The 70008-nt window shown below is 51.8% G+C and overlaps 2 protein-coding genes across 3 annotated transcripts; one reads left to right on the top strand and one right to left on the bottom strand.

Annotated features, from left to right (window-relative positions):
- Nucleotides 1–26900: 26900 nt before the first annotated feature.
- Nucleotides 26901–36383, top strand: ALX3 (ALX homeobox 3). The gene is made up of 4 exons (XM_065891766.1): nt 26901–27177; nt 32362–32678; nt 35533–35661; nt 36075–36383. The coding sequence occupies exons 1-4, from the start codon at nt 26901–26903 to the stop codon at nt 36381–36383; spliced, it is 1032 nt and encodes a 343-aa protein (XP_065747838.1).
- Nucleotides 36384–41233: 4850 nt separating this feature from the next.
- Nucleotides 41234–59343, bottom strand: STRIP1 (striatin interacting protein 1). Of its 2 annotated transcripts, none has more exons than XM_065873716.1 (21): nt 59161–59343; nt 56639–56708; nt 55819–55893; nt 55253–55387; nt 55034–55154; nt 54185–54253; nt 53087–53193; nt 52851–52978; nt 51406–51588; nt 50799–51016; nt 49543–49608; nt 49374–49437; nt 48209–48280; nt 47658–47732; nt 47363–47460; nt 45949–46075; nt 45637–45737; nt 44807–44873; nt 44190–44294; nt 43373–43577; nt 41234–42201 (listed from the first exon to the last, which is right to left on the bottom strand). In XM_065873716.1, the coding sequence occupies exons 1-21, from the start codon at nt 59338–59340 to the stop codon at nt 41954–41956; spliced, it is 2514 nt and encodes an 837-aa protein (XP_065729788.1). In that variant the 5' UTR covers nt 59341–59343; the 3' UTR covers nt 41234–41953. The 2 variants fall into 2 exon arrangements, with proteins under 2 accessions (XP_065729788.1, XP_065729795.1); XM_065873723.1 differs by having other exon boundaries at nt 51400–51588; nt 59161–59178.
- Between the last annotated feature and the right edge of the window lie 10665 nt (nt 59344–70008).

Here is a 70008-nt window from a genome sequence, read left to right as displayed (position 1 = left end):
GATTTGGGGGAAAGATGATTAAGTATCTCTCCAATGTACAGCTAGAGCTTCATCCCAGCAGCCTCACAGAAGAGCCCAGGAGAGTTTTCCCCACCTGGGCCTCCGATCCTACTCGGTGCAGAGATCTCTCTGGCTCGGTGCATGGGCAGTGGGGATGGGGTGGGGCAGCCTGGGAGCTGACAGAAGCCTGGTGGAGAGGAAGAAGCGGCCAGGGTCTCCACCTGCTCCCGGGGTCTCCCTGTTTCTCCTGCCTGGAGACCTCAGCCAAGGAGGAAGCCCAGCCCTACAGGCTCTCAAGGCAGACCCCGAGACCCCTCACTGAGGCCTGCCTGTGTCCCCTCTCCATCCTGCTCACTGCCCCTCCTTTCTTGACTGTCTTCTCTATCAAGCTCCTTCTCTGCTATTTCTGTGGCGGCTGTTGTTAGTTTTTCCTCTCCCTCCTCATTCTCTCCTTTTCCTTTTCATTAGTCTCACCCCTATGCTCATTCTCTGGACCCTTCCACGTTGTATTTACCTTTTCTTTCTCCTCTTTCCCTTTCTATCTTTTTTATTTGACCTACCCATCTTATTCCCTCCTCTCTTGGACAAGACTGTCCCTTAAGGTCTCATTTAACAACGAAATCACATAATTTTTAAGATTCAATAAACACAGCACTTTCATGGTTATTATTACGTTTAAACTTCACCCTCATTCTCTGAGGTTGAGTCTGTTCCCATTTTACAGGTGCCAAACTGAGGCTCAGAGAACAGGCATGATTTGCTTAGAACCACACAGCTCTTAGATGACTGATCTAGGATTACCTCCACCTGCCTTCAATAATAACGATGATCAAGATTTCTTATGGTAGCGGTATATAGTAGAGTGCCAGAATATAGTATAGTATATGCCAAATACAGATGGTATACTTAGGACAGTGTACAGTACAGGGCTGAGTGTTTGTGTTTGTGTTCCCAGCTCACGCCCCTATGAGGTAGGTACTGCTGTTACTACCCCGTTTTACAAATGATGAAACTGAAGTGCAAAGAGATGAAATAACTTGCCTACGTAACTAGTAAGCCGCAGAGTAAGATTCAAGCCCGGGCACCTGGCCTCCGGACTCTGTACACACCATCTGCACCATCACTGGGCCCTCCCTCCTCTCCATGCTCTGCAGCAAGTGGTCCCTTCATCAGGAAATTCAGGGTGATGGAGGCATCACCTCTGGCTCAGACAGTAACAGAGTCCTTAGGGGCCTATGGGCCTAGCCTACCAGGGGAAGGGGTCCACAGTGTGTGTCTGGGTCTGTGTGTCCTGAGGAACTCCAAGGCCAAGTGCTGAGCAGGGATGTCACAGGGGTCGGCTGAGACAAGGGGATTATGTCTCATTTCCAGACTAGAGAGAATAAAGGCCTCCATTTGGAGCCCCTGCCCCCCAGCTGGCCACTCTGCTCCCAGAAGGGCCTCTCGTTCCCCTTCTGGGAAGGCCTGGAGAACTTGTCCCTCCTCCTGACCTGCCCGGGGAGCAGCAACTGAATCCTGCTCAGGGAGGGGTCCATCCACTATTGCTGGACAGCACCCCACTTGGACGCATGGCCTCCCCAGCTGCTGGGGACTTCTTGGCGGGTACCTGGTCTGGCTCTCCCCCCCTGGCATGGCGAGGAATGTGCTTTTGTCATCCTATCCTCCCTCCCCGACCCTAGCCCAGCGCACAATTGGATTAAGAACAAAAATACGAGCTGTGTTTGTTTTAATCAGCTTCAAGACATGGGGGCTTTTAAAGGGAAGGAGAGCAGGCCGGAGCTGGCCCCGGGGCAGGCAGGCTGGGCGGTGATGCCATCCCAGGGTCAGGAGCACGCCGAGCAGTGAGGGCATCTGCAGGGCAGATCCTGGGGCAGATAAGGGCTGAGAGGGAAAGGCCCTGGGGGGCCCGGGGGCTGGGGTCTGAGGGAGGATGAAAAGGACAGGAAGGAGGGAGGGAAAGACACAGCTTTTCCCTAAGAGTGCAGAGGGCTGGTAGCCTACAGTCCCCGTGCTGGCACTGGTGTGAGGCAGGAGGGGAGGATGCTGTGAGGCTGGGGGAGCCCCCTGGAGCCCAGAAGAGCCAACGGGGAGTCGTTTTTTCCAGAGAAGAGGCTTCCTCCTGGCCCTTGGAATGAGGGATGATGGGAAAGAGGTGAGGGAGAGTCAACCGTGGTCCCCACCACCCAATGGCAGGAAAAATCCCTGCCAGGGGCCACCACGGAGTCTGAGCAATGGTGTCTGGACTCAAGCTTCATGCCAGAGGTGCCAGCACCAGAGAGGACAGGTGCTGATGGTGAGTCAAACACACAGAACCCAGTGGAAATTGCGAGGTGTCAGGGTCAGGTTGAGGGAATCAAGGCCTGAAGGAGCAAGAGACTGGAAAAATAATGCCATAACTGGGCAGATTTCAGGTTTGATGAAGACCTGGAGGCTGTGCGGTGTAGAGGAAGGGCTCGGAAGCCGAGCCAGGGGGTGCTCTGGGATCCTGGAGCAAATGCTTTTTAAAAAGCTCCTGTGGCCACACAGCTGTACACTTGCTATCTGAGTGGCTATCCTCACATTGCCCTGTGAGCCAAGGAAAGCAGCCCAGAGGGGTTCAGGGACTGGTCCAAGGTCACACAGCCTAGGAGAGAAGAAGCTGGTACAATCACCGAAGGCTCGGGATATCTAGCCAGTGCTCCAACCCCCATGAATGGAACGGCCTCGGCTAGTTCTCAGGTCAAAGCCTCCAGATGGAAACAATAACATCAGACAGTTAAGGGCAGAACCCCCAGAGGCCCTTCCCAGACCCCTCCTGCTCCCCGGCCTTCCGAGCACCAGGAGAAAGGCTTGGACTGGCTCTGCCCATGCCCCAGTCACACTCCAACACTTTGGGCCACCCTTGCCCGGAGGCGACTATGAGGTGACAGCTGGACCTCTGGGCCAATCCCCACTCCCCCTTAGACCAAAGCATGGGCTCCTTGGGATAGAACTGGGTCTTCTAATTCAGGTCCAAGGAAGGGAGGGCTTTTGTCCACGATGATGCTTTTACCAGTCAGAGGTGAAAGAGAAAAATCGATAATGAATTCTGTATATGGTAACATTTAGTCAGCTTTTAAATTTGAAATATCGTCTCTCTTCTGATTTAAAATGTTCTTCTTTCTTGTTACAAAACATGATGAAAGTAGGACTTCTAGAAAACCTATTCTTGGCAAAATTATAATTGTCAAACCTATGTCCATCCCCTTAATTTTTAATTGGTCCATAAAATCCACAAGTTTGGGAACAACTGTTATTATTTGATTTGGGGACGTTCTTCCCCAGCCTGAGGCACAGTTCAGACCTCTGCACGCTGCGAGCGCTTAATACACGTGGAGCATGGGACATATTACAGCCTGGGTCAGCAGGGACTTCGGGTGGGGAGATTGGGGCCATAGAATCTCAAATGGCTGGGCAAGCCTGAGCAAATTACTGCACTTTCAGCCTCAGTTTCCTCTTGTGGAGGAAGAGACAGAGGAGGAGACAGGACTTTCAGGCAACCTCTAAGATGAATCCCAAGGGCAAAATTCCACAGCTCCGGGAAGGGTGACTGAGCTCCCGGGAAAGAGACTGGCCAGTCTCAAGCACTGAGTCTGCAGCTCTGCTCCAGGCAGAGGCCTGAAGGGGGTCGGGGAGAGGCACCTGTTCAGTCAGCCCACATGAGAGAAGTTCTAGTAACAACAACCAAGGGTCTGCTGGTCATGAGACAAGAGCTTAACTGGACAGTAGCCAAGACTTAGGCCCAACCCAAATGAATGCCCACTGGCCCACGCCTTTGGATGCATCTCCTAGCCCCGCCAGGCTGGGACCAGGCTGAGAGCCGTCCTTCCACCGTGAGTCTCCCCACCCCTCTGTAGGTCAAGTGGATCTAGTCCAATGCAGCCAGCCTCCACTTAGCCCCTGCTCCGTGCCAAGGGCAGGGGACGCACACGTGATCCAGGAAAACGGTGCACACAGTAGTGCCACATCAGTTAAATTTAGAATAGAAGAATTCATGAGTATCCAAGTGTGTTAAGAGGCAATTAGACTAAACAAAATACGAGCAGTCTCCACACTTAAGGACCGGTCCTCGGAAAATAACTACTGACCTGAGGGGGATACGGAGGAGAGAGGAGACCCAGTCCTCCCCTAACGAGAATTCTGGACAACAGAAAAGGCGGGTGTCGTGCACAGACCCAGCAACAAGGTAAAAGCAGAGGCAGAAGGCGTGGACTTGGCCATCCATGGGGCCTGGGATGCAGCCATCTCTCTGAATGCGGAGCAAGATTAGAAAGGACGTGTGCCGGCCCAGAGCCAGGCACTGGCACCCCAGGCACTGTCTCCAGCGTGTGGGTGACTTCTTAGCCCTGATCCAGTTGTGAAGCAGGAAAGAGGTGTCTTTGCCAGGGTCCTTGGGTGCAGGGCAAGTGGGCACAGATGCCTGCGCTGAGTATGGAAGGAACAGGGAGCCGTGGGGGCAGGGTGGTCGTAGCCCTTCCACCCCCTCGGGCGGCTCAGCTCTGCACAGTCTCAGCCCCATTCCCCAGACACCAAGGGACACCCGCTGCTGACACCATGGCATTGGGTTTCCCCTGGGCTGGCTCAGGCTACTGTCACCAGGCCTGCCAGGAAATTGCTGCTGACACTCAGGGAAGGGCCCCGGGAGCGGGGAGGCTAGGGATTGTGAAGTCGGTGAGTTCTGAGCAGGCGTTAGACAGGGCTGGAGCAGGGGAGTCAGCTATAGGTCTGAGGGGGATTCTAGCCATGTGAGTATAGGCTGGCAGTGTGGGAGTCCAGCCAGGGGACCCCAGAAGGTGATGGACAGGTCCTGGTACCAGGCTGGCAGCCTCCGACCTTACCAGCTGGCAGCTTGGAGCCTTCACCCCAGACAAAGACAGGTCTCTCTCCAGGAACCCCTCAAGGGCAGGGATAGAGCATCTCTGCAGATGACCACTCCATCTGTCCACCCATCAGCAGGTGTTTTAAATACCTACCATAGGCCTGACACAGAGACAAACACGCAGAATTTTCTCGGAAAGGCCTCCCTCCCCCTCAATCTGGGAGACTCAGGAAGGCACCTGAGAGCAGTGCCGGGCGGGGGAAGGCAGGGGGTGGTGTCTAACTTGCTTGAAATTATTATTCAATGTTCTTACTTTTCATTTAATCAACTAAGGATATTAAAGAACAGACAAAAGGAAAGTATTTTAACACTTTTTAAAAAGACTAAAGAGGATAAAAGACAGTTTTTTCCAATATCAGTTAGTGATAGAGGTTAGACTAAGGGTTACTTTGTGGGGAACTGAATCAAAGGGATACCAGGAGGCCTGGGGGGCACTAGGCAAGTACTAGTTCCAGATCTGGGAGTACATGGAAATTTGTTGATTTGTACTCTTGGTTAGTACATATGGCCCACATAAGTTATACCTCAATGAAAAGAGCAAATAGAGACAGAAGTCGGACATTAGGTTCATGGAAGCTCATGGACTTGGGGCCACGCTTCATGAGTTCAAATTCTAGCTCCACTTCTTGGTACCTGTGTGACTCTGAACAAATTACTTAACCTCTCTGTGCCTCAGTTTCCTCATCTCTAAATGAGGATAATAATGATACTTACTTTAAAGCGTTCTTGTGAGGGTTAACTGAGTTAATACATGCGAAGCCCATCAAAGTGTTTGCCATGTAGTAATCGCTCGGTAAGTGCTAGTCATTGTTATGAATATTATTCCAAAAAAGTGCAGCTGCCAACTTCATGCTGAAATATAAAAATAGATTAAACAACCTCCAATTAAGAAAACATAAAGTGACATTTTATAGTATGAATTACATTACATGATACCGCTTTCTTACACAAACTTATTAGAGGCTCTATGTTTGATGACTCATTCATTACTCGAGAAATATTTAGTGAATGACACTAGCCTCCAAAACTATTCCAGACAGCGGAATAAAGCAGTGAATTAGACAAAGTCCCTGTCCTCATGAATTTACATTCTCATGTGGGAGACAGGACAGAAATAATCAAATAAATATATAATACAGCAGAGGACACCAAGCAGGATAAATACCAAAAAATCTACACAAAGCCACAACACACTGAAATGGCAGAAAATCAAGACAAATAGCAAATCTTGAAAGAAGTCAGAAGGAAAAAGAATGCTTCCCACAGAGGAACGAGGTAAGAATTACATCAGACTTCTCCTCAGACACTTCATCATACAGACAAGATGAAAGGGGAGGGAAATATTTAACGTGCTGAGTGAATTCTGTATCCCGTGAAATTATCTCTGAAAAGTGAAAGAGAAATAGACTTTCTCAGGCAAGCGATGTCAATGGTGGTAAATGCTGTGAGGAAAAAGAAAGCAGCATAAAGGGAAGGTGCCATCTCAGAGAGGTCAGGGCATCTCCCAAAGGAGGTGCCATTTCCGTGGAGACCTGAATAAAGGGAAGGAGCAAAGCTGGAGCCCTGTGGGGATCAGGAGTGAGCGCTCCTGGCAGAGAGGACAGCAGGTGACAAGGCCCCGGGGTTGGTGGGGTGTTGGAGAAGTAGAATGAAGCCAGCACTGCCGGAGCATGACGAACCCAGGGCGGAGGGTGCAGTGAAGAAGGAAGGACCCAGGGCCCCGGTCATGGGAGGAGTTTGAGTTCGGTTCCGAGTGCCAGGAGAAGCCACTGGAGGAGTCTGAGCTGAGTGGTGATACAATCAGGCCTCTCACTTCCAAAGATCACGCTTGGCCTTGGTGTGTGGAGAACGGGCAGGAGCAGGGAGACCAGGTTCGGGGCAGAGGGGTTGGGGAGAGTCATTGGCTTCTGCATACTTTGGGATGGTGGAGCCAACAGGATGAGGGATGGACTGGATCTGGGGTATGAGGAAAGGGGTCACGTGGGTCTTTGGCCTGAGCAACCGGGGAGGGGCAGTGCCTGTAGCTGAGGGGGGGCGCCTGCGAGAGAAGCTGGTTTGCGGCGCAGTGGAGAGTTCTGCTTTGTGGAGACGCCTCTTAGGCTTGCAAGTGGAGAGGACATACGGACAGCTGGACATACCAGTCTAGAACTCAAGGGAGCGGGAAGAGTGGAAAATACTACTGGGAATCGGCAGCAGCAGGAAGTCGAGTTCAAATGCCCTGCCTGTTCTCACGCTTGGGGTTTTCTCATAGTCATGGAAAACCGCCTGTAGCTCTGCTAAGAAAAGTGGAAACATTCTTTCTAGGGTTGTCTCATTAAGGCTGGAATATGCTACGCAACATCAGAGAAGGGGAGACGGGCACCCCTTGTCTCCGGCAACTCCATCAGTCCTCTCCCTGTGGGCAGGTGAGCAGACCTCTGATGGCAGGAGCTCCAGGAAAGGTGTGCTCAGGAAATCAGCTGAGAGGGATGCTTTGGGCCAGTGGCCAGAGAAGAATACCTCCTGGGCAGAACCACTCAGGGCTCTGGGCAGAACTGGAGACAATCTTATATGGTGCCCTGAAGAGACAGTGAAATAATCATTCCGGTCCAATTCTCTCTCGGACCTGATCACAATGTGACCTTTGAATAACAGCTGCATCTGGTCACTAAAACTGTGTCCTGTGGGACTTTAACTGCCTCTAACACTTGCTGACATTCCTGTTTAAGGGAAGAAAGCAAATCTTAGACTCAAAGCCTTCCAAAGGCAACTCTAGCTACAATGTAATCACATTCTATGCTTTAGTTTTATTTATTTTTCTGGCTACCCTCTGTTTAAGACAAGTGCTACTGGTGTCCCATTTGGAGTTAAGAATGTACAATGTCCTTTTGAAAGATATTTGTGTGTATGTGTGCATGCATGTGTGTGTGTGTGTGTGTGTGTGTGTGTGTATGTGTAGTCAGTTAATTTAAAGAAAAATGTTAACAGTACAAGTGGCACTCATATGTGGCCAAAATGACGAAGGTGCTACTCATATGACTACAGCCTGAAAAACCATGGCTATAAAAGATGCAGAAATGAAAATAAGAGGGCATCCCTGATGGTGTAGTGGTTAAGAATCCGCCTGCCAATGCAAGGGACACGGGTTCGAGCCCTGGTCCGGGAAGATCCCACATGCCACGGAGCAACTAGGCCCGTGTGCCACAACTGCTGAGCCTGCGCTCTAGAGCCCACGAGCCACAACTACTGAGCCCGTGCACCACAACTACTGGAACCCGCGCGCCTAGAGCCAGTGCTCCGCAACAAGAGAAGCCACCGCAATGAGAAGCCTGTGCACCGCAACGAAGAGTAACCCCCACTCACCGCAACTAGAGAAAGCCCGCGCGCAGCAACAAAGACCCAATGCAGCCAATAAATAAATAAATAAAATAAGTTTATTAAAAAAAAAAAGAAATGGAAATAAGAGCCCTGAGCCTCATATTCATACACAAAGCTCATAATCACCCAAGATCAAGGGCGAGAGCATTTTCCTTTCCCTTTATAGCCCTGTCAGGCTGCAGGTGGATAACTTTTTCTCTTCCATGTTGCTTTTGGTATTTGCTGTGGCTAGATTCACCAAAGGCAAAAATTCTCCGCATACAGAATTCTCACCATCTCAAGGCCACGAATTTGATGTTACCAATGTTATTTCCCCAAACGCTGCAAACTTACGAAATGCCTTCTGAATCAGCAAAGATTATTATGTGCCCTTTAAATAACAGCTGCATCTGATCACACTTCTAATTCATGGGGATTGGAGTTCTGGACGAAAACATCCCCAAATGATGCACTTACCAAAAATAAGGAGTGGGTTTGGGCATGACTCAGGGCCTTGAGCAGGGCCTGGCCTAGGCCAGACCTCAGGTAACTCTGTGTATCAGGTGGTCCCTGCACCGCATTGCCTGCCCAAGTCAGATGACAGTGTCCACGTGCGGTCCATAGACCCAGGTAGAGAACAGAGCTCAGGAAGAACAAGAACAGAAGATATTCAGATGCTAGTCGTGCTGACCTCTTAGGGCCCCAAGGAAGCCACCACACCCCTTCCCTGGAGACCTCTTGGCCCAGTGATGTTATCCCAAAAGTAGGAATTGTGGGTCCTGGGTTCTCAGCACCCCCAGCTGCGCGGCTGGGCTGAGGGAGGCACAGCTGTCTTGCCCGAGGCTGTGTCTCTTGTGAAGGAGAAACATCCGGCCAATTCCACCAAGAATGTCAGTCAAAATGCAGCGCAGGACTCGGTCAGCTCAGCCATCCTGCCCAGCAGCTCTTGTGTCCTGGGAGCAGGCGCCTGAACCGTCCTCGGCCAGGATAGGGAGAGGCTCGTGTCCCAAGGGCTGTGGCCTTTGCAGCCCCCTCATCCCCGCAGTCCTCTCCCACCTAAAACCTGCAGCCTGGGGGAGCTGCAGGACTTGGAGGATGTGACATAGGATGTGGGGACCCGGGGGCTCCGTGGAGAGATATGCAGAGGTGAAAGGGCAAACCTGCTTCTAGTCTCCTTATCAGGAATGGCCGAGGGAAAGGGAAGTGGGTAGCCCTGGAGGTCAGGCTGGGGGGTCATGGCTGGGGCAGGGTAAGACCCAGGAGACCTAAGAGGAGACCCTGCTGGGTGGGGGGAAAAGGAGAAAGGGGTGGGAGACTAGAGGAGGGCCAAGGAGGAACCAGCTGCTTGGCCCTTTCCCGAGGGGTTGGGGGGGGCAGAAGCTAGGGTGGCCAACCCTCCAGGTTTGCCTGCGACCGAAGGGCTTCCTGAGAGACAAGACTTCCAGGTTTAAAACCTGTATGGTTGGTCCCTCGAGGAGCAGTCCTGCCTAGGGACTCACCATGCCACCCTGTTGGAATGCCTTCTTACTTCTCCCCCTCCCTTTATCTACGCCACAAATAATGAAATGTCATTATTTGCTCAACAGTGAAAGGACAGGCATGACCTGGCCATTGAAGCCCGCAGACTGGGCCTCCCTTACAGCTCAGGCCCCCGAACATGGGGACTGCGTCTAGTTCATGGCTCCACCTCCCACTGAGCTGGCCCTGGGCCCTGAGCGGGACAGGTGCTGAATACATGTCTTTGGCTTGAGGGGCTAAGGCACCGAGGGCAGGCTGGAAGTGGGGACACCTCGGCGATCGGTGAACGCCCACAGCCTCTCACCCACACCAGCCCACAAGCACATGCACCTATGCACACGGGCTCACCTAGTCTTTGAGCGACATTCTTCCTGACCCAGCACATAGGGCACCCACCCCTCTCAGCTGGGAAGGGGGAAGAGGACACACGGCAGGCCTGTAGGCAGACGCCAGCCTAGGTTAGGGGAAGGTGGCCCCCTAGATGAGGGGGACCAGAGCTGGCTTGTTTTCCCCTAGCTGCGAGGTCTTAGCCTCGGGCTCCAGCATCCTGTTCCCTCAGGGGTCCCACCTGCAAGGAGCCCACAATAGTCAATGTACCCCACGTACGTCTGGGGTCATCACGGGAAGGCAGAGGCAAGCCGAGGCTCCCTTGGCCTTGGTTCTTGCAGCTGGAGAAACCAGTGGGGACCCTGAGCGGAGGCTAGGCCTCTGGGGCACAGCAGGGACTGCTGGGGTAGGGGGCGGTGCTGGAAGAGGCTAGGGGTTCCAGCTACAACTCCAACTGACTCCTCTGCACACTTAAGGAGTAGGGAACTATATTACTGAAGTCACCACGGGACTGTAAGTTTCTTGCAGGCAGGGGCTATGTGCACTCATCTTAGTCTACCCGGAAGGGCAGTGCTTAGATGGGCTATGGACTCTCCACACTGTCCATGGACAATGCACTTAGAGAGCAGCACCCCACGTTTCTGTCCTGCCCCCTGGTGGCGTTTTGTCATATTGCAACTCATGAGATACAACATAAAGCAAGGGGTAGGATTTCTGACTGGCTGAGTTCAGCCCACTATACCCCCCATTTGGGGAGCCGGGTCTTGGGATATCATTAGGATAAGACCCTTTGAGTGTTCTAGGAATAGCTGGAACCTAGCCACTCCCAACCAGCTGAGGAGTGGGAGAAAAGAGCAGGATGTGGGAAGACAACTTCAGAGAAAACAGCAGCCTGGGACCTGATGCACACTCTATCCACAGACCACAGACAGTGAAAGCACAGAAGGGACCTTGAATCTTTTAAATCAAAACTTAGGTGTCCAGAATTGGATTATCACAGTCTTTGGCAAACATGCACTCATGCTTTCATTTAGTTAACTATTCACTGAGTTATTTTTCATAATTCATAAGTACCTATGAACTAGGGATTTTCTTTCTTTTCAAGCAGTAGAGACCTGCTTTTCTTCTAAAGGAAATTTCACAGGAACCCCGGTATGTAAAAAGTGGAACTGCCCTGGCTGCAGTGGGGGCTGCTGGCTGCTTGGCCTCCCTTTCACTGCCCCAACGGCCCTGAGTAGCCCCTTAGAATTCTGTGGAACATGAGCTATAGTAACATGATCGATCTATGCCAGGACGGCAGAAACCTGTCTCCTTCATTCCCATACCCCAGTGCCCAGCACATGCCCAGTTCAGTGCCTGGTTTCAACAAATGTTGGGTGAAATGAATTGAATGAGAGAAGCTTGCTCTAATAACTGCCCAGGTCTGATTTGGAGAGAGGGCACCAAAAAGTGCCTCTGCCTCCAAATGTCTCCCCCATCAGCCTACCACGGTGCCTACTGTTCCGCATTACCACGCAGTCTAACCCTGCATGTCCTCCAGGACCCAGAGCAGATGCTACCTCCTCCGTGAAGCCTTCCCAGATGTCTCCAGCCAGAGTCACCCTGCTGCCTTTGAACGCTGGGGCCACTTTATTACACCTCTTTCCTGCATTCTTCACACTCACTCAGCCCTCAGCCCAGGTTCCTCGCATACATGTCTCCTTTCCCCAGCCGCGCAGATGCTGCACTCCTTAAGGGTAGGACACGTTTGATTGACATTTGCTTCCATCTCAGTGCCTCCAAACAGTAATATTCAATACATTTGTTTGAGGAAGAAGGAAGTCTCCTGATACTCCTAAGGACACTGTGTCTCCAGAAAGGCCCGTTAAAGTTCTCAAGAAAGGCACCTGGAATCAATTTGACCTACTGAGACACGAGCATGGAGTGGTTTCTCCACTTCACAAACCGTCACCAAGCAGAGAGCATGGAAGGAGATCCAAAATAGGCAGGTTTGGGTGGAAAAGAGACACCTAGAGCCGCACTAGTGCCTGAGCTGTGTGCAGAGGATGGGTCCCTGGCCCTGAGAGAGATTCGAAAAATGTGGCCAAGGAAGAGCTGGAGGAAGGGGCCACAAGAGGAGAGAAGGGCTGGAGTGTCCTGGTTCCTGAGGCACTTGAGTTCGCCTCCCCACGCCCGTCTCCAGTGCCTGACAGGCTGGGACAGGGGGACTGGTTCCCTTTTTCTCCCCCAGAACATCTGGGGCTGCATCAGACATAACGATCTGGTAAAGAAAATTGTTATGGAAATATGTAACCGTGAGACGTTATCAAAGGCGTCTTTAAAGTTCCTTTTCAACCCCCAGCCGGGTGGAGGGGATTGGAAATTGGAAAACTGGGAGACGATTACAGGACCATCAAAGTGGTCGAAATTCAATCCAATCTGCAGGTTTAAGGATGGCTAGCAGACCCCTGCCCCAGCCCAGAAGGCTGCAAACCCACTGTTTAAAAACCAAATCAACAGCATCATCAGAGCTGGGTCTGGAGCAAACAAACGGCGCCCACAAAGGCTTCCCTGGATTTCCCTTGCATTGAGGAAATCTGAGAAGTGAGGCCCTGGGGAGGCGCCTAGCCCTGGGAAGGCTCCCAGCTTCCAAGGCTTCTATCTTCTCCTCTCCAGCCCACCCCACCCCCATTCTGGGCTCCGCTCTTTGTCTCTCCATCCTTCTTGATGCCTTTCTTCTACATCTTTTTGTGCCTACTCTTTCTCCTTCCATCTGTCCCTCTTCTCCTTCCATCTCTCTTTATATATTTCTTGTCCTAACAGTGTTCTACCTCTCTCCTTTTCCCCTCTGTTTCCCTCTCAAAATCTGTCTTTTGGTGACATTTCCCTCCCTTTGTTGTGAATTTCTATCCCTTTTGTCTTTCAGCACTGCATCTGTCTCTTTACATTTTGTCTTTCTTTCTTTTTCTTTCTTTCTCTCTCTCTCATTCTCTTTCTTTCTCTGTCTCTGTCTCTCTCTCTCTCTTCCTTTTTCTTTTTCAGAGCAACAACCTCTTTTCTTCAGCCTCTCTTTAATTTTTCTGCCCTTTTTCTGCTTGTGGATTTCCTGTCATTTCAGGCTATGTATGAGAGGAAATCCTCTTTGGTTGGTGTATTTAACATTATGAGTCCTGCGTGTTTCTCCCGGGTGTCCAAACACAAAGAGTGCTCCATGCAAATGCTCATCGAATGACTCTTGTCCCAACGTCCATCGCCATGAACTGTCCATGGCGGCAAGATTACTGTACCAGCATACACAGGCACACAAAATAGACATGTGGTTTTACCTATGAGCAGTCTCTGCGGACATGTAAATTTATGTCCGTAGGGGTGGAATGCTACAGCACATAAAATTGATACAGGCAGAGAACGTCGGTAATTTACAATTCTTTTTTATGTGGAGTGAGAGAAAGAGACTATAATTTTGCTACTAATAAAGTTCTCCATATTTATCCTCAAGATGTGAGGGTTTATCTTCATTCATATTTCTTGTGGTCGTAACTTTGAAGCCTCTATGAGATTGCAGGTTTATAATTAGAAAAGTGCTCAATTTGCACGTCTCATTGGAAACACCGGGAGTTTCATTCCACCCTGCAAAAGTTGCCGGTGACTAAGCACGAGAAGAAAGCTCCATTTGGTCATTCACCTTAGAAGAATCGTTTTGGGGACGCAAAGGGAGACACACGTATGTTTATGGAAGAACGGAACGGAGAAAACGAAAGCAAACGCACAGTCCGCGCCGCAGAAACCCAGGGAAGACGCGGGAGCCGGCGCGGCTCGGCGCGCACAACCGACGGAAAGTGGCAATTAGCTGCCGGCCGCTCGCCACGGCCTGCGGCCTGCGGCCCGGAAGAGAGCGGGACGCGAGCTGCAACGGCGGGTTCGGAGCAGCCGACACCCGCCCTCCTGTCTGCCACCCTCCCGTCGTGCCGTCTGCCCGTCGCGGGTCGCGGGCCCCGCGCGCCATGCTCCCGGCTCGCGCGTTTCCTCTGCCCGCCGCCTCCAGCTCGGCTCTCGGAGAACCTCGACGCGCGGCGGACAACCTGCATGCCGCCCCTAATTCACCAGGCCCCGGGTTCACGGGCGCCGCCCCGGTTCCGCTCGCGTGCGCCCCGGCCGGGCTCAGGCCCCGGGCTGCGGTGCTGGAATCCTCGGCCCCGGGTGGAGAGAAGAACGCGCCGGGCGGCCGCGGGCTCAGCCCCCGGGGCCCCCTGAGCCCCAAGGCCCCCGGCGATCCTGGAAGAAACCAAGCGCCTGTTCCCTTTGATCTGGTTTTATAGAGATTTGATGCTGACATTAAACTTCGAATGCTTTTATCTATTTCAATCTCTCTCCTATTCCTACTTTGGGCGGGGATTCCTGTGCCAGCGCGACAATGTCTAAGGGCTGGCGAGGGCGCGCGGTTGGGACTAGGGCACCGGGGTCAGCGGGCCCGATGGCATGTCGGCGCGAGGGCGACGCTGGGCGCAGCCACCTACCCACCTTCACACGCAACTCCCGATCGCCCCACGTATCCCTCCTTACTCCCACTCGCGCGCCAGGCCGCTTTCTCCGCAACGCCGGCGGGGGAGGCAGAGCAGGGTTGAGGCGCGGCGGAGAGACCCGGGCTCGGAGAGGCGCAGAGCATGGGGCCGGAGAGGAACTGGGAGCCGCCGCCGCCGCCACTCCGTTCTCCCTCCGCATTCCCTGTACCCATGCCGAGACACTCAATTACTTTCAGGTGTGGACCACTTAATAAAATAAATCTTCCGGGGCAGGAGGCAAGTTTTCAGGGGCCTAATTCAAATCAGCAGACTTTGCATTTGTACAGAGGGGCTTCCCTAAAATCCCTACGGTTGGGGGACGCGAGGGAGTCGAGAATAGAGGTCTCTTCCTGGGATGATACTGCCAGTGGCTGTGTTGGGGGACCCGGAGAGCCCCTCTCTTTGTTTCTTTCCGTCGCTCCTTGGCTGTGTCTTTTCTATCTGTGTTCCCGGTACATCGGAACGGAATCAACCATTTTTGGACTGAATCACCGTTTAACTAACTAGAGCCCTCCAGCCCACACAGGAGACCCAGTGGAAACAAAATGTTCTGCCTCGCCCCACCCCCCCACCCCCACCTCTTGCTCTCTTTTCTCCTCCTTTGTCTCCATCATCCATTGCCCAATGTCCTCTTGATCTGAGATTTCCAAACCTGGTTTTGCAGCACTCTAGGGAAACTCCAGGGCTTTGTGAAATGCTCAAAATGAAATAAACTTTAATTAACTTTAATTATTTAACTGCAGGTTATGGACCCCTGATTGGCAGGAAAAGCAGAGGAGAAGGTTGGTGAATCAGATAAAACATCCCTGGGTGTCACAGCTCCCTGAAGGTGAGAAATGCCAGCTTCAGAGATTTCAGGGCTCAGGAAAGAATCCCAGGCTCGGAAAAAGAAAGTCAAGTTCCCATTAATGTTTGGGGCCGGGGAGGGCTCTCTAACAAGAGAGGCCAGGGACTCTGTCCTTCCCTCGGGCTTCCTCCCCTCACCCTCTTGCAAACCATCTCCATCTAGGCCTTTGGAGGAGGAAGGGAGTGGGTTTCTCCCTTCCTACCCCACCCCACTCCCATTTAAAATCCTTCAGTAAGGTCCAGTTTACACTGGACAAAGCAAACTGGTTCCTTCCTCTTTTGCTAGGAAATTTAGACCACAACAGAATTTTTGTATGAATTTCCCAGGAATCTGGGCTGCTGTAAACAGGCTATCTATCATGGTTCTGCCCTTTTAGAGGAGTTACTCACCCCAAAGTCTTGAAGGGCCCCTCATCCTCCTCACACCACCGGATCTAGGAAATTGCCCTTCTCCTGAGCACAGGTACGGGAGCCCCAAGAGGTGACCCGATGGCCATGGTGGAGGGCAACTTGCTCCCACGGCGTCTGACAAGGGCCCACATGTTTCCCGTACAGAGAACAAATCTGCCCCATTAAAGCGTTACTCTGTTGGGGAAAACACTGATGCAATATTGGAAACATGCTGGGCCCACTGTGAGAGCCGGAAGCAGAGGCAGGTCTTCTCAGGAAGGCAGAGAAGGCCAGTGGGCGAAACTAATCCCACCACGTCCACCCTTGCTTGGCCCTGCACATTGAGGGAGGGATTATTGACCAAAACATCTGCACATAGAGGGAGCCTATGGGGCTGGTGGTGCAGTTACAGAGAAAGCAACTGGGGATAGACAGGGGAAGAAGGTGCTGGTGACTTGGGAGCAGCTGCAGGAATGGGACCTGGCTGCCTGGACTTGGGACCAAACTAGAAGGAGAGTCCATTTCCCCGAGCCTAAACTTGACAACCAATAACTCCAAGGTCTGGGCCCCAGCGACACTGCTGATCTAAATGGTTTATTAACAAATGGAAAAGATATAAACACATAACAATTGCCTCTAAGAAAAAACTTATTAAAATCCCCCCGTGTTATTTGCAAGATAAACAGCTGAGACCATATGGGTGAGGGGGAAAGTGGCTGTGTCCTAATTAGCTCTCTGTTCCTGGCAAAAGTTCCCTCTTTAGGCCTCAGTTCCCTCATTTCTAAATGAAGATGACAACCTAGATCAGTGATTCTCAAGCCTTAGTCTGCATCTGTATCACCCGGGAAAAAATTGTTGAAACAAAAATTGCTGGCTCCACCCCAAGAGTTTCCGACTTAGTAGGTCTCACGGAGCACCAATAATCTGCCTTTCTCACAGGTTCCTAGATGCTACTGCTGCTGGCCTGAGGACCATACTTTGATAACCTTTGGGCTAGATGCTGTTTAAACTCCCATCCAGATCTAACACTCTGTTCTATTTCCATGCCCCTGTATCTCCCCCTCATCCCTTGAGGTGTTTGGAGCCACATAAGAGAGGGCTGATGTTTTCGCACTCAAGCTTGTATCCCCTGTCATCAGTGCAGGATAAATCTTTCGCTGGCCAACAGGGACTGGTCACCCTGCCCACTGAGGAATCCCTGCCCTCTCAGTACACATATTCCAGTTTGAATTAACCCCAGCTGGCTGACTGCAGGGCCTGAATCTCCAATAGTGGCTCTAATGCTTCTTTCCCTTTGTACCAAGCAGGGCTGGGCCTAATCCTAGCTAAATCTCAAGCAGGCCTTCAGAGGGGTTGGCAAGAGCCCAGGGTACATCTTCAGGCCCCTCGATGTAGCCTAGTATCTGCCAAACACTTGGCCCGACACACACATGCGCACACTCCGTCACACAGAGAACCCCGGTCGTCAGGAGAACTAGTTTTACTTTGATGTACCTCTCGCCGCACATTTGTTTCAGCTCCTCTCCTGGAGCCACGGCCTTATTTATCTTCTTGGCATGGGTTCTTAGAATACTTCCATTCAGGCAGCAGCAGAATCACTCAGCTCCACTGTTTTACGAAGTTTATCAAACAGCAAAATATCCGGTCTCTTTGTCCGATGGATCTGGTGTGAATGTGCCTACAGAGCTGCCTTTCCCCAGATGCCCTGGGGTCTGTGTGTGGTTATAGATACCCTCCCCTCTGAGAACCCCAAGAAATCCAGGGCTTGCCTCCTTATGCTGCAAGGGGCCCCCAGAGCAAACGCAGGGCTTCGCGGCATCTTCCCGAATAGGGAGACCCAGCCACCCGTACTCCACACGTGCACGCACACTCCACCAGCAGAGCCCCAGGCGCCCACAGCGGACTAACAACCCGGCACCTCGCCCCCGTGCCCCCTCCCCAGACCTGGCAGAGCGCCCCCAGCCCCAAAGGACGGAGCTGCTTCTCAAATCATCACCGTCATCTCAGTCCTGAAGTTTGGGAGCCTGGTGGAGGGAACCACCTCTCCAGCAGCTGAGGGCTCAGGCCCTCTCCACCCACTTAAAGGGACCAAGGTTTCGACTCAGAACAAGGTCTCCTCCGCTGCTCTCCCCCCACCTCAAGCATCCTGCTTGCTTCCCAGGAATCATCCCCAGGGCTGGGCTCCCTACCTCCGACAGCCCCTGCAGCCTCGCGGCCAGGGCTCTTAGAAGAGCAAGAGAGTCAGTAGCCAGGCCCACTCTCACTCAGCACCTGGGATGCCCCGTGCTGTCACCAGGATGGCACTGATCACAGGGTTCCAGAACCCAGAAAGTCCGCTTGGTGCCCTCCTCCCTCTGCCCCTCAAGGAGATCCCCAACGTCCAGCGGGTAGCCTGGGGCTTTGTAGATGCACTGGCTTTACAGTTGACAACGTGTACTGACTGAGTGAAGGACCCCTTTCAGGATGGAAATCTGGCTCAGAGGTTCAAAATGTCCCCTGAAGCCATGTCTCTGTGCCGTGTCTCTGCAGCCCCCGTTCTCTGGGCTGCGGGTCATCCATACACGCCACCACCCATGTGACAATAAGTCTGGTCACTCCTTCCCACTAACTACCTCCTCCTTTCAGCCGTCCCTCTTCATTTCCTCGGCCACACCCCAGTCAGGCCTTAGTCGCCTCATGCCTGGACCACTTTCCTATATGCTGACTATGTCCCTTTCTCGTATGTCCCCCGGCTACTTTGGGCAAGTTACTTACGCTCTGTGTGCCCTAGTTTTCTCATCTGGAGAAATGATGGTACCTGCCTCATAAGGAATTACATAAGACAATGTACTTAAAAGACCTGGCTCACAGTAAGTGTTCAATAAATGTCAGGTACCATCGTTACTATTATTATTCTGCTCAAGCTACCAAAATCATATTCCCACAGCACAGCTCTCATTCTCCTGCTAAATAACAACAACAATGATGACAACGGTAATAATACTAACACTTTTTATGGGCCAGGCCCTGCTCCAAGTGCCTCTCAATACCCTCCCCACTGCCCAAAAGAAAGTAGGCTCCATATTCTGCATGTGCCACCTTCTGGTGCTGCCCAGCCTATGTGTTGTCATGTCTGCTACTCCTTCACAAAACCCCCTGCAGGAGGCAGTCGAGCTCCCTGTGCCCAGACGCGCCCTGCCCGCTTGACCCACCCTCAGCAGCTACCCTCCTCTCCATCGGCCCACGTTTTCCTGGCCCTTCACATTTTCCTGGGCTGCTCAGAGATCTCCCAGGATTCCCTGAGAGGGGGAATGATCCTTTGCCTTGGTCCTCAGGGTGTGAAGCTGGGAGTCCAGGGCTCAGAGCTAATGTGCTCGTGACCACCGAGTGGTGTCCTTCTGCACCTGGAAGTGACCTGGGAGTGCAGCAGCCCCTCCCTGCTCACATCTGTTCCTCAGCAAGGGCAGCCTGTCCCACCCTTAGCAGTTATCTTAGAGGACTACTGATCACGTGTCCAAATCTCATCTCCCCAGGAGAAAAGAATCTCAGAAGAAGGACCCACTCCGGCTTTGGAGTCGGGGTGCATCGCCCCGGCCCGCAATTCTGCCCAGCACGGTCTCTGCCTCACCGAATGCTCAGATCCACTGAACGGCTGGGGCAGGTGCAGCCCTCGTCTGTCTTTGAAGACTCAGGCAGTGTGCCTGCTGGAGATGGTGCATGCTGACCAGGCCACCTGCCTGGGGGCCTCCTGGTTCTGTCATTTAGGAAGTACGTGACACCTTGGGCCACTTACTTCATTTCTCTGAGTTCTATATTGTCATCTGTAAAGTGGAAGTAATAATAGCTACCTCCAGAGCAGATGATATGAAATTTTAAAATGTAGAGTGCCGAGTTCAGACGGACCTCACAATGGGCTCTCAACACTATTTCCCCTCCCCATCGCTCAACTCAAGCTCTGAGGCCAGGGTTCCCTCTGCTAAGCTGACAGCAAGGCAAACAGGGAATCTGAATACCCTTCTCAGATGAAAGGTGAGCCTGCTTCCTTCCGTCAGGCATGTGAACAAAGAGCCCCCCCGTGGAGCCCTGATATCAGCTCACTGTACTGAGGGAGCCCCCTAGGAGTCTGCCTGCTGTGACAGCTGAACACCCAGAGTACACAAAACGTGTATGGTCCCATTTGGGGATCTCCCCAGTCTCCCTCAGGACAGGCAACGTGGCTCTCACTGCCCAGTGGGCTTTGCCACTTGCCTCACAGGCACCCCATCATGCCCCTTGAAGTCCCCTTCTTAACCCATCAATGCAGCCACTCCTCCTGACCCAACATCTGACATTAGAGCCTTGCCTTTGGGGTCAGGCAACTTGGGTTGGAATCCGAGCAGCACTCAGCAATGGTGGGATACACAGTGGCACCCAAGGAGCCGCAGTGTGGGATCCTCTCCTACACAAAATCAGGACCGATTTGTGTGGCCAGTAGAATACGGCAGCAGTAGTGGTGTGTGAGTTCCGAGGCTGGGCCATAAACGGCATCTCAGCTTCTACCTTGGTCTCTTGGTTCATTCTCTGTGGGGCAAGCCAGATGCCAGGTTATGAGGCAGCCACGTGGAAAGGCCCACGTGGGGCGGAACTGAGGCCTCCCGTCAACAGTCAACACCAACCTGCCAACAATGTGAGCGGGCCACCTTGGAAGCAAATCCTCCGTAGCCTGGCCAATGTCTGACATGGGGTCATGAGGCACCCCAAGACAGACCACTCAGCCAAGATGCTCCTGAATCCCTGACCCACAGTCACTGACTATTGCTGTTTTAAGCCACTAAGCTTTGGAGCGATTTGTTATGCAGCATTACATAACTAATACACAGACCAATCTCAGCTTCTTCATTCTGTAAAATGGGAATATTAATACCGACTCTGTAACACAGTTAGAGAAGACAGGAGATGACGTGTGCCTGGCACACTGTAGCTGCTCTGTGAGTGGTGGATACTATTATTGTTACCAATCCTGCTCCCTCTCCTTCCCGGGAGACTCCAGAAGAGGCTGGGCAGAGGCCCTTCCACCCTCTTCACTTGCTTTTCTCCCAGTCCCTTGTAAGGTGCAGGCCCGGCCTTCATATTCTCTCTTCCTCCAACGCAGGAGCAGACCCTGGGCTGGAGTGGATGTATGTGTGACATGGTGGTGAGCTCCATCCAGAACTGTGGGGTGGGTTCTGCTCACATTTCTAAGGGTGTTCAGTGGTGTGTGTTTGCATTTCCTTTGAAGGGCCCCAAATGTGATAATTACATACTTGTTAGCCCTGTAAAATAACAAATCTGGAATCTACACTCTGGAACCAATGGATTTCCTGCTGAAATGAGTTCAAGGGGTGCCCTGACCAGCATTCCCGGTAAGAGCCCTGCCCCACAAGGCCTTGCAGACCACCTGTCCGCCCACATCCCTCAGCTCCTCTGCCCCTCCACTCAGCTCTCCACCTCATAGCTCCGGGGAGCAGGTGTGCTTTTTCGTTGCTGTTGTTTTCATGTTTTCTTAATATGCACCCTCTGGGTGTGGCTCCTGCATTCCCGCCTTAGCTTAGGGAGGCCTTTAGGGACTGGGGCTTCCTCCTCTACGTCTCCCATTAGCGAATCCAGCACTTGCATCTGGGCTTGGCAGATGCTAGGGACTGACACCTGAGGGGCCAGCCTGCCCTCCCCCAGACCTTCCCTTGATTCCTGTGGACTCCTCTGCCTTTGTCTGTCTTCCTCCCACCTCCTCTCCCATCCCCAAACTCTCTGCCCGCCCAGGCCCCAGCAATATTCAACAAATCCAAGTTCCCCAAACTTGGCTTCCTCTTTCTCACCTCTGGGCTGTTCTCTCTGGAATGCCCCCTCTCCCTGCCGTCTCCATACACCTTCCCCTGGTTGACCCTCACTCAACTTTCAGGGTTCAACCTGGAAGTGTTCCATGGCCAGCTGCCCCCAGCCCGTGTCTGTCGCTCTGTGTGTCTCCTTGCTGGTGTGGAAAAGCCCTGAGAAAAAGTGGTCTGTGTCTCTGAGTCTATCCCGAGCGCACAGCCCCACTGTCTGGCACATTGGCAGGCATTCAACAAATGCTTGATGACTAAACGAATACATAAAACCGATTGATCAAAGTGTGAAAATTGCCAAGAAGTCTAAACCTGCCCCCCTCTGTTTCACACCAAGAAAGAGTTTATCAAAAACACCCTCACAAAATGACTTCCCCTGGTCCGTGCCGGCACTTGCCTCAGAACCCATTCACCTTCACTCAAAGGCAGTAAGGCACACATCAGGGCAAACCAGACCCTTGGGACACTGCCACATCCCAGACATAGCTCCACCTCTCTGGCCCCTGCCCCCATTCCAACCCGACCGGAGGGAGGTGGGTGGAGAAAATGAGCAGACAAATACAGGTTCAGGGGGACTCAGGCTCAAGAAACATCTCTATGAATACTGTTTCATTCATTCCAGAAAAGCTGAACTACAGAATCATCCCTCTCAATTTCCAGGGGAGAAACTGAGGTACAGACAGGTTAACTGGCTCTCCCAATGAAAGAGATGAAATTAACGGAAGAGAAAAAATAGCTCCCTAACTTCCCAGAAATTTTACTCCGAAGCACAGACTTCAGCCTGGATTGTCCGAATGAAAGCCAAGGATTCTGGGTATCCACAGCACAAAGCTGCTGCTTTCTTCCCCCCCGCCCTTCCTTTCTTTCTTTTAAATATCATGGATGAGGAGGAAGTACCGGATCTGAAGGTTTATTTACCATTCCTTAGCCTGACCTTCCAGGAAGAATGTCACTAATGAGAAACAATCTACTTGGGCTCCCCGACCCAGAATTTTCATAGGGATCAATTTAGGATTTCAAAGTCTAAACAGGACAAGGGTAATACTGACTGTCTTGCCTTCAAAGAAAAAAAAAAAAAAAAAAGCAACTGAGTTTTTCCTGTCTGGAAGGAAGTTTTGTATATGTCAAACAAATGTCAGATCTGAGGTTCCATCTTTCCCGTTGTTCTGACCGCGTTTGGACATCCACTGGGAGAGAAAGGAGCACATTCGCCTTCGTGTGGTGTAGGCTGAGAGAAGTCGAAAAGGAAAGGAAAGCTGAAGTTGGGACTGATGTTTCCCTAATTCAGGAACTGACCTTACAGTGGAGCCTAGAAGCCAGGAACCCTGCTCTGGAGACCAGATTCCATTCTCATTCACATCCAAATGACGATTTTTTTTTTTCATTGTGGAGGAGACATTTCCATTCCAGCAAAGTTTACACTCCACGAAAGCAGGGGTCATGTCTGTCTTGCTCTCTGCTGTATCCCACTGCCAGCAGATGCCTGTCACATAATAGGTCCTCCTATTAAATGAATGAATGAATGAAACAATCAGTCACTGTAAAACAGTTGCCTAGAAACAGCCAATAAGTATCATTTCCTTTTTTTTTTTTAATTTATTTTTTGGCTGCGTTGGGTCTTTGTTGCTGTACGCGGGCTTCTCACTGCGGTGGCTTCTCTTGTTGTGGAGCACGGGCTCTAGGCATGCGGGCTTCAGTAGTTGTGGCACACAGGCTCAGTAGTTGTGGCTCGTGGGCCCTAGAGCACAGGCTCGGTAGTTGTGCAGGGGCTTAGTCGCTCCGCGGCATGTGGGATCTTCCCGGGCCGGGGCTCAAACCCGTGTCCCCTGCATTGGCAGGTGGATTCTTAACCACTGCACCACCAGGATAGTCCTTCATTCCCATTTTAAAAGTAGGTTTTCCTCAGCAGGTGGAGACATTTTTTTTTACATGATAGGACCCAGAATTGTCTGGATCATCCTATCAGCTCATCTCACTGAGTCTTTGGACACTACATCAGTGACAAAATACTATTGTAATTCAGCTGGTTATTAAATAGCACGAATGGTGAACTCACAAATTCTCTTAAAACTCTGCCCCACATCTGGCTGTGTTGGTGGGTCGTAAAACCTCTCAGGTGTTAGATGCCCTGTTTCATTTGGTCTCAGCTTAGCAGAAACCACTCTCCACCTACTGTCCTGGTCACCACAGCTGGGTATGGCGAGTATCAATAAACTGTCACTTGGTGATCAGAAAGGCAGCAGTACGGCTCCATCTTGGACCAACTGTCCCCATCCACTCTGGCCTCAAATTCCCTCTCAGGAAGGAGTTCTGACCTTCCTCTGGGAGAAGGAGGGTGTGCATCGAATGATTCCAGCTTTGTGACGTTAGTTGAAGAACGACTGAGAGACAGCTGGTGTCAGGTGGGAAACCATGGATCTGAGCGTAAATTTAGGTTCTGCCACTAAGTGGCTGTATCCACGCTAGACAGATGGCTGGCTCCCTTCTGTGGCCTCAGTCTCTCTCTGTAAAATGGGGATAATAACTGTGCCTCCTTCCTGGGGTTGTTGTGAGGGTTAAGTAAATCAGTATAGAGAGAATACATTAGATAGTGCTGGCACACTGTACATGCTATGTGTTAGCTGTTGTTTTTATCTGTAAAATGAGGGGCCCTATACTTCATGATCCCTCAGCCCTCCTAAGAAGGGAAAACTTAATAACTCTGAGGTTGCATTTTTGTTTTTCCTATGCACCTGCCCAGACCATATACGGATAAAGGTAAGAGTTTGCACTAGTGGTTTAAAAGGAGAGAAGGAAAGGCTCCTCTCAGTACCCTGTTTTGCATGGTCCTGGAAGAAGACCCTCCCAGAGGGGCAACCCCATCTACCTAACCCAACTTAAATGTAATCTGTAATTTCCTGCCACCTCGGTGCAATTGGCAACACCATCTCAGCATGGAAATTGGTTCTGTTCAAAGAGCGGGAGAATGGCAGGAGGAACTTCTGGGCTCGGGAAGGGGTGCGGGTCCCTAGGGCTCTCTGTTCAGCCCCAGACTCTGGCCCCTTCCATCTGGGGTCAGGAGCCTTCCACCAATTCAGTGATGTAACCCAGAAATTTGGGCTGTAGTATCTGGATCTCTTAATGATAATGATAATCTCTCGAACACAGTTCATCACAGCCATCAAAATAAGTGCTTCTCAAATATCCCTCGTCCATGGGTGTGGCCCATTTTTATGATGAGTAAACTGAGCCTCAGAACGGTTATCACCGGAGGCAAAACACTTGGCATTTAAGCTAAGCTGCCTTGTTTAGACTGTTGATGATGTTTTTCCTGTGTCATACTTCCATCTTCCACAGTAAACTGCTTGATTACTTTGTTAAACAGAAGAGGTGTCCTGAATTGATATTAACGTGCTCCTAAAAAAGTCAACAATATCTACAGCCCTACCCCAATATCTGTTATTTTTTAAATTGAGGTATAGTTGACTTACTAACCCAGTAACTATTGAAAAACCCTTATTAATGGGCAAAAGTGATCAATACAAGTTGGTTGCCCAGAGCTGGGATCCACTGGATCCTAGAGAATGGATCTCCCTGGTGAGGCCAGAGAGGAAGCTTAATTCCAAGCTAAGCCTCCCTCTTGGCTGGAAATAGCAGCCCCAGGTGCTCCCATCTCACTACCCCAGTCTGCAGTCTGTGATTAGGGGCCCTAATGGCCATAATGCCTCCAATGTGGTGTTTAAACCAATAAGGCTTCAGAGAAGTTACGGTACGTTTAATAATGGCTTAATGACTACTCGTGAGATGCAAGGCTTCTGGTTCCTGTTTGGCCTTGATTTACAGCCCAACTCTGGCTGAGGACAGCCAAGAAACCCCCTCTAAGCCCCCAGCGGAAGAGGGAGGTGTTCACACCAGGGCCCTTGGATTCCTTTAAAAATTGAGAATTCAAATGAAATACAAATGATGTTTGACTCCCCACCCCTCTTGCTAGCCTCTGGAGGCACTGAAAATAAAAATCGGTGTAACCAGACCTAGGGACTCCTCAATCCACTGAAGTAAGCAGGGTCCTAGGGCCCTTGGGTATTTCTTCCCAGATCTTAGGTAGGGTGGAGGTTGTTTTGCTTTTTGGAAATTCTAAGCTACTGCTTTAGTCCTCTGCTTCCTCTTGGCTAGGGAGACCCAACTCTCAGGAGATGGAGCTCCTACCTTGGCCTCCTTCCAAGGTGGCAGGCCTGGGGCAGCAGAGCCCCAAGGTCTGAGCTGCAGACAGCCTCTCTCCAGTGGTTCCCCAGGCACTTCCAGATCATTTGCCCACTAAAAGGCATTCACTCCCTGCCTGTTGTTCAAACACAAAACCCTCTAGGTATTCCTCCACCTGCTCCTAAGGTAACCTCTGCTGGACTCTGTTCAGTCCTGAGCTGCCTCTGGGAGACCCCCTGTCTGCTCTGGCCCTGCCTCTGCTTCTGAAACCCACCGGGAATATACAGAAAGACTATGAGGATTGACTCTGTCCAACCTCCACAGTCAGATGAGGACACTAAGTGGCTAGTTCAAGGCTCCACAGCTAAGTAATGATCGTGCCCAGCTCCCAGCCCCCATTGCCAGATAAGAGCTATTGCCACCCAACACTCCCAGTGACTCCTCTCCCCTCCTCTCCCCGAAACAAGAGCTCTCTAACGGAGGTGTTTTTGCTGGAGGCAAGTTTTTCCAACTCCCAGTAAGGAGAGTTAGATGAAGTCCCAGCCCAGCTCCTACCTGCTGCCTGGCCATTATCCCAGGCTAATGTCAGGAGACCAGGCCTAAAAGTATTTGTTGTGGGTGGAGGTGGTCTCTACCCCTGAACTGCCTCACCCCTCCAGGGTCAAGAGCCTCCAGGCCAGATATCAGGGCCAAGGGTGCTGCTCTAAACAAGGGACTCACCAAGATGGGCAGACAAAAAGGACCCTGCCCTCGAGAGGGGGTGGTTTCCTCCCCTTCTCCAACTGCTTCTGATACCGCGACTGGAGTGAATCAGGGGACTCCCGGGCTCCGAGGGGTTAACCCGCGCGGGGCCGCACGTGACGTGGATGGTTCCAGCATTAAGTCAGAGTGCGGCCCCCTCCCCTGTCCCCCGCCCCCCGCGGCGCGCGCCGCTCCCGGGGGCTCCGCGCCCCCGCGCCCAGGTCCCTCCCCCTTGGCGGGCGCTCACAGGCCGCGCGGGCAGCGCGAGCCCCGGAGCCCCCGGCGGCCTGTGTGCCCCGAGCCGGCATGGACCCGGAGAGCTGCGCGCCTTTCGGCGTGGGGCCCGGGCCTCGCCCCTACGCGGCCGCCGGGGATGAGCCTCCGGGCCCCCAGGGGACCCCGGCCGCCGCGCCTCACCTGCACCCTGCGCCACCCCGCGGCCCGCGGCTGACCCGCTTTCAGGCCTGCGGGCCCCTGGAGCCCTACCTCCCGGAGCCGGCCAAGCCGCCCGCCAAGTACCTGCAGGACCTCGGCCCCAGCCCGGCGCTCAACGGCGGCCACTTCTACGAGGGCCCCGCGGAAGGTAAAGCGCGGCGCGGGGCGTAGCGCGCAGCCCCTACCAGCTCTCCGTCTTCCATCCCCGGGCCCGCAGGGGCCTCCCCGCTTCCCTCTCCCGCTCGCCTATTCTTAACTTTTTACCTCTCTCGCCCTTCGCCACGGCTCCCTCTGAAGCCGGACCGGTGCTGGTCCCGGCCGGGCGAAAGCCCGCGCGGTGCGGGAGGCAGAGCCACGCGTGCCTCTGGTGGCGGGAATGGGAGGCGGGAGGTCGAGAGAGGGTGGAGTGGCGACGGCCCGGGGCCCACTCGGGCCCGAAGGCGGCCGGCACCGGGAAAGAGAGATCGTGCTTGGCCGGAACTGACACCGACCCAGAAGCCCGGACCGGGCCCAGGGCCCGGGCGCCACACTTAACTCTTGGCCCGCATTCGGGGAGAGAAGCGCGGCTTTTGTGTCTGGCGCCCGCTGAGGGCCCTGAGGCTGGCCCCGACCTACAGTGGCCAAGCCGGGACTCAGCCGAGGGCTGCGGCCTGGCCTCCCCGGGAAAGGCGCTGCTGCCTGCGCCTTAGGCGCTCGGCGCAGTGGCCGCGGCTAGTGCCGCAGTGCCGGGGCCGTTCTCAATACGGAATAACTGTGTTCTTATTTCCCAGACTAACCTGGCCTCCCCGTCGTTATGCACGGCGATGGCCGCCCTTCTCGCAGTCTTGGCTTCCTCGCACTGGATCGTCACCGCGGGGCCGTCGGGAGCGGGCCTAACCCCTGGGTGCCTCCGGCTCCTGGGCCAGTGCCCTATTCACTAAGGCCAGTTGGACCGCTCCGTCTCCCAAGAACGCGCCTGAACTCCGGGGCCTGGCGGGCGGGTTCTCAACCCCGCCGCCGCCCGCTGCACCGGCTGACCTGTGGAAATGTCGGTGCCCGCGCCCGCCTCATCTTTGCTGCCGCATCCCGCAGCTTAGGCCCAGAGCTGGATCCTCCGAGATCGGCTGCAACCCGCCTCCGCCCCGCTGGCGCCTCGCGGGCCTCCTCGGAGAGGCCAGGCAGCTCGGGCCTTCGCCCAGTCGGGGCGGTGGGAATGTGTAGGGGAGGGCTGGGAGGTGTGTGGGGGTCAGCGGAGGAAATGAGCGAGTCCGCGGAGCTTCGTGTCTGTGCCCTTTGAAAGAGGCTCTCCTGATAAAAACCACAGTTGGGACTTAATGAGAAGCAGTTGGCCTGGCTCCTCTGATCCCAGACAGACGGCGGCGGCCGCGCAGCGCCGTGAGCACCGCCGGGGACAGGTACCCGGCCTGGCTTGGTGCGCCGCGTCCGGCAGGACCCACCCTGCAGGTCCGAGTCCCTGCTGGGCGCGACGGATCCCGCACGGACCGCCAGGATCGCGACCGGCCCCGGCCCCAGCGCCGAGCAAACTACGGAGAGCGCTGGAGCAGAACGAGCGGACGGGGAGGAATCTAGCGACGGCGAGGGTGTTCACAACGAAATGCGTGGAAAGAAAACCAAAAAGTGTAAACAACCACCAAAAAGAGGGAAAAGGAAATTGGACAAAACAACAGAGGAGAGAGGAACGGAGGAGAGCTAAAAGGCGGTCGGCGAACTGGGCAGAACGGAAAGGAATAAATGAACGAATGAAAAAAAGAAAGCAAGGGGAGGATCGAACGAAGCGGGTAAATGGAGAAGGAGGGAACGGAGGAAGAGAGAAGCAGCAGACAATACGAAAGAAAAAGAGGACATCCTAAAAGAGTAGAAAATAGCAAAATGGGAACAAGTGGGAGAAGGAAATGAACGATTCCAGCTGAGCAGAGGACAGACCAAACGAAAAGGAGGTGCGGCGGGTGCGAGCCGAGTCTGGGTAGAGACCCCGGCCGCCACTGGATTCCTCGGTGCCCTGGCCTCCCCAGTGCCCTGGCCTGAACTCGGCAGGCGGGCGGGTGGCCTGCGTCCCTGTGGCAGAGCTGGGCTGCTAGGGAGGGACAGCCCCGAGGACTGGGGCCGCGCGGTCTGCTTGGTGGGAAATGTTGGTCAAAGGGGGAGCCCGCTTAATTTCTTGGCTTTTAAAATAACGAGCTCCGAGCGTTTCCAGTTCAGACCAGTGAGCGCGCAGCTGCGCCCATCTGCTGCGCGATCCTTGCGAGGCCGGGCAATTGCGCGCTCGAGAGCCTGGCACGGCGCTCCTCTCCAGCCCTTGGCCGCCCTGTGCGGAGAGCGCCCAGCCCTGGTCTGCACCGCGGTCGTGTCCTGGCGGCGCCAGCCATCTTCGCGCCCTCAGCGCGTGGCTGCTCAGAGGGACGGAGAAGTGCCTGGCTGTTCCTTCCTGCTCTGCCGGGGTCTGTCCCCTAGCTTGGCTTCTTGATCTCGGAACGCGCCCGCCGCCGCTGAGGCCCTGAGCCGGATAACCAGGCTGACCGCGGTCTCCGGGCCGGCCGCGGACTTCGAGAAGAGTCCTCAGCCGTTGGCCCCCGCTGAGGCCTCTAGGGCAAGGCTGGGAACCTCGAGGGAGAGCACCAAGGCCCCACTGGGGGTTTACAAACGGCGTGTAGGTCCACACCAGCTTCGGATATTCAGCCGGAGCAGCGGAAGCCCAGGCTTCAGAGCGCTCTGCGGGTCGCTTGGGGAAGGGCGCGCGCGGAGCAAGGCTGCCGCGAAAGCTGAAAGCCGGATGGCTGGTCCTGCGGCGTCGATGGACGCCATCCATGGGGCCAGTGGGGCTCCCGGTAGGCAGCCCGAGCCGTGCGGCTCCCGAGCTGCCAAGGCTTCGAGGCAGCCGCTAGTAGGGGCTCTGGCAGCCCCCCGCGTGGGAGAGTGCCCAGGGTGTGAGAGCCCAGTCAGGGACAGAGCTCTGCTGGTTCTTGTCTTTCAGGCCCAACAGACTGCTGCTGTGGTTCTGCGGTTGTGCAGGCCACGGACACCCCAGTGCTGAGCTCCAAGGCTTCCTGTCTCCAACGGGAGCACTACCCTCTTAATCAGCCAGTGTCCCCACCAGGTGCAAGTGACTCCTGTACAGAGCCTGTGCACGTCTTAAACATGCACCGGGTTCACAGTGCACCTTTCCCCTGATGAGCTTAGATTCAAGCTGCGGGCTTCTGTTCCAGCTCTGCCTTTCTTTGATCGCTGCCCTTCACTTAGCCCACCTCCATCTCTTTCCTCTTCAGGGCCTTGCTCCTCGGGAGGCCGCTTGGTGTTCTATGAGGCGTGCCCCTGTCTCCAAAGTGCGGGACTGCTGCCCTTACACTGGAGTCCTCCAGGCGGATGGAGGTTCCAGGACAACGGCAATGAAAAGGGAAGAAGTTCTGTGGTCCTCTGAGAGGGCTGCAGAATGGGCAGTCCTGGGAGGTCACGTCCCAGGAGGCCAGCAGGCTTGGCTCTGTTTTTGGATAGCTATTCTGAGACGGCCTGCTGCATTTTCATCCTTTACCCTGGTAGCTAGGTGGCTTAAGGTCAAGAGGGCAAGTCCCAGAGCTCCAGGTCTGATCACTTCCAATCTGGGCAGATCCTATTGAGATAGTCACTGAGGGCCCAAGAGGCAGATGAGCCAGCCCCAGAGCTTTGGGGAGCCCTCTGCAGTGACATCAGTGCTCCTCTGACCCCGTCCCTGAGCCACCCTTGCCCTTTTCCGCCTGGAGTCCAGCTGTCCCTCCCTCTGAATCCAAGATACCGAGAACCCTCCCTCTCAGGCCTGCTGTGTGCACAGTGCCCCCTCCCAGTCTCCCTGGTCTTCCAGACCATTTAAAATTATTTGGTTTAACTTCCATTGAGTTCTCCTTCCTCAGGTCCTACCAGGTGGAACTACCCCAGAACCAAAATGTGTTGCCCAGGAATAGAAGTCAGGGACTGAAGCATTTTCCCCACCTATGCTCCACCTGAATTATGAAAGAAGCCTGGTGTCTGGGCTGTCACTATGCACTGGCCTGAGAGCAGACACTACCTGACTCTCCCCGGCCTCCAGGACACACTCATGAAGCGTAGCTTATTTCACGGCCTGGGTGGTCCTGGGAGGTCACCCACCACCTTCCAGCTGGGGGGGGGGGCCTTGCCCAACTTGTCCTCCACAGTCAGACAGGGACTCGTCAGACCCAGAACCCCAGAGCCCATCTCTCCAGTTCTATCCCCACCCCCGCCCCCCACCCCCCAAGCTGTGATCCCAACACTAAGTCCTGGGAAAGAAACTGCCTCTTGGTGCCAGCTCACTGGGCCTCCTGGGGGCCGGGCCCCCACTGGGGATGGACCTGGGGCCAGGGAAGAGGCTGTGTGAATCAGTGGGGCATCTTTGTGGCGCTGCTTCTGCCATTCCAGAGGACTGTTAAGAAGAGATTTCATGGCGACGCTGCTGGGGGTCCTTGCCAGAGGGAGAGGGCGGGGTGATCAGGGTGACCTATTTTTCACCATGCCCCAGTTATGGTAGAGCTCCATCAAGTTTCCTGAGTGAGGGCTAGCACGTCAGAGTGGGGCTGCTTGTTAATCGTGGGCAATGGGGGAGCCGTCAGAAACTCCTGCGGAGGGGAGGGGCAGACGATGACAAGAATGATGGGCTATGGAACTGTGCCCGGTTTCCACTGTCCCCTACCTCTCCTTTTCCGAGCATAGCCTGTCTCTGTCTCCTGCTCTCTAATGCTGGAGCTTAAGTCCTTGCCCAAACATCAGTATTTTCAGAGGAATTTGACAATCCTTCTTGAAGCTTCTTTGCCCCATCTTGCCTTTCATACCCCACGGCAGGGGGATTTGACATTGTCCTGAGACTTGGGGTTCAGAGAATAAGGCCCAGCCAGATTGGCCAAAGGTGGTCTGAGCATCCCTGTCCCTATCCAGTCCTGGAGCAGAGGCATGGGCATGGGAGCCAAGGCCTGCAGAGTCAGGGTCAAGGAGGCCACCCCCACTTCCCGCCCCCGTGCTAGGCCCTGCCATGGCATCCATCCTGGTACCTCCACACCCTGTGGGACGCGCCACCACAGACTACTTCCCCGAAATGAACCCCCCTCCGTCCCCAGCAGATCCACCCAGACCACAGAGCACATGGCTCCCCAGGGCCCCCTCCCCAGCTGGAGGCTCAGCAGGCAGGCCTCCGAATGCCAGGCTCCCTTGAAGGGTGGCTGCCAGGAGGACGGGAGGAAAAAGGAAGGGGGAGGCGGGGACTGAAGCGTCAACGTTCTTCCCCCTCCCTCTATTCCACCCACAAAACCCCCCGGTTCGGTTTCCATCCTCCTTTTTGTGTTTTCCATTGCAGCTGAGGAGAAGGCCTCCAAAGCTGCCAGCTTCCCCCAGCTGCCCTTGGACTGCCGAGGGGGCCCCCGAGACGGGCCCTCTAACTTGCCAGGCTCCCCAGGCCCCTGCTTGGCCAGCCTGCGTGTCCCTCTGTCCCCGGGACTCCCTGACTCCATGGAGTTGGCCAAGAACAAGAGCAAGAAGCGCCGTAACCGCACGACCTTCAGCACGTTCCAGCTGGAGGAGCTGGAGAAAGTCTTCCAGAAAACCCACTACCCTGATGTGTATGCCCGGGAGCAGCTGGCTCTGCGCACGGACCTCACCGAGGCCCGGGTACAGGTGAGGGCACCCCGGCCACAGGACTCTCTGGCTGCCTCAACCATCCAGACCATAAGCCGGGCCACGGAGGGGCTGGGAGAGGTGGACGCTGGCACCACACAGAGTCGGCCTGCCCCCGTCGGCCCTCCTGGGCTCCCCTCCACGCCCTGCTCTGTTGCAGCCACAGGCTTGCGGCCCAAGTTGAGGCTCCTGCATGGGATGGGGGTGACGGGCTCCTGGAGTCAAAAGACCTGTATGGGAGTCCTAACTCTGCCACTTCTAGCTGACCAGGTGACTTGGGGCATGTCACTGAATCTCTGTCTTGGTTTCCCAATTTAAGAAAAGGGAATGATAGTACTACCTACATAAGGAGTATCTTTGAGGATCACAGATGTGTGCATTTTGGAAGACGTGAAATGTTAAAACACGAATCCGGGCTTCTCCCAAGGTAGCTGCCCAGAGTGGGGAGGGTCCCTGCTGGGGGGGGCGGTCTCAGGATCGGTGATGCTTAAAGCCATCCTGAACCAGTGACCTCAGTCCTGCCAACTCCCAGACTGTGGTTGGGAGAGCCTGTCTGGGAGCCCCTGCCCACAACAAACTCTTCCCCAACAGAAATCAGGCCCCGGGGCGGGATGGGGCTGTTGCCAGCTTCACTAGGGTGGAGCCCAGCCTGTGTGGACGGGGTGGGAGGATGGAGGAATGCTGGGAAAGGACGAAGGGAAGGGAATCCATGTCCAAGGCATGCTGGAAGCGAGCAAGAACATGAAGGTGGCGGACAGGAGGTGGGGATGGAAAAGGAGGCTTCAGTAAGAGTCTGGCCCAAGAGGAAGATGGTCACTGCTGCCTTGCTCTGAACCTGCTCGATATGCAGCAGGCTCCCTGATGCCAAACAAGAGGCACCGGGAGAAGGCTTGGGTCTGGGCCTCTTGGGAAAGGTGAGGAGGTGACCTCTAAGCAGAGGACGGTCCCTCTCCTGGCAGAGGAGACACAATCTGGGTGGGGCCCCTCCAGCGGCTCCGAGGGCACTGGGGCAGGGGCCAGCTCTGGCAGAATATGGGAACCAGCAGTCAGTCTATAAAGAGGCCAGCTGCGGCCTAGCAGAGAAGGCCCTACAGCTGGATTCAACATAGGATCAGAGGGAGTTGGGCTGTTTCCCCTTCTCTGCTGGGTCTTCCTGCTTCCGTGTTCCTACCAGGTGGAACCCAAACCAGACTTCCAGAACTGTTCCCCCGGGCTCCTCAGGGCCTGGGGCCATCAGGGTAAGAGGCCCAGCATTCAAGGTAACCCCAGACCACATAAGCCGTAGAATTCCAAATGTCACCTATCCAGACACCCCAGCAGGCCTTAGTGGGGGTGGGGGGACTCTGAATAGCTGCCCCGGTGCAACTGCTTTGGGGAAGCGAAGCACACTTCCCCCACTGCTCTTCTAGGCCTTTTCAACCCTAAAAGCGTGGAGGCGTGGCCACAAGACCCCCCAGACCTAGTCTAGAAGCTTCAGTGATGACTGAGGCCCAAGAGTAGGGATGCTTGGCAGACGCGTGACACCACGCATGGACCTCAGCCCGTTGGGAGGAATAAGGGGACCACACACGGGACAGTGCAGGGGGCAGGTTCAGAGCGAGGAGGGGAGAGCGGGGTGGTGACAGGGAAGAATTCCCAGAAAAGTGATCAGCAACTCCAGGCTCTTTCATCTCCTGCAGGGAAGGGAGAGTAGGGAAAGGAGAGGCAGTTGTAGGTCCTTCCTCAGCCTTGCCCCAGGCCTGCTCTGGGATCCTGCCTGCATGAGAGGCGGTGTGGGGAGTGAGGGACTCAGGTAGGGTTACTTTTACACACTCGCAGCTTCTTTTGTTGTGGCTCCCAGCTAAATCCCTGGAAAGCAGGAGGATTTTGGGGGTTTGGTTTGGTTTTGATATTGCCAATGTCTAGCCTAGAGCCTGACACATAAAAGTTTATTAAATGATAGAAATACACAATATGTGCACCAACACACATAGGGCACACACCAGATGACAAATCCACCCCAGATATGCGCACAGCACACAGGTATGCCACCCCACCCGCCAAGAGCTCACAAATGAATGGGAAAGACGGATTCCAAACCAGACAATGGTAGTGGGATGTGGTAAGTATAATGAGAGCAAAGCTTGCGTATTTAGGAAGTCCAGTGGAGGATATCCAGCTCAGTTGTATGTGTGTGGTGGGGATGGGTAGCGCAGGCAGGGAAAACGTGGGCAAAGGCAGGAGGAGTAAGAGAGCAGTGTTTTAAAGGCGAGCTGGGGTGAGAGGCAGCTAAGAAGAACTGAGAAGAACTGAGTGTTGTTGCCTGACAGGAGATGAGGCTGTGGGGACGGGCAGGGGTCAGTGCCAAGGGGCCTTGTGAAGGAGCTGGGCTCTCGGCCGAGGTCTCCAGGGAGCCTCTGAGAGTTTAAGCAGAAGCAGGACCCAAACAGAAATATCTTTAAGATTTCTCAGATGCAGTAAGGTGGGAACACTGGGAAAGAGATGAGGCAGGGGGGCTAGACACCCAGCATATGTGTACTGGTCCAGGGCCTCTGAGGCCACGGACCCCAACGATACCCTTACCAGACACAGCCAGGCTGGAGAACCAGAGAGTGACTCAGCATGGGAGCGGGGGAGGGCCTATGGGGCCAATAAACCCGCTCTGGGCTTGGGCCTCTCTTAGGCCCCATCCCAGCTCCCTCGCTGGCCCTGAGGATGATGTGAATTTATAAGCTCCTGCAACTCAAGATCCTCCAGCCTGGAGCCAGCTCCCCACCACCCCACAAGAGAATGCAACCATCAACTGTCTCCCCAGTGGGCTCCACGCCTCAGGGCTGCTTTATCACCCCCTCAACCTCTCCCAACCTGCCCCCAGGTCTGGTTTCAGAACCGCAGAGCCAAGTGGCGGAAGCGTGAGCGTTATGGGAAGATCCAGGAGGGGCGGAACCCCTTCACGTCTGCCTATGACATCTCCATGCTGCCCCGAACCGACAGCCATCCCCAGGTGAGACCCCTCCCCACCCAGACTCGGGGCCTGGCAATTCCATGGGGAAGCCAGCAAGAGTGTGAACTGTGGTCCCAGGGAGACCTGGAGCAGCATTAGGGCTCCAAGTGATGGTGGGTAAATCACTTCTTCCTCTGCAAAATGGGCTCTTACCAGTCTCATGAATGGTGTATGCAGAGCAGTTGGTACAAAGGAATCACCAGAGGAAATCTCATTTTGAGATGTAATGGCAGGGGCCTTCTGAGATGCCACTGCAAGTGTTGGGGGCAGGAGGGAGCAGATTCTAGACCTGGACCAAGTGGAGTTTTCTTGTAAAGTTTCCGGAGCCGTAAGGGCAAAGAGAGAGTCCCTAGGTAAGGAGGGCCCCCCAGGCTCCTGATTCATGGGTTTTCTTTTTCCTTCTCTCTTTTCAGCTGCAGAACTCCCTGTGGCCCAGTCCAGGGTCTGGGAGCCCCAGGGGGCCCTGCCTCATGTCTCCAGAGGGCATCCCCTCCCCATGCATGTCTCCATACTCCCACTCTCATGGGAATGTGGCTGGCTTCATGGGGGTACCAGCCTCTCCTGGAGCCCACCCTGGCATCTACTCCATCCATGGCTTTTCCCCTGCCCTAGGGGGCCCCAGCTTTGAGCCCTCCCCGGATGGCGACTATAAGTCTCCAAGCCTCATCTCACTCAGGGTGAAGTCCAAGGAGCCACCCAGCCTGCTGAACTGGACCACATGATCTGTCACGTGGACATGCAGACTGAGCTGCCCAACCCCGTTTCTGTTTCCAGCTGCTCCCACCCCACCCCGGCCTGGATGCCAGAGAGGACACACCTCTGCCTCCAAGGCCCAGATGGTTCCTGGAGGCCCCGGCAGAGCAGCTGGGACCCTCAGGCTTCCGCAGGGAACAAGCTACAGAATCTTTTCTGTTAGAATAAGGTGAGGCTGCCCAGGAGAAAAGGGGCTTCAAAGCAGGTAGGACTCTTCCTACCACACACTGGGTCCCCTCCCCCAAACCCTGGGCCAGAGGGAAAAAGATACTGCCCTGCTTCCTTCAGACTTTGTCTGAGTTTAACTGTCATCCCTCCAGCTGAAACAACTTAACTGGCACTTCATTCAGAGAATGCAGGAAAATGGGAGGACGAAACAGGTTGAACTGGGCGGCGCTCCCTGCCTCTTAGGGGAAACCAGTCTTGTATGACAGCCTAGGGCCGGCCTCACTTCCCCCTCCCACCACAAGGGGGCGTGCACCCAGCATCTAGCGCTGACAAGGGCCTGTAAACTGGAGGTCAGTGTAAAAGGTACCCCTTCTCCCCTGCTCAGCCATCTCTACTCTTGTCCTGCAACATGTGCCCCCTCCTGCAACATGCTATGGAGTCCTCTTACCCCTCCAAGGGGCAGAAACTCCACCAGAAATCACCAAATATTTGGATTCTCTTCCATGAGATCAGGCCAGAGCAATGCCATAGAAACCTTAGGCTCCCTTGGTTTACTCACTGGCTGTTGGTAAGAATAAAACAGATTTCCACAGACTCAACCCCTGAGATTCCAAACCCCACTTTTGTAAAGGTACTTTTGTAAAAAATGTGCTGCCCAGCATAATAATAAAGGTGGCAGTATTTTTTATACCAGGTGATTGTGTATCCTCAGGGTTTGGCACTTGGTTGCTCTAAGGCTGGTCTGTGCCCGGGGTCCAAGCAGGGATCCTAGAGGCTAGGGGAAGATGCGCCTGCGGCCGGCCCTCAGTGTGTGCCACGCCTGGCTCTGTCACCTGCTCGGGGTCCCTGTGGCTTCGGCTGGTACAAGGAGGAAGGGGGAAAAGCCCGGCTCTAGGGTTGCTGGGCTCATCTGGAAGGGAAAATGTGGCATGGGAAGGGGAGTGAGAGAGCTGAAATAAGATTGTGGCTGAACGGACACTGGAGGGGAGATGGAACGGAAGTCCGGGGAGCTCACCGAGGGTCCTGAGCTCCCGTAGGCTGGGACCCCAGAGTAGTGGGGGTGTGGCCATTCCCTGCTCCCAGACGCCCAGGAGCATGTCTGAGCTGTAGGGCAGAGATGAAAGCCAGGACTCTTTCTTGTGGTTTGAGAGTATTACCCATTCTATCCTTCATCCCCGCTTTCTGCCTTATCTTCCTGGAAGGCAGGAAAAAAGCAGGCCTGGCCCTCCCACCCTCCCAGTAAACACAACCACATTGCTCAGAGCAGCTCAGCCTCAGCTAGCAGCCCAGCTCCCCCGACCCCAGGCCTCCTCCTCCAGGCCCAGAGAAACCCAAGCACACAGAGATTCCAGTGGCCAGGGCCGTGCTTCTTCCCAAGGAGAGTGCAAATCCATCAGATCGGATTTGCCGGCCAAGACAGTGACTGTGACAAGGCCCAAGCATCACCCAGAGGAAACCAGTGTCCCCCTTCTCTTCCCTTCCCTTCATTTGAGGGCCTGGCTTCTGAGGTCCAGGTGCGAGCCCCATGTGCATCAGGAAGGGAAGAGTCTGGGCAGTAAGCAGAGGCAGCCCCAGCTACTGCTGAACAGGACCACCTTCGCCCAGCTGGGCAATAATGAACTGGGGTACAAACCCACACTTCTAATTCCAGGGCTAAGAGAACTGCACTAGAAGTTTCTTCACCCAAGGAGTGGCCAGCAAAATTTTGGACTTTTTGTCTCACAAAAGTTAAGAGAGATGCAGAGAGAAAGATTAGTTTGTTCTACAAATACTGAGTGCCCGCTTGTGCTGGGTGCCAGAGATAGAGTGCTGGTCAAGAAAAACCATGATTCCCTCTCTCACAGCTTAGAAAGAGGGAAGAGGAAAGAATCTGTGAAAGCAAAGGAAGCAGAAGTGGGGAAGACAGGCAAGAGAAGGAACTAAAGTTGAGTCAGAGATCAATGCAGCAACGGCAGGAGAGGCAGGCAGAGGCCAGAGCGGGCCCTGTGCGGGAGGGAGGCCCTGGTGGGGGAGGGCACAGGGAGGCCAGAGACCAGCTACTGGCTCCCATCCAGGGGCATCTGCCCACAGCTCATATTTTTCTGTCTAGTGACAGCTAAATGAAGAGAAAGCTAACTTTACAACCGCCCACTTCACACATAATGAATATGAATGGGCATCCCGGAGCCTGTTCCCTAGGATTATCTGTGAGTTGACGGGTTCTCCCACTGACTGGGCCATCCCAGCCAGCCTGTCCCCTGGCTGGGACTCAGGCAGCCCTTCCACCTGCTTCCCATTAGCCGTCCTTCCATCTTCCCCTCCTCCTCCACACCCTAGGCGTCTCACCCCTAAGACAGCCCCCAGGTCTCCAGACGCCCCTGCCCCCATGGCCTCACTCCAGAGGCAACCTCAGCCCTCAGCCTAGGCCCGATGTTTTCCCAAGGCCAGGCTGGGGCTCTGGTCGGCCCCTCTGAAAAAGAAAAGGGAAGTGGCCCCACTTGGAATCTCAACCTAAGAGAGGTGCTAGGCTCCGTCTCCCTTTGCTAAGGTTCCTCTCTGCTCCCGTGAGGCCCACCCAGAGAAGCACTAAATCTCGGTCCTGGCAGGGGCCCGGACACCAGGCCCAGAGAGGAGGGCCCTAGCCAGATCGCCCTTCAGTCCCAGCTTCTAGCCTCAGTCCAGCATCAGGAAATGCTTCTCATCAGAGGCATTCAGTCTTCATCCCCGGCCTCCCCCAGTCCTTTACACATCAACCTGAAGTACAACCCCGAAGTGCAGACCCTCTGCAGCCACAGACGGGAACAGAGCCCAGTATCCCCAGGAACCGGGCATTTCCTGTATCCGGCAGAGGGAGAACATACCTCACCCCTGCTCCCGCCTTGGCCACGGGCTCATCCCAGCATGAGCACAAAGCGTCCGCTCTTGGAGCCCTTGTTCCTGATGCTGGAGCACCCTTGCCTTCCCCTCAACAACTGCAGCCTCCCCTCGCCTTGTCCCTTCTCCAGTAGGTGGGCACCAGCTGGGAGCAATGGGTCCTGTGGCGCCCTGAAGATGTCTGTCTCAGTACCTAGCATACTACTGCTCTTACTTGCTTTTACGGCCAGCTCCCCATCAACTGTGAGCTTGTCAAGGAAAGTAAGAGTGTGGTGTCCTATTCACCTGGACACTCAGGGCACCCAGAACAGGGACCGCCAGAACAGGCCTCCAAGGTATGATGGCAGGGCTGATGCTCCAGAGGTACTTCTGTACAAAGAGCAGGCTTCAAACAGCCCATCTGCCCAGAGCACACTCTGTGGCGATGGTAAGGCAGCTCCCCTCCTGGGCCAGCCCCTGGGCCCACATATGCAGGATCCACCTGCCCAAGCTTTACAGCCCCTGCAGCTTTGATATTGTGTGTTCTTTCTGCACAGATTTATATAGAGATATTTACAGACATTTGCAAACCAAGAGAGAAAATGGCACCTCTAGTTAAGGTGAAGCTTCAGAGAAGCTTCAGAGGAGAGATTTGGGGAAATCAAAAAATGGGAAGGAGGTCAAAGCCTCAGCCAGACGGCTTCAGTAAACCAGGCTGCATGGTCAAACAAGAATGTGAAAATCCAACTTACTCAAACCGCCGCCTCAAGATGCGTACTTCCCATTGACCCTAGTAAGAAACAGCAGAGAATCCACTGTGCACACAGAAATTGTGTCAAAGTCCCTTGTCCTGTGCAAGTTACTTTGCGGCAAAGGCCAATCACAGGGACTTCCCATCTCCTAGGCCGTGTGACTTACATACGGACACACTGCTGGCTCCTACCCGGCTGCTCATAATCACACTGGTGCATAAAGGCCTGTCCTAGAAGCCCAGCTCAGGGCCTGGACTGAGGCTCGGTGGACACGTACTGAACGGAAGAGCCAACAAAGGGGAGATTTCCCCCAGAATACGTTTCTTTTGTTAGTCAAGACCCCTTGGAGACTTAAAACCCCCTACAGGTGGCCTACAGGTAAGATAAGGGAACTTGAAGCAATTCCTAAAAGGGAACACTCCTTTTCTCAGCATCAGAATGGTAAGATCCTCAGAAGCAGAGCGTCAAGATCGAGCAAGGCGGAGGCAGACACGTCCAGGGATCTGAAGGCCGGACGCAGGCTCCAGAAGCCTCAAACTGACACCGACCACAAAGGTGTTTGCTTCTCCCTCAGCCACGCGGGCTCCTGGGCCTCCCGACACTCCCTTTCCCGGGACTCCTGATGGTCTGCTTCCCCGGGCTCTGGGCACTTAAGCTTCCTCTCAGTTCCCATCTACCCCAGTGAGGGTCCAGCACAGTCGACCCCCTCTCTGACCTGGCCCCTCCCTCCCTAATACTGAAATTGGTTTGGCTGAGTCCAGCTCAGGGGTGTGATCCAGAGAAACCTGGGGCGCCTACTGTAATACCTCTAACCCAGGGGTGCAGACAACTTACGGCTCCAGCAACCCAGAGCCCTGGGGCTGGGAGCCCTGGAGCGAAACCAGACTGATGTGGAAAGAACACTTGGGATAAGTGCCAACTCCCCCTCCCCTTCCCCCTCAGATGAGAAAGGTGGGCAGCTTGGCAGGGACAAGGGGGTGACCTATCAATGCTGGCGAGAAAACTCTCTTTCTAGACCTGGAGGAGATATTCAGGGGCCATATTTCCTGCAGACAAGGCAATGGGCATTGTTTTTGCTTCCTTTTAATGTAAACAGAATACACAAACACATTAAAAACCCCAATATGACACAAGAGAACACACACAGATTCATATATATTTACAGACCCTTGCACACCAAGAAAAAAAAAAATGGCACCTCTGGTTAAGGGAAGCTTCTCTTCCTGTCCCAACCCCGTCCGAAACCACACTGCTGAGGCCGCTGCAGGAGCCTCTGCAATTGCTTCTAGATGAAACTCAGCAAGAGGCTGGAATGACATCAGAAAGCCCCCAAAGCAAAACCAAGACTCTGACTTTCTGGCCTGGCTCTAATCCTAAGCCCTCCTCTTTGGCAAGCTGACATGCCAAGGATTTGTGTGTCTCAGGAAGAGTCAGCATGGCCCCTGAAATTCAGATGCAGCGGGTTCCCAGCCCATCCCAGGTTTTCCCAGCCTTGGGTGGAATGACAAATGAGCTGCAACCAACTATGTCCAAGAGAGGAGGGCGCGGAGGAGTGAAGGAAGAGAGGATCCCAAGCAGAGAGATGACCACTCCCGAGCAGGACGCTGGGAATCAATGAGAGGTCAGATGCAGACTCCCCAGCCAACCCAGCACTGGCTGGGAAGGGCACAGTGGGGCTGTGCTGCCACCTGCAGGGGGATGGGAGCACTGCAGCAAGGAACCAGGACAGCCCCTGGGGTACCTGGAGATCACCCCTTCTTTCATTTTCAGTCTCTTGCCCTGGAGCCTCACTGCAGCAGCTCCTCCCAGGAAATGGGCTTGGAGAAGACCTCCCTTTCTAACCAGAGGTCGTAGTTCATCTGGAAGTCCTCAGGGAGGTCCACCCGCTGGCCCAGGACACTTTGCAGGCAGTTGTCCACAGGCAGGAAGTCGGGGTTGCTGTGGACCCGGTCGTACCGCCGGGCGTTGAAGCGCTCGATGTTGGCGCGGAGGGCACATTCCTCTGCCTGGAAGTCCCAAGGCCGGGCGTCAAGGTCTAGGACAAAGCAGGAAGCCACGGTTAGGAGCCAAGCCCTTGCGGCAGCTCCCCTGGGTTCACTGCAGCTTAGGGCCACGCCAGCCCGGGCTTGGAATGTTGACTGTCAACCAGGAGCGGGAAACCTCCGAGCCCCATCCTCGGCAAAACTGACAGGACTTCTTTCCTAGACACACAGGTAAGTCAGGTCGAAGGCGAAAAGCCAGAGCTACGGAGAAAGAGGCTACACTGCAGTTTATGTGGACCCAGTGAGGGAAAGCCAGGGGTACAACGTGCCTCTCTCGAAGTCACGCTCTCCCTGGCTCTCTGGGATCAGAGGCAGGAGCCTGCAGGTCCCCTCCTCTGCTTGTTCTCTCGGCTCCCTGACCAGGTGCTGTGGCCACCTTGGCTCTGCACAGATTCAGGGCGCTGGGAGTGCAGATGCAGCCATGCGGCCAGGAACTGTAAGGGTGCGGGGAGCATGCTCAGCAACACCGGGAAGACCCACTCTGCCAGGGAGGCCAAGGTGGGGAGGGGAGGAACACACGCAGATACAGAACAATTAGGGGGTACAGGGAGGTACGCTGCCGGGAGAGAGTACAAACTGGGAGAAAGCATGGCCAATGTGCACTGACTGTGCCCAGAGCCCTACAGGTGTGATGGAAGCTGGGCTGAGGGGAAGCTGGAACAGATTAGATGAGGACACGGAGGGACAAAGTGTGGGCCTTAAATACGTTAAGAGTTTGGCACTAATTCTTAGGGAAATCAGAAGCCAATGAAGGATTTTACTCAGGGAGGTACCACCACTAGATCTGTATTTTCAAAAGATCACTAGAGCAAAGTCTGAGGCACTGATGGCGAGAAAGGAACAGGCAGGGAATCCATCAGGAGCTGTGAGAATTTCAGTGACCAGAACCACGGCAGCTGCAGGGGGGAGAGAGGACGAGAGGACAGAGAAAGTCTTGTGACCATTTCTGGAAAAGGAAAGGGGAGGCACAGAGAGGAATGGGTATGATCACAGATGCCAAGCCTGGCAGCTTCTCCAAGTCCTTCCCAGGGCTCCCATCCTGATGCTACAGAAGCAGGAGCTGGGCTCTTCCAGGTTACTCAGGGAAGCTTAGAGGGAAAGCTGTCACCTCCCCGCGCCCCTCCACCCCCGCCCCGCCTCGCCTCGCCTCGTGGGGAGCCTCACCATTGCCGTAAGCCCAGTCGTCGTTCAGCCGATGCCGCACCTTCTGGTAGATGGCAGACATCGTCTTCATGTTGCTCTTTCGCCACTGCCGCCCCAGATACTTGGTCTGCGCCTTGAGCAGCTTCAGCACGTAGAGCTGCAGCATGGCCTGTTTCACCTTCAGGGCCCGCTTCAAGATGGGGGCTGACTTGAACACCACCAGCATCTGGGAAGGGTTAAAAGGGAGGCCCGTGTTGAGGGCAGAAATAAATGCCTGCACCACCACCATGCTGCTATCCCTTCTGGGGTTAGGGGCAGGGTGACCAACTGTTGCACTTTTCCCCAGACTGAAGGGTTTCCTGGGACTTGGGACACCTCCACTGCTAAAACCAGGAAAGTCCCAGGCAAAGCTGGATGGTTGGTCATCCTAATTATGGGTCATTCTGGAATCTGAAGAAAGCTATGAATTCCTTCACCAGAAATATCCCTATGTGCACATATACACAATTTCAGAGGATTCACGGACCTCCCCACCCCAAAGGTATCCACAGACTCAGGGTTAAGGAGACTCTCAGAACCTTGGTGGAGAACCAGCAGAGATTAAGAGGATACAGAAAATTCCTTCTATACATGTAGATTTGTTTCAGCACATGACTGAGCCTCTTCCAGCTTCCAGTTCAACTCATCAAGGCACCAGAGATCAGCCCTTAAAGTGCAAGGATGTGGCTATAGGAAAGTTAGGTGGGGACCCCTGCCCTCTAACGTGAAGGGACCCGGACAGCAGGTGGCACGCTGCTTTGAGCTCCAAGATTCATGCCTGCTGACTGCGCTGACTCACCATCGTCCTCGAATGCTTCCATTTTGTCAGCTTGTTCAAGATCCGAAGCAGATTAATACAGGAAAAGAGGTTCCTCCAGCAAAACTGGTTATTGTCACCTGCTTCCTACAGGGAAAACCCAGGAACAATCATCTCTTGCACAGCTGCAGGTGCTCCAGTTTCCAAGGCCCGCCCATCTGTGACGTCAGCACTGCTCAGTCTCTCCACACGTGTACCGGGAACCCTCTCCTCCCCTCAGCCCAGGGGGACGTCCATCCCAGAAGCTGGCAGAGGGTAAGGGGTGCTCCCTAGAATTTTCCTGCAGGAAACATGGAGCATGATATTGGGGGCTGTGGCCCCAGAGAGTTCCAGTGTGGGGAGAGGGAAACAACTCGACCAGGTGAGCTCTGGGTCGGCAGCACCTGAAGACCACACTTCGGAAATAAGCCCTAAATCCAAATCTTCCCACTCTGCAAGGCCCGCCCCTCAGCCCTTCTATGCAATTACGGTGCTTCAAAAGCCAGGCACTTAACAGTGACCGCACCTATGAAGAACCTCTACCCCTGTGAGGGGGAGGCAGGCTCTCCACCACAACCCTCACGCCAAAGGGACCGCCGGGGAAGAGGCTAGTTACTCACCAGACTCTCGGCAGTCAGCTCCGGCAGCTCGTGCACCACGCACTGAGGGTAGTCTAGGACAGAGATGCTGCACAGGGCAAGAGAGCCCAGGCACCCGCCCTGAGCGAGGGCTGGGGTCTGGAGGAGCAGCCGCTGGCTCCTGGCCTCCCTCCCTCACTTGTGGGAGCAGAAGCAGTAATCGACCTTGTCCGCACCACCCCACTTTCCCCAGCTCTAAGACGGGGAAATACCTGCTACGAGTGAACTTGTAAGATCCCTCTGTAGCCAGAGACAAGCTCGTAATCTTGTAAGGGGTGGAAAGAGCACATTATCCCTCACAGCAATAAATCTGGAGCGGGGGGCGGACTTCTCAAGGCAATTAATTTATGCCAAGCCGCCACTGGAGACTGTGTCTGGCCAGCAGCTCAGCTTGTGGTGTTATCACGCTGATGAGCCGTCAACGTCAAGTACAGCTGGCGCCAGGTGATGGGGTGGGGACAAGACACTATAGTGCACGGGGCCAAACTCCTTTGAGAGCAAGCGCCCAGCCAGTCCCCTCAAAAAAAAAAAAAAAGGGCACAGAAGGGCAGTGAGGGCGGTATTGGAGCCCAGGATGAGAACCCTGCCATCCAGGCAAAGACAGACTGAGTCACCTGTCACTAGACTAGCTAGACTCAGGTTTGACAAACTGGCGTTCTCTCTAGGCAGGCACCATGTCTCATTCATCTTTGGGTCCTGACGCCTGGCAGAGCACTGGCTTGTGGGCGCTGAATGGACTCAGTGGGAGAGACCAGCTGGGAGCCCTGCCATCTGGCCATACCCACCCCTTCCTGATCCCTGGTCCTTATCACCTGTTCTTGGCAGTGATGTAAGACATAATGTTTTGATTGAAGAATTTCAGGATCAAAGGGATGCAGTTGGCAAACACCAGGTGCTGTGCCATATACTCAAACTGCAAGCAACAGGAAAAAATATAAGCATGCCCGTGGGACCTCACCCTCCTTCCTCCAGTGATAAAAGGCCTTGGCTGGAGGACTGTGTCTTAGAACATTCATGCAGAGCTCAAGGAGGTTTGAAGGCCAAGGCCTCTGTTCTTTGGGGCTAGAGGAGCAGCACTGCCTGAGGCCCTGGCCCAGGGGACAGAAGGAAGGGGTTGCAGGTACCTGGTAGACGTGGTTCAACTTAAAGTGCTTGAGCAGCAGCAGCAGGACCGCAGAAATGGCCTTAACAATGACCTCTTTGTGGCGGTTCACATCCACTCCCAGCTTCATGCTCTGCAACACTGTGGTGCTAGAAGCACAATCACCCGGGTGGGCCCCCAGCAGGTGCAGCACCCTCCTCTCTGGTGGTCCCAGGAGAGATGGGATTCCTGAGCTTTCTCTGGGCGAAGCTCCCACCTCACCCCCACCCTATGGACATCTCAGAGGTTACGCCCAGCTCCACCCACCCACCTAGCAAGCAATCTAGCTCTGCATAATTGATTTCTTCCTTGTGATGCCCCAAACACATTCTTAGCCTATTTCTTTGCTTTTCCTCCAAAAGTGAACTTCTCATCTCAAGATCTCCCCTAAGCTTCTGCCACCATATGAAGCTGTGCTCCTCAGAGTGTGTTCTGTGGAATACCAGTATACTGAGATGTTTCGTATTATGGGGAAAGGGGGTTTTGGAGTCAGATAAATTTAGGAAGCATTTACTTAAATCAGTTTCTTGCAAATTTAGGAGCTCTCACTATAAATCTTTATAAGAGGAGATCAATATTTGACTGTGGAGGCTTTTTCCCAAGGACCATCACGACGGCCTGGTGCTCCATGACATTCCCTTTGGTGTTAGCCAACGCTGCCTCCTCCCTCACTTGGCCGTCACCACCAGATGCAAGGGGTCCACCCACCAGGGAACTGGCCTCAGAGCTGGGTGGTACTGGTAGGCAGGCAGGAGATCAAGTGCCCAGGTCCTTCTCAAAGCACAAAGTGATCTCAGTTCGTACTCTCACATCAAAAAGATGAGGTCAGTGCCCCAGGGAGGAAGAACCCCTAAGGATTTTACTATCACCCTGAGACATTCAAAAATATTCTGCATACCAGTTCACTGGCAAATAGGAAAGAATCTGCACCCAGCTCAGGTCCAGCTGTTGGCTGATTTTTGTCCAGAAGCTAAAACTGTACGTCCTGGATGTCCCAATCACATAGCTTTCAAAGGAGCCTTTGGGGAAATGTCAAACACAGTCCGCTTCACTTTACAGAGGAGGAAGTGACTTTCACCAATGCACTCAGATATGCACTCAGCGGCAGAGTCTACACTAGAATCCAGGCACCTCCCCAAGCAGTAAAACTGAATATTTCACCCAGTACGTTTTCTTTCTTCTGAGCCAGGAATACCCTAAACTTAATCTGCAGAGAAGCTGGGCCAAAACAACAACAGCGGCAGCAACAACAAAAACAAAGAATGACAACAGCAAACAACCTAGCAAACAGTGGGACCAAAAGGCAAACACTTCCCCTTTCCCCACTACCCTTCTGCCCCTGACCTGCTCCATTCATAGGAACCATACACACTCAATACTCAAGACTTGATACTCACGGCATCTCCTCAGGCAGGACATCTGCTAGGATGTTGATTGAGTCCGTTTTGGCCTTTGAGGTGGGAGCTGCGGCCAGCAGGATCTTCAGCAGCGCAATCTGGGGAGGAGCAGACTGTTCAGACGGTGTGGATCAGAGGGGCCAGGGGCATCACTAGGCCCTGAGAGGTGGTCCTTCTGGAGGTGCTCAGGCAGCAGGAGGAGGGGTTAAAGGACACTGGCGGGCATGCTCTCAAGGCCAGTGTTGTCGGGAGGGGACCCCATGGCAGGTAGAACACTCAGGAGAAGTGCACTCACCATGTACTGCGGCAGGCTGGGGAGCAAGCCTTGGTAGAGGGTTTCTGCAGGGACTTGCTCGACTTCCTCTTCTCCCTTTCAACAAAATGGGTAATAGGTACAAATACAAAGCCCGGTCCTGACGATGTTCTCCTGAGCCAGCTTGCTGGCTGGCTGGAGGAGAATCTGTAAGTATGGATGTAAATGATGATAATGATAGCAAACCTTGAATGATACAACATGCCAGACACTTTACTTGTAAAAACACATTTAATCCTTACTACAACTCTATGGAGAAGGTACTATTGTCATTCCCATTTAACAGGCTAGGAAACGAAAGCGGAAGGAGAGCCAGTACCTTGCCTAGGTCGCTACCCACTAAATGGATTCAGAGGAAGGTGGCTGGCCCAGAGTCCGTGCTCTTAAGCCCTGGACCTGCCACTCGCCAGCCCTGAAGCGGGAGCCAGACTGGGAGCTTTTTGAGGGCAGGCCTGGGGCATTTTGCGGTCTAGGCCCAGCACAGTGCTGGGAACAGCTGGGATCCTACGGACTGAGGAAGGCCTCCAACTCACCCCTGAGAGAGGAGAGCGAAGGTACTCCTCCTCCATCTGCGCCTGGACCTCTGCAATCGACGTGTACTTGTGCTGGAGAGAGAGGGAACGAGGCGCCGGGGAAAACACCCCTCATTCTCTGGCCACATGCCCACACCTGGCAAAGACCCCACACAATTTTCCTCAAACACCATCTTCTCAAAGAGCGCTAAGTCACCATACAGATCCCGAACTAAAATCCCAAACCTGAGATATTTTTCTAAGTGGGCACCTACCTCTTAAAACCCGTGTAAAAAAGCACACAATAGATCAGGAAAAAAGCAAATTAAAGAAGAAAAGGGGTTTTGCAGATAGTGACAACGACAGGAGGAAAACAAAAGCAGAATCAAGCACCCAAGTGCTCAGAATCAAGGACTCAAATGCTCAGAAAGCCCCTGCATGAAGCCCACTTGGTACCACAAATTTCAAAAACATATAAACATTTACATTCCAGACATGCTATTAGGGGCCACACCTCTTCCCCACTCATGCTGCTTCCTCCTAGGTGGAGCGACACGAGTGCACAGAGCACTCCTGGCCCCTCCCCGCCCCTCCCCCCACACTCACTCCTCCCCTCCCGGGCTGGCCAGTACGGGAGGAGGAACAGGACAGTCTCAGCCCCTCTTTCTCTTCTCTCTTCAGAAAAAAGAAAAGCCTGTAAACTCTTCTGCTCCTTGACCAGGCACAGCAGGGTTCTAGCACTGCCTGGTCTGGGTAGGCGAGTCTGCCTAACTCTGGAAGTGAGGTATCCGGACACCTACTGTTGTTGTGTTCTCATGCCTCATTCTCCAATCACTCCATGGGCAATAAAGCTGGCATTTCAGTCTCCCTCTGCCTACTCCCCTAACTCAACTGCCTTAGAACTTGGGCAAGGAAAAGGCAGGCTACTTACTATGCCCCTTAAAACCCAACTGTCAGGTAATATAATCTTTCATGAACCCCCAGTAAGTGCCCAAAACAAAAGCTCAGTTAAAATAAGTAAAACGCATGAAAAACTGTTTTAAAGGATGCCGCCACTGTCCACCTATTCCTCCACCCCCAGTTCCTTCAGGCAGACAGAAGTCTAAAAAGGCTTCTCCCAAAGGGCTGGTCTCACTTTACTCACTTGGGACCAACCTAGGCCAAAAGCTCACCCAAAGCCACCTACCTGCTTCAGAGTCTTGATGCTTTCGTGGATTGGCCTGGGCAGCCCCACCACTGTGTTTGTGTCACTGGAGAATAACAGAGGCCCTGTGTTAGGCCTGGGTCCCCACACACCAAAGGCTGGGAGGGTGACCCCACTACCTTTCTTTAAAAGGAACTCGGATCACACTCACCTGCCCAGAGTGTAACCTATGAACTTGCTGCGGCTGGACTCGAGGAACACCTCGATGTCTTTCTCTCTGCCAAAGGAAAAGACTGCAGCTTTCTTAAATGTTATCTCAAGGCATCATGGTTAACAAAACACAGAATGTCCAGAAACTGTGAAGCCAAAAGAAAAAGTCTCCCACAATTGTTTTTCTTTTTGGAAAAAAGAAAATAAAAAAACAAAGAACTGAAATCTTCAGACTATTTTAAGGCCTTCATAATGCTGTTGGATCAATAATCTAAAAATGTGTAACTAGTTTATTCATAAGATTAAGGTGATACATCAAACTTAAAAGCACACTTTATTCAGATATTAATAACAAGTTTGTCACAACAGAATTTCTCAGATATTCACAATTTTTACAATTAGAGCTGTAAGCTACTGATTTTTTCATATGAGTCATACTGTCCTGTCTCAGACAATCAGGCTAGCTTGCATTTTCTGATGACTTGTTTTGTATTCCCATCACAGATCACTGAAAACTGGGGCTTTAGCCTGGATCAAGAAAATGACCCCTATATCTTTTCACATGTTCATCTATTTCTTAAGTTGGTGCCCTTTCAAACAGATACCATTTATATACATCCAGGAACCTTAACATCCACTGATTCACGCACATATATCTCAAACATCTTAATTATGGTTCTAAAGAAATTCTTCCTTAATCTATAATTTTCTGTCAAAAATCATATACAGGGCTTCCCTGGTGGCGCAGTGGTTGAGAGTCCGCCTGCCGATGCAGGGGACACGGGTTCGTGCCCTGGTCCGGGAAGATCCCACATGCCGCGAAGCGGCTGGGCCTGTGAGCCATGGCCGCTGAGCCTGCGCGTCCGGAGCCTGTGCTCCGCAACGGGAGAGGCCACGGCAGTGAGAGGCCCGCGTACCGCAAAAAAAATCATATACAACCCCAGGGTGGGTGGAGATGGGTTCACTTAAATGTCCTTGTTTTAATTTTTTCCCGCTCCCTTTCACTAGTATCATGTCCAACCAAGAGCTAACCCATGTTACTGACTCAAGAGCCATATAAGGGCCTCTCTGTGCAAGGCCAGCACCCTGACACCCCCAGGGCCAGCACTGGGCACTTTAAGAGAGGCTCATCGCAGAGCCAAGGCCAGCATAGCCCTGCATAGGACCTCACGTGACAACTCAGGCCCGGTGCCAGGCGTGGGGATGTGACAACACTGGTTTCAGGAGCACAGAGTGTTGCGGAGGTCTGAGACTCACCTGACCTTGGGAGCCCACGGGAGCCCCTTTGGGCAGGTAAGCCTTTCAGTCTGGGGGTGCTGCAGTGGGGGAGGCATCACCTCATCCCGCTCAAGGGGGAATGTCTCCCCCTCCAGACTGCTGTCGTCATCATTCTCCTCTTCCTCCTCTCGAGAGTCATCAGCCTTGTAGGGATCCCGCTCGTTGAAGGCATCCAAGTTGTCCTGCTTTATCAGAGCCTGAGAGCAGAGGGACAGGAGAGCAGACAAGTGCCAACTGACGAACTAGATAAAAAGGGGCATGGAGGCTAAAGAAGTGATCACACAGAAAGGTGGTAGGAAGAGAGCCAGGAGCAGTGGAAAAACCTGAGAGGAAGTCAACGTTGGGCCCAAGTGACAAATCAGTCCTTGCCCAAGTCCCTCACAAGTGCCACATTCTGAGTGCCCACTATAAACTGGGCCCTGGGCTGGGGACACAGTGTCCCTGCCCTAAAGGCATTCATTCTGACTTGCTGATCAGGGGAGAGTTCAACAACCATCCAATGACCTGGGGCTCATCCAGTGACTATGCCACTGCACCCGTGCCCCTTGAGAACTCTCAGGAGTCGTAGGGACCTTGTCGCCCTCACCTTGTGCTCCCGACGGCCCCGTTTCTGCTGCTGCTCAATCAGGTCAGAGGCAGATGCTGGGGGAGAGGCGGCCCTCATGTTGCGGATGACTTTGATGCTGTCCTCAGGCAGCGGGGGGAGGCCCAGGATGGCACGCTTCTCGGCCTTCATGCTCTGCAGCTCCTCAAAGCCGCCCAGTGTGCACTGTGTCACAGACAGGCGTAGAGCCGGGACGACATGTCCGTAAGCGGGTCCCTGTCTGTGTCAAGCTCAAAAGCATCTGGGACACCGTAACCCATATCTTTAGAGACCCACACAACCTCCCAACAAGGGACTGAATACACCCCCAGGAGAAACGAGCGACATCAGCATGGGAGAGGAGCACAGGGGGCAAGGAGTGGAGATGCGCAGGCTGACCGAGCCTAGTGCAGAGGCACACCTAGCTCTGTGTGTACAACAGACTCCTCGAGTGAGACAAAGGCCATCTGAAGAGCTTAACCCTTCAAGTTCCTAGAAAAGTAGGTGAGACTCAAATGCTTCAAAAGCTGTACATGCCAGTCTTTCAAAGTCACATTGGGAATACACTGTTGGATGTTCAAGTTAAAAAACAAACAAACAAACAAAAAACCCACCTTCATCTAAACATCCCCCTAGAAGCAAAACCTCAGCAGTGTTCAGCAACTTTAGGCTGTTCAGTTTCACTGTTTCTGAGCAATTCGGCTTTCCTCTCTGGCTTCAGTGAGGCTTCGTGGGGAATCAACAGGCTTATCTGGCCAACGTCAAATGTGTAGAGCACTCTAAAGAGGCCTAACCTCACTGAGCCCTGGCTCCGCAGAGCTGGCCCATTCTGAAAGAGGGGAAGGTGAGTCCCAGGAAGAGCAGGAGTCCAGACCCCAGCTCTGCTGTCTTCCCAGGTCGCTCCTCCTGGAGGGAAAGGCTCCTGGTTTGGCCTGGGCCTGGCTGCTGACAGTGGCTCCCAAGCCAAGGGTGCTAGCCAGCCCACTCTCCTGGACCCACCCCTTCACTAGCTAGAGAAGGTGTCAGCTTTCACACCATACCCTGAGGAAAATGTAGGCACAGGGCTCACTCTTTCTTCTTTCAAGTGACATCTGACTGAGGGGGCCCCAATTACACCAGCTCTAATTTTGCCTCAAATCACTTTGCAAACTCCAGGTTCAAGAGCAGCTTGCCTGGAGAGACGTGTCCTATGACTGCAGAAAACAGCTTCCAGGAACCAGGGAGCCAACAATCTATTCTGATTCAAAGGCCAAGTCCTCTTTGGCTGCAGTGAGGCCAAAGTGACACTTTTTTTGCCATCACCTTTCAGGAATCTTCTTTCAGAACTTTTTTTTTAACCAAAGCAGTTATATATTCATATAATTCAATACTCAAAAGGATATACAGTGAAAACTCTCCCTCCTGCCCTGTCCCCTAGCACGGGAATTCCCCTTCAAGGACACACTCACCAATACTGTCTTCCAGAGCAGCAAGAGAACCTTCTTCATGGGGAAGTGAGGGGCATGGCCGCTGCAAAATTTGGTCACCATCCCAAATAGCATGATGGCAAATGGCTCGCTGTTGTACAGAGGGGAACCTGGAGTACACAAAGGTATTAGGGCCACAGGCAGGAACAGGACCCTCCCAAAGCCCTCCAGCCTCAATTCCCAGGCAGGGCCTTGAGCCAGGATCCCCAGAGTCCTACCCAGCTCAGCCCTGAAGGTCTGTCGCATTGTCCTCCATTCGGTCTTATCACCCTCACATTCCTGGTGAACGGTCTCCACAATCAGGTACATGATGTTTAGCAAGACCCTGGCGGCAAAAGCCAGCTATAATGAAGCAGGATGGGGGGTCAAGGGAGCACCCCCTGGCTTCCTCACATCCCACACGACACGAGAAAGGCCTGCGCACCAAGGCTGGCTGGGGGGAGGGCTGTAATGTAGAAAAAACTAAAAGAGTCCCACAGAGCACCTTGCGGTGGGTGCTTCCTTCTCTGTCTCTGGTGCTAAGGTTGGGACCAGATCGTCTTCCGTTTCTAGCAAAGTGCTTGCTCAAAGCAGGTGCTTAATAAGTGGCTGCTGAATGGATGGATATGAACAAGAATGGCCAAAAGCATTTACTACCCTGAGCTTCCCGGAATGAGAAAAACACAGAGGCAGGCGTGAGCTATGGAAGCCCGTGTTGGATCAGACAAAGCAGTGGATGATCAAGGTGAGAGCAAGGAAGTGTTTACCATGATGGAGGGGAAATCAGGAGCAAGCAGGGCGATGGCCAGGGACCGTAACTACAGTGGGGAACACCACCAGTATCTATCTGAAAACTTCCAAATTCACAAAAAGAGTCAGATTCTAATCCTTACAAAAATGGGAAGGTGTTCTTGTTCTTTAGCAGTTGCTATTACTTCCGGCACAGCCAGGAAACGTCATGAAGTTGTCAGGACTAACCCCACACAGACAGGCATCAAGCTGTGCACGGAAAGGCAGAAGCAGAAGGAGCCACCTCATGTGCTTTGTCCAAATACAAAATGCCACTCCACCGAGTTTCCCAGCAGCAGTGTGGGCAGGAGGCCACACTTCACTGTGGCTCTGTTAAGCATCTTCACCCTGGATTTCCGCTGGGAGTCTCAACCCAGGGCCCCACCTAGGGAGAGCCCTCAGTAGGGCCTACCGATCACACTGAGTCCATCACGCCTGCAAATTAGAGGGTGAGCACACACAGCGAGGAAACCCAAAGGTGCCCGCCCATGCCCTGCCCTTGTTCTCCAGCTAGAGCTCAGGGAGTCCGGGATTGCTGCTCGCCTCACCTCAGGTCCGTGCTATCAGCCAGGGAGATGGCCGGCTTCCTCACCGCACTGCTGCAGGCAGCACTGTTGCTGCAGGAGAGATGCGAGAGTCAGTGCCTTCACCCAGGAAGGAAGAGAAGTGGCTCCCCCGACAAGTGCCGCCCAACAGGGGGATAAAACCCTATGCTATGCGCTTAGATTGCAGAAGAACCCACAGGACCCAGTGGGTAAGGACTCAAGCCCAAGACCAGACTGCCAAGGTTTGAATCTTGGCTCTAACACTTACTAGTTATGTGCCCCTGGGCACTCAACTTCTCGGTGCCATAGTTTCCTCATCTGCAAAATGGGGATGGTAATAGCAGCTAATTCATTAACATGAATTAGTACATGTAGTGTCCTTAGAACAATGCCTGAGACATATAAACACGCAATGAGTGCTTTTATTATTGATGGTGTTTTCCTCAGATGAGCAGCAGCTGACCTGTCCACCAAGCAAAGGACTAGTGGAGACACAGGCTAGAGCAGGCTTTGTTTGAGCCCATGTGTCAGACTTGTGCCTGGCTTCCTGCTGCGGGGAAACCTGTGGTGCAAACACAATGGAGTCTGAAGGTTCAAAATGAGAAGGCTTTTTATTTTTCTGAGGGGCACTGTGGGCCTGGGCAGGAGCTGCCGTGTCTGGCGAGCTCTCTGGTGTTAGCGGGCCGCGAGGCCCCTCACTGGTGTTCAACGTTTGGGTGAGCATCTCCCGTTATTCAAACTGGCTGGTTAGAACAGAACCCCACGTGGCGCATATAACCCTCTCAAAACCAGTCCTGCAAGCTCTGTCCCTCCGCCGCCCTTTCCCTACTTAAGCCCCTCAGAAGAACTCACTCTATTTCCATGTTCAGAAGCTCCACCAAAGCGTTGAACGTGCCCACCTCCAGGAGCAGGAAGATGTTGTAGCGCATCCAGGACTGCACCTCTGCCTCCGAGCTACACTCCCCGAAGGTGCCTGCAAACACAGGGCACAGCTCACTGAGCCCCTGTCCATATCTGACTGGGCAGCATCACTGAAGTGGGTGCCAGGGGTCCCTGGGTGTCCACTCAGACCTTGGGCAACGTAGAGGATCGCTCGAGCCACCTTCAGCCTCTTCTCCCTGGCAGTGACCTCCAAGCCGTCCAGGAGCCTCATAGCGTGGGTGCGGTGCTGGTTGGTGTCCAGCTCAGTCCACTTCTTATCTGTCACTGCCGGGCAAGAGACCACTTACACTGGAGCCCAGAAAAATCCTCACAGTGGGACGGACACCATGTTAACCCATCAAATTCAGGACTGCCACAGAACCAGAACACTCAGAAAGATAAATTACTCTCTATATAAGGGATGAGGTCACACTGCTGCCCTATGAATCTGAATTTCCAGCCTGAAACACTGCTTTTTTGTGTGCAATTTTAATCGCATAAAGGTTTTTCCCCCCAATACTCACATTCTGAAAAGGCCCCACCAGAGTACCTGCAAGCCCACCCTAAATGTCACATATGGCCTTGAATAATCATGGTTCAGCAGGTTTCTTAGGCCACTCCAGGATGACTTAAGTCATTCAGATGACTAAGAGAAGCCCTGCAGAGCTCTCATGATGTAAGCTGAAAGAGCCACGAAGTGGGGGGAATCATCTCACCGTGCATCCGGAAGTCCTCCTCAAAGCATTTTCGATTCATCAGGAATTCTGGCCCTTCTGTATAGCTGTAAAGCTCTGTCAAGAACAAAGTGTCATCGTCTCCATGTCCACGTCCTACAGCAGGTGTCACATATAGCAGAAAAGGTATGCTTCTAGGCCCAGCTCTGTCCCTGAGTCACAGTGACTCCTGGACTGTGCTGTCTAATTACTAACGGGGTCTTAGTGCTCTGATGTGCACAAAGGAGAGAATGCTGACTTCCCTTGCAGCCAATAACCAGATGCCAGTTAGGCATAAAGCCAGGCATTTCCAGTCCGACGTGCATCAACCCCACCATGCCATGCCAGAGGATGACCACCACTGTGAAAGCGTGTCTCTCAAGTGGCTTGAGAATAGGGCCTGTGCTATGGAGGCATGAGAATCAGCTCAGGCTGACTTCATATTACACGTGAGCAGCAGTGGCAGCGACAGACAGGCACAGATGCAGGCACACTTGCTGGCAATCCTCAGGACCCCTGTTCTAGGAGAGACCACTGTCAGGGGGATTGCATATGGCCAAGGAACATCAATGTCCACACTGGGATTGGGCCACAGCCGAGTAAGCTGATCACACAGAGATGCTTCATAAAAGTAAAGGACATGCCGAAGTTATGAGATACAAAGGGCTTGAACCCAATAATTAATATGTTTTACCTACACACATCACTACTAGGACTATCTAGGGGGAAAAAATGAACTCCAAAATAACACTCACTCCTAATTTTATTAAAGACCAATAAGGAAAAAAAGCACCCCCATATAATACGAAGGCCTGTGCTTTACCTGAGAGCTCTGCAGCCCACTTGTCTGTGTCAGCATACTCGAACTCCAGGTCTGGAGACTCGGAATAGCCCTGTTGAGAAACGGAGAGTTATGCAAAAGATCACTGTGTTTTCCAAAGGAACAAACACATATGCTTCCAGAGACACTGTTGTGTTACAGGACGTCCTTGCCTCCACTTTTCTGATGCTGTATCACAGTATTTTGTCTCCTGGGAAGTTCAGGTCTCCCTAATAAGCCCTCTCAGAGCACCTTGCACTGCTCCTTCACAGCACTTATCGTAATTCATAATCATATACGCGCAAGTGTATCTGTTTAGTGTCTGCCTCTCCATGAGACTGCCAAGTTTCCCACGAGTGGGAGTTTTGTCCATTTTGCTCACCAATGATTCCACAATGCCCAGCACACTACTTGGCATGACTGACTGACTGACTGAATGAATGAATAGCTTATACTCAAATAAATACTTGTTGGATGAATGAATGAACACTAAAGCTTCCATGTTTTCTGTGCAGTGAAATGACCATTCCACATGGTGCTAAGATTTTGGAAGCCTCATTTCTTTCTGGCTAGTGGGCTATCAATAGCTCAGAAAAAAATGAGTATTGACACCCTCAGCCTTCCTGCCCTTCTCTCAAATTTCAGTGAGAACTGGCAGAGGAGGCAGCGGCTGAACAGAAATGGGTTCCCTCCCACACACAGGAGAGACTATGACAAAGAGAATCTTTTTACTGCTGGGGATAGGTGAGTACTGAGAACACACCATCTTGGAAGCCTTGTTCTGGGAAAAGAGAAGAGGTGAAGAGAAAGGTAGTCCTCGAACTTAATTACAATCTACTTGGGAAGACAAAGACCACAAACAGTGAATAACGTGGAGAACTCTACGCCTTATTCGACGCAACAGAGCGCACACTCTCATAAGTTCCTGAGCTTCAGTTTCTTCATTTATGGAATGAGGATGACACAAATCTATCTTGAAGGTTTTTAAGGACTAATCAAAACTGTGTAGCACACGGTGGACTCTCACCAAATATCTGCCTCCCTGGCCTGCAGGCATTCCTCATGCTCCCAGCCTACTGATTTCAGCTATGACTCAAAAAAGAGCCACATCAGTATCTGTAAGAAAACAGATTTAGGCAGGTCTCTCAGCTTAAATGTGTTCTCTGACTGACCTTCCACGTGTTGGGTCTATATAGAAATTAAAGGGCAGAAAGAGCAAGTGCATTTAATGGCCACTTAGGAAACTTTTTAACTATTTTAAAACTAGGACTCCTCTCATGATGAAAGTGGATTCACCCCTACCACTTTCATAATCCTCCATACTTGAAAAATTATTAAGAAGTCGTCACTGATGTGCAATAAGCCCACCATGCAAGGGCTACTAAAACGTCAGTTTCATTGCTTTTTCAAGTAATTCACTTCAAGCTCAAAATGTATCTGATTGTAACTTGCTAAATTTTGATGTTTTATCAGAGGTTTGCTCTTGCCAACAAAACCCAAAAGCTTGAGAGGAACTGATTTCACATGTCTAAAGATAGCATCATCACTCTTTGGTATGACCTGGTACATTATGTCGGGACAATGAGGAATTCCCTCTCATCAATAAGCACCTGACCGCTACTCAGCCTCGGTGTCCTCTCAGGTGAAGAAAACCTCACAGTAAGTGCTCTGGGAACAAGGTGATTAAGAAGCCCTAAAGCGCTACGACGTGCGTGTCTTCATTCATGAATTCTACAACGGAGGCAGTGGGAGTAATTCTTTAACTCGGGGTGAGGTGACTAGTCAGCTCCAGACTACTGTGTCTCCGGAATGGGAGGAACAGCCCACTAGCAAGAGAAGAGGGATGCTGAGCCCTAACCCATGTTTAAATATATATTTCTAATCTTTAACAGTTCAGCATCGGGCGCACTGGGCACACCAACCACCGGGCACTGTCAAACCGTGGCCTGAACCTGCAGTGGTTAAGGTCAGAGTGAACAGGACTGCTCCCCCTCCTACGCTCGCAACCTCGAGGCGCACAGTGTGTACTATTAGTGCTAATTAGCTCCGTCAGTCTTCCAGGTGCCTTCCCAACCCTCGCCAGTCCCTTCCCTGCCCACACACGCCGTCCGCCGCGGAACCCACGCGACCAGACGCCGGAGATGACTAGGGGGTCTAGGGGTACAGCCGCCCCGCCCTCTGGAGCGCACGCAGACCACTGACTCTTCACCCCGAACTGAGGCAGGGGGTGGATTCCCCAGGGGCTGGGACCCGGAGGTCGCGCTCACAGCCCCGGCCGCAGAGGAGCAAACGAACCGACACCGGCTCGGGGAGGTTCTCCCGGTCTGCGAAGCTCTGGGCGGGGACCCCGCCTTCACGCCTCCGGCCTCGGGGAGTGCCAGCCTTGCTTCCTGCACCTTTCGCTGTAAATGACAACTCCCCCGCCGAACCCTCCGGGAAACCCAGCCTGGACCCGAAAGTGGCCCCGGGCCCGGACCCTTGCCGCCGCCTGCCTGGTGTTAGCCTCGCCCCCCGAAGCTCCTGACCTCCGAGTCTTTGCGCTGGTTGCGGTTGAACTCTCGGGCTTTGACCCCGGGCACGAGGCTCCCGGCGGTCCGCGGTGCCCCAGTTGGAGGCTGCGCCGTGGCGGGCGGCGGAGGTGGCGGCGGCTGGGGCTGCTTGTTGTTCATGATCAGCAGGCCAGGACTGCCGACCGCCGGCTCCATCTTGGCTGCTCCACACCCCCGGCTCAATTCACAGACTGTAGCGGTGATGCAACTCTCGCGTGATTTCCTCTGGAACGCTCCCTGGTCGCCATATTAAGTGTGGCGGCAAGTGGCAGAGCCATCTTGGCTGCCCAACACATCGCGAGATTTCTTCTGTTTGCAATCTAGTCTTTCTACGTCTTTTTAGTTTACCCTGTTTCTTTTCCAGTTTAGAGGTCGTTTTATCTGTGAAGGTTCCCTTAGCCCCTTCAGTCAGTTTAGTGCCCCTCCCCTTCCTTTAACATCGCTTTGCACTTGTCATTTTTACAGCCCTGTCCAAAGGTTGGGGGTATTGTAGTAAACAAAATGGACACGATCCCAGTCTTCACGGGGGGGCGATGTGGGAAACAAATGAGTAAATCAATGAAACAATTACAGTTTTAACATTAATTAATCATTCATTCAACAAACATTTAATGAATGCCTCCTAGGCTCCAGGCAGTGCGATAGAATAGGGGACAAAATCAAGTTCCTGCACCAATGGTACATAACATAGAGCCTAGTGGGAGAGACAGACAATGCGGTCACAATTAGACAAGTGCTGAGAAGAAATGAAAAGAAGTGTAAGGGATTGGAAGGTGACAGTGATGGGGGTGGGGGAGGTGCGGCAGGGCTATATTAGATAGGCTGCTCAGGGAAGGCAGGCCTGAGAGTGCGATTTTCAATGAATTCCCAAAGAAGTCAGGGAGGGCCACACCAAGATCCATGGAAGCAACACAGGCAGAAGGAGCAGCTAACTGCAGGAGCTCCAACGTGCCGTGGCAGAAACTGAGTGAGCCAGGGGAAGAATAGTAGGAGATGAGGGCCATGTAAATGCAGGGGCCAGTTAAATATAGAGGCTTGAAAGGCATGGATCGGAGTTTGGATTTTATTCTAAGTGAAATGGAGAACCAGCAAAAGTTGTTAACCAGGCAGGTGTAATGGTCTGATGTTTAAAAGACGAACCTGGCTGCTTTTGGAGAAGGGATTGGGAGAGTAGGTGCAAGAATAGGTGAGGGTAGACAGGTTAAGAGACTGTATAGGTGGAAATGATGGTGGTTTACACCGGGGCAGATCATTGGGTTGATATGGTATTTCTATATTGTGTAGGTAGATTCAACAGGATTTGCTGAAAGACTGGAATCCTATCAGCAGGATAGAAAGGAATAAAGGATGAGTCCTAGATTTTTGGCTTGAGCACTGGGTGGGTGGTTGCATTGCTTATTAAAACAGAAAAGTCTGGGAGAAAGAAAAATGGGTTTAGGGGGAAGATCAAGATGTCTGTTTTGGACATGTCATGTTTGAGATGCCCATTTGACATCTTAGAGGTGATGTGTAATAATTACCTGTCACTATGTTGTGAAATCCTTAAAGGCATTTTATTCATCTTTGTCTCTCCAGAACTACATTTTGGCTGCTCCACACCCCCTGCTCAATTCTTGTAAAGTCATTGTGATGCAACTTTTGCGTGATTTCTGCCAAGGTTCCACCTAGTAGGTGCTTTAAAAGTCTTTGCGGCAAAATAATGAATAAGCCCAAAGCTGTTTTGCCGGCACTTCCTCCTACCTATCTTCCTATCTTTTGCCCCTGTTCCTTCTCAAATCCAATAATACACTTTATAAATTAGCATTTCATCCAAGCTGGGCTGGGTCAAGCTGATAGGAAAAACTAAGGAATTTGCAGGAAAAGGACCAATGCTGAGAGGCTTTTTAGATAATACCAGCAAACCCCACGCAGCCCAACATCTGACATCTAGTTTCAGTGACCACAGTTTGGTGAAGTTCTAAGGCTGACCAAAAGCTTAGAAGCTTTGGTCAAGTTCTAAGACTGACTACCACAAGTTCTATCACCCAACATAGCCAAAAATAAAATAAATAAGTTTATTTAAAAAATAGTACAGAAATAGTATTCCATTGTTTATCCAGTTACCTGTTGATAGACACGTGGGTTGTTTCCAGTTGTTCTCACTTGTTCAAACTTATCAAGAAGTAAATGCCAGAGCTCCCCTGGTGGCGCAGTGGTTGAGAGTCTGCCTGTCGATGCAGGGGACATGGGTTCGTGCCCTGGTCCGGGAAGATCCCACATGCCGTGGAGCGGCTGGGCCCGTGGGCCATGGCCACTGAGACTGCGCGTCCGGATCCTGTGCTCCGCAATGGGAGAGGATGCAACAGTGAGAGGCTCGCATACAGCCAAAGGAGCACAGCCCTGCTGACACCTTGATTTTGGACTTCTAGTCTCCAGAACTGAGAGAGAATAAATATCTGTTGTTTTAAGCCACCCAGCTGGTGGTACTTTGTTACAGCAGCCCTAGGAGACTAATACAAATGGCTTCAAATGTTTTAAATGTATTTGTTCGCTACTGCAATCAGCAGATGTTAAAGGAGTACTCTTTATGTGCCAGGCACTTGGCTAGGTATATCAAAGATAAATAAGACATGCTTCCTGCCTCCATTCCTAGAATGTGTCCATCAGGAAGGACAGCTATGTAAATACATGATTGCAGTACTTGGTTAGGATTGTGTATGAAGTTCAGTGGTGGCAGAGTGGAGCTGGGAGAACCACGGACGGTTTTACAAGAGACCTTTATGCTTAGTTTGAAAGAAAGAGCTGAAATCAACCTCTGTGGGAATTCTGCTTGATTCTGCCACCTCTAGTGCTATCACCCCTAACTAGTTCAAGGTATGTAGCAACGTGTTACTAGAATTCTCTCACCACAGACCAGTCAAAGTAATTTTTATGTTTATTTTCTTATTTTGGCTGTGCCGCACAGCTTGCGGGATCTCAGTTCTCTGCCCAGGGATTGAACATGGGCCTCTGCAGTGAAAGCACTGAATCCTAACCACTAGACGATCAGGAACCTCCCCGAAGTAATTTTTAAAACGCGAGCAGATCATGCTACTCTGCTGAAAATATCGATGGGTTCTTATCACAATGAAAATAAAATCCAAACTCCTTTTCATCATACAGCCCCATAAAATCTGATCCCTCCTAACTAGTCTCATCTCCTTGTACAGTGGTCTTCTTGCTGTCTGTGAACACTGTCAGGTTTGTTCCCATCTTTGACTTTGCACTTGCTCTGCCCTCAGACCCAAGATCTTCCATGGCTCCTCTTCCTTCAAGTCTCAGCTCACCTTTTGCAGGGAGCCTTCCCTGACCACCCGATTTAAAAAGGACCCCTCCCCCATCTATCTTATTACCTTTTTTAATTTATGGCACATACCACTAATTGGATTTGTCTATTTCTGCCTGGCTTCCACCCCCACCTTACCCTCCATCCCTGACACCATAGAATGTGTGGTCAGGAATCAGGGATCTTGTTTATACTGTTTGCTGCTTATACTGTTCACTGCTATGTCCCTAGTGTACAACACACAGGAAGTGTTCAGTACAGAAGAATGAAGAAAAACTTACTCTTTTAGTCTCATGCATGTCATGTCAGATCATATGTCCCCATGACTCTCTTTGGGATGATTCCCAAACTGTATTCTCATAATTTCATTTTATAGTCACAGCCTATTCCCTCCCTGCAAAATTGCACCTTCATCTTTATACACTTTCTGAGCTGCCCTCTGTGGTATTGGAGCTATCTTAATCTCTAAAATTGTGTAGTCTTATCTAAGAATGCACTGAGATTTAGAAAAGTTGCCCAAAGTAACACAGCCATAAATGGTGTTTCTAGGATTTGAACTTAGATCTCTCTCTGACTAGAGGGTTTTTCTGGTTTTGCTCCTATGGGGGGTTTTTGGTGAGTGGGAGGTAAAAATCCAGAATTAAAATAGGAGCCCTGTCCATTTGGACTAGAAATAGCGAACACTTATTATTTGTTTCTATAAAAAGAGCTGGGTGATATTTGTTTAAAGGAATTCTAAAAAGTAACTTTAGTTTTTTTTGGACTAAAGTTAATTTGCTTGTTATAAAGAAGAAAGTAAACATCTACCACCCAGAGACAACTGCTGTTAACATAAAGAACACTTTTATCCAGTATTTTTCTGTGCAGAAAGAAAATAATGTCATGTCATTTTCCTACACAAATCTTTCGCTGAATTTTGAAATAATTTCCTAATGTAATTATTAGATCAAAGCATATTGCCAAGTTTTTTTCCAGAAAGGTGACCCCAATTTACATTTCCATGAGCAGCACGTGAGTGCCTTTTCATACCATGCCAATATTTTTGGTTTCCACTTCTTGGATTTTTCTTGATATTAAACTTGGAATATATGTTTATTAGTCACCTACTAACTATCTTCTATGACTTGTCTATATTCATTGCCTATTTTTCTATTGGCAACTTAGTATATTTTAAATCAGTTTTTGAATTTTTATATTGATAATGAAAATTTTGTCATATTTGTGGCAAACTTCCCCTTTTTTGACTTATTTTATTTTTTTTTAATTTATTTTATTTATTTATTTTTGGCTGCGTTGGGTCTTCCTTGCTGTGCGCAGGCTTTTTCTAGTTGTGATGAGCAGGGGCTACTCTTCATTGCAGTGCGTGGGCTTCTCACTGCGGTGGCTTCTCTTGTTGTGGAGCACGGGCTCTACACACATGGGCTTCACTAGTTGTGGCACGTAGGCTCAGTATTTGTGGCTCACGGACTTGAGAGCGCAGGCTCAGTAGTTGTGGTGCACGGGCTTAGCTGCTTCGCGGCTGTGGGATTTTCCTGGACCAGGGCTCGAACCTGTTGTCTCCTGCATTGGCAAGCGGATTCCTAACCACTGTGCCACCAGGGAGGTCTCTTGACTTACTTTTAATAAAATGATGTTCTACCTGTAGTGCTAAGCTGTTATCCCAGTAAGTCTTATCTCTTTAATGATGTAGTCATCAGAGTGAATTTTTGTTAATAAAAGTTTTCAGCATTTTTAATTCTTCCACACAAACTTTTTGTCTTCAGCATACTAATTTGATAAAAATCTTTTTCATTTTAATAAGTTGTATGGACTAATTTTCAATAACAAATTATAGCTAATTATCTCTTTGTATTTTAAATATATTGTAAAAGGAAGGTGACATAAGTACTTTTCCAGAATAGAACCAAAAATGTGAAATTGGAGGAAAAACTTTATGCTTGGAAAATATACTGAAAATGAATGACTTGAGAACTTCTGAGTGTACTTTCTAAGTACTCTCACCATTAAAGCGTTTGGCATGCAACCTATCCCCCTCCTGCAAACATCTTTAATTTTGTGATAATAACTCAAATTTTGTAGTAAGAAAAATGGAAAATAGGACCCATTTTACATGGCTTTTCTAAAATCTCTAAAATTTTAGAGAGAAGTTATGTCTTACAAACATTTAAGAAGATTTTTAATGGCTTATAATATTAACATAAAAGAGGACAATTTGAAGATAAAAGCAAAAACATAGGTTACCTGAAATGTGTAGAACCAACATTTTCATTTTTCTTTCATCACAGTGAAAATACTCAAAATTCATTTTCAGAGAAAAACTTTCCAGAAGTGACTTTAAGAATTATTTGTGGTTGACCTCAGTTCATTTCCATTTGAGGTGTAGTTTTAATAACATTTTCAACGCTTTCCACTTTTATTTCCCCATCAGTGGTGTTTTTTAATTTCCTTTTCATCATTTTTTTGCTTGTTTTGTTAGGTTCCCTTAGAGCAGGATTCAAGTGGGCTGTGCAAGAAAAGCCATTGAAGATGTAAAAATAAAATTTTAGAATGTTTATTTTTAATCTTATTGTTTCAGATCCTAATTTTATTTATGTTACATGGAGTACATAAAATTATATGTATCTAATTCATAAATAAATGCGTTACAAGTTGGGAGAAAAAAACAAAACAAAAACATGGTAGTTTTTCCAACTGGGCTCTGTAGAAGGAAACTGACATATACTGTGTGTCTATAGGGTGTCAGGTACTGGGCAAGATGCTTCACATCCATCCACTCCTAAATGCATGATGGGAGGCAAAGTGAGCCTATTTCTGGCAATCTCCATCTTAGCTCTGGCCAAGATATTGCTAGTCACTGAAGTACTCAATGTTAAAGTCATGACCCCTGGAGCATCTACGGGCCAGGTCTTAACCTCTGTTTGCAGTGCCACGTGGAGTTCTCTTCATTAATGGCTATGAGAAGAGGACAAGATTAATAATGTTTTAGTTAGTTAGTAAATTAATTAATAAGGCAAATAACATTAATCCTGTCTTCCAAAGGAATCAGTTAGCCTAACTCTGTCTCAGGTCAGATTAATTTATAATCTCCTAGCCTCCTACATACAGTATGGCTTGGTCAGAAGAGGATCCAAACATACATCAAAGGGCTGATTTGACATCTCACTTGGATATCCATTAGCATTTCAAACTTAACATGCTACAAACAGAACTCTGGATTCTCCCTTTCTTCCCCCAAGCCTGCTGTTCTCCTGCTTTTCCTTATCTAAATCAATGGTATTACCAACCACCCATTTTTTTCTCAAGCCAAAACCAAGGAGACATCTTTTTTTTTTTAATTAATTAATAAATTTTTGGCTACGTTGGGTCTTCGTTGTTGCACGCAGGCTTTCTCTAGCTGCGGCCAGCAGGGGCTACTCTTCGTCGCAGTGTGTGGGCTTCTCACAACGTTGTGGTTGTGGGCGGTGACTTCTTTTATTGCCGAGCATGGGCTCTAGGCAAGTGGGCTTCAGTAGTTGTGGCACACGGGCTCAGTAGTTGTGGCACACAGGCTCAGTAGTTGTGGCACATGGGCTTAGTTGCTCCGCTGCATGTGGGATCTTCCCGAACCAGGGATCGAACCCGCGTCCTCTGCATTGGCAGGCAGATTCTTATCCACTGCACCACCAGGGAAGTCCCCAAGGAGACCTCCTTAATTCCTCTCTTCTTCACCTCTCACATCTAGTCCACTCATGACTCTCCTACCAAAACATATCCTGGAGCTCCCTATTCATGATCATTGTCACGCTAGCCTTCCTCACTTACCCTCCTGCTGCCCTATAACTGATTATCCCTGAAGCCAGAGCTTTTAGAGCCACGGACCAACTCGTGTCACTCACTTGCTCTCAATCTGCCATGGTTTCCCACCTCACTTAGATTTAAATCCTAACTCTTTATCCTAACATGCAAGGCCCACATGGGGCCAACAGGGATCGGCCTTCTTCTCTGACCTCATCTCCTACCACTCTTCTCCTTTAGCCTCATGCCCTCCATCCTATCTCCCTAACATGCCAAGCTTGCTACTACCTCACAACCTTTGCACCTGCTGGTTTTCTGAGGGTGACAGCAGGGGCAGGGGAAGGAGAAGCCTGGAATATCTTTGTACAGATAGTAATAATGATAGCATGCACACATATTTATGTGTGCTTACTGTATGGCAGGAACCATGCCAAGGACTTAAACTCATTGAATTCTTACAACAACCCTATAGGATGGACACTGGTATTTCTCCCATTTGGAGATGAAGAAACCAAGGCACATAGAGTTAAAGTATTTGCTCCAGGTCACATAGTGTCTTGGGTCAGGGTCCCCAGAAAGCAGGCTCTCAGTCAGAGATACGCAGTTCGGAGGTGTTTTGGAGACCGTCCCTGTGCTCCTGGTAATAACACCTACCAGGAGGTGAAAGAAACAGGATTGGGCGGAGGGAGAAGTTGAACTGTGACACAGCTGCAACAGAGGTCTCAGTGTGTCCTCCAGGGCACTCTAGAACTGAGATGATCCCTCAGAGTTGTCCCGCACTGGAGGCTAAGGGGCCAGGCCTTTATATATCTGCACGGACAGAACCATGGATGGTAAACTGTCCCTAGGGAAGGGGCATGCATATCTTTATACATGGTAGCTTTCTTTACCAAGGGCAATAACTGGAGGACTTAGCTGCGAGCTACCAGCATCCAGCTTTCCTGGCAGTAGAAGAATGAGAGCCCCAGCCCTGGATGGGGAATTTGAGCAGTGCATCATAGTATCCAGGATACATCATGCATTTGTTTCTAGTTTGTGGAGCAAATTACCCTAATACTTAGAGGATTAAAAAAACAAACATTTATTAGGACTTCCCTGGTGGCACAGTGGTTAAGAACCTGCTTGCCAATGCAGGGGACACGGGTTTGGGCCCTGGTCCTGGAGGATCCCACATGTCGTGGAGCAGCAAAGCCCACGCGCCACAACTACTGCGACTGAGCTCTGAGAAGCCCACGCACCACAATGAAGAATAGCCCCTGCTCTCTACAACTAGAGAAAGCCCACACGCAGCAATGAAGACCCAACGCAGCCAATAAATAAATCAATAAATAATAAAAAGATAAAAACACTTGGAACTTTTTTTTTTAAAAAAAACCCAAACATTTATTATCTCATAGTTTCTATGGGTCAAGAATCTGGGGATGGCTTAGCTGGGTGCCTCTAGCTCAAGGTTGTTAAAGAAAAAATTATTCTGACACTTGTTAAAATGGTAAGGAAGACTTTATCCAGGACAATTGTGATAGGTGTCAATGCTATCGCAAAAGGTGAGAGAGATTGGGCTCAACTCCAAATATGACAAAGACAGCTGGAAATTTGTAGCCAACAAGTGGAATGATGGGGTCAGTGGATGAAAAATTTCTTAAGAGGAAACATCAAGGGTAGGGGGATTCTTGCTAAGCTGACTTAATGGGATTCTTGCTGAAGGCAGGCCAGGATGATCAGATATCATGGGTAGGGGATGAGGAATATGTTGAGATATCAAGGGTAATGGGATTCTTGCTACAACTGGGCTATGCAGGCCCAGCAAGGATGGGGGCCAAGGCCAAGGACTAGACAAGAAGAAGGGTCAGAGAGCCTGACTAGAGTTTGGTTAAGTGGAGAGTCTTTGTCAAGGCCTCTCCTGAAGTTACAGTCAAGCTATTGGCCAAGGCTGTGGTCTTCTCTGGAGGCTTGACTTGGGAAGTGGGGAGATGGTGGAACATATTCAAATGATATTTACGTGGTAAAATGGTAGGGATTGTAGGAGAGGATTCTGGGAAGATACAGTGGAGTAGGAATACCCAGGAATCTGGCTCTAGACAACATTTGCAACAACTGACAGAATAGTCTGTTGTAATTATTTTGGAACTCTGGAGTCTGTTGAACGCTTACAACTTCCAGGGGAAAACTTGGAAGGTAAATTGTGGTGTATGCATGAGCAAAATATGGTACATACATACAATGGGAGAGTATTCAGTCTTAAAAAGGAAGGAAATTCTGGGCTTCCCTGGTGGTGCAGTGGTTAAGAATCCACCTGCCAATGCAGCGGAAATGGGTTCGAACCCTTGTCCGGGAAGATCCCACATCTTAGTTGTGGGATCACAACTAAGATCCCACATCTTAGTTGCCGTGGAGCAACTAAGCCCGTGCGCCACAACTACTGAGCTTGTGCTCTAGAGTCCGTGAGCCACAACTACTGAGCCTGTGTGCCACAACTACAGAAGCCCGTGCGCCACAACTACTGAGCTTGTGCTCTAGAGTCCGTGAGCCACAACTACTGAGCCTGTGTGCCACAACTACGGAAGCCCGCACGCCAGAGCCTGTGTTCTGCAACAAGAGAAGCCACATCAGTGAGAAGCCTGCGCACTGCAACGAAGAGTAGCTCCTGCTCGCCGCAACTAGAGAAAGCCCGTGCGCAACAGCGAAGACCCAATGCAGCCAAAAATAAATAAATAAATATTTTTTAAAAAGGAAGGAAATTCTGATACATGTTACTACATGGATGAACCTTGAAGACATTATAAGTGAAATAAGCCAATCACAAAAGGGCAAATACGTATTATTACACTTATATGAGGTACTTAGAGAAGTCGAATTCTTAGAGACAGAAGTATAATGGTGGTTTCCAGGGGCTGGGGAGAGGCGGGAATGGGGAGTTATTGTCTAATAGGTACAGAGTTTCAGTTTCACAAGATGAAGAGTCATGGGTATGAATGGTGGTGATGGTTCCACAACAATGTGAATATATATACCACTGAACTGTGCACTTAAAAATGGTTAAGATGGTAAACTTTGTTATGTGTATTTTTCCACAATGAGAAAGGAAGACTTCAATTAAAAAAACCAGTTGAATATAAATATTATAAATATTTCTGGGAAGAAATGGTAGGGGTTGCAGCATCTTCCTTTTCATATTATTTAGTAACATTTTCATCTGATTTTTAAAGGTGCTTTTATTATTTTTAATTTTTAAAATTTATTTGGCTGTGCCAGGTCTTAGTTGCAGCATGTGGGATCTTTTCGTTGTGGCATGTGGAATCTTTAGTTGCAGCATGTGAACTCTTACTTGAGGCATGTGGGATCTAGTTCCCTGACCAGGGATCAAACCCAGACGTCCTGCATTGGGAGCACGGAATCTTAGCTACTGGACCAGCAGGGAAGTCCCTGCTTCATCTGATTTTGAGAGGAAAATTAGAAAAGAGCAAAGAGCTTGTTTGCTGGACATTAGGAAACCCATTGCACAGACAGGAAAAAGCCGCAAGTGCTGGTTTGCTCCCCATTGTATGTGTGAGAGTTTCTCCTTCTCATATCTTACCATTAGACTTGAGATAAATTAGTCTTTCCTTGAAAACAAGTTTACACAAACCAATCACCTCTGTTGACAAATTTGCATAAAAGCAAGCAGTGAGAGCTAGTGCACCTCAGAGAAGGCTTCGCTCAGTTGACCTTCAGCTCCGAATTACACTTCCACGGACTAAAAAACACTT

This window comes from Phocoena phocoena, chromosome 1 (genome assembly GCF_963924675.1).
Source record: "Phocoena phocoena chromosome 1, mPhoPho1.1, whole genome shotgun sequence".
In the NCBI taxonomy this organism is placed as follows: domain Eukaryota; kingdom Metazoa; phylum Chordata; class Mammalia; order Artiodactyla; family Phocoenidae; genus Phocoena; species Phocoena phocoena.
This window is presented reverse-complemented; position numbering and strand designations above follow the sequence as displayed.

Excerpts from the sequence above, each read along its gene's own strand:
- ALX3 (XM_065891766.1), top strand. The coding sequence starts at position 26,901 with ATGGACCCGGAGAGCTGCGCGCCTTTCGGCGTGGGGCCCGGGCCTCGC. Across the intron at positions 27,178-32,361 it reads CTACGAGGGCCCCGCGGAAG|CTGAGGAGAAGGCCTCCAAA; the intron begins GTAAAGCGCGGC and ends TTTCCATTGCAG. Across the intron at positions 35,662-36,074 it reads GAACCGACAGCCATCCCCAG|CTGCAGAACTCCCTGTGGCC; the intron begins GTGAGACCCCTC and ends CTCTCTTTTCAG.
- STRIP1 (XM_065873716.1), bottom strand. The coding sequence starts at position 59,340 with ATGGAGCCGGCGGTCGGCAGTCCTGGCCTGCTGATCATGAACAACAAG. Across the intron at positions 55,388-55,818 it reads GGAGGACTTCCGGATGCACG|TGACAGATAAGAAGTGGACT; the intron begins GTGAGATGATTC and ends CTTGCCCGGCAG. Across the intron at positions 42,202-43,372 it reads CGACTGGGCTTACGGCAATG|ACCTTGACGCCCGGCCTTGG; the intron begins GTGAGGCTCCCC and ends GCTTTGTCCTAG.